This window comes from Dromiciops gliroides, chromosome X, assembly GCF_019393635.1.
Source record: "Dromiciops gliroides isolate mDroGli1 chromosome X, mDroGli1.pri, whole genome shotgun sequence".
NCBI classification, from domain to species: Eukaryota; Metazoa; Chordata; class Mammalia; order Microbiotheria; family Microbiotheriidae; genus Dromiciops; species Dromiciops gliroides.
The window spans coordinates 45,588,477-45,652,367 of NC_057867.1; the positions used below are offsets into that span (position 1 = coordinate 45,588,477).

The 63,891-nt window shown below is 46.5% G+C and overlaps 1 protein-coding gene across 2 annotated transcripts; it reads left to right on the top strand.

Moving 5' to 3' along the window:
• Positions 1-6,444: 6,444 nt before the first annotated feature.
• Positions 6,445-27,839, top strand: UTP14A (UTP14A small subunit processome component). 2 transcript variants are annotated; one of them, XM_043974573.1, is made up of 15 exons: positions 6,445-6,584; positions 8,379-8,457; positions 9,798-9,868; positions 10,462-10,526; positions 11,659-11,801; positions 12,685-12,840; positions 17,387-17,506; positions 17,635-17,729; positions 18,311-18,434; positions 18,522-18,599; positions 19,391-19,739; positions 22,130-22,548; positions 24,592-24,785; positions 25,014-25,113; positions 27,509-27,839. In XM_043974573.1, the coding sequence occupies exons 1-15, from the start codon at positions 6,559-6,561 to the stop codon at positions 27,770-27,772; spliced, it is 2,283 nt and encodes a 760-aa protein (XP_043830508.1). In that variant the 5' UTR covers positions 6,445-6,558; the 3' UTR covers positions 27,773-27,839. The 2 variants fall into 2 exon arrangements, with proteins under 2 accessions (XP_043830508.1, XP_043830509.1); XM_043974574.1 differs by having other exon boundaries at positions 6,502-6,584; positions 8,382-8,457.
• Positions 27,840-63,891: the final 36,052 nt, after the last annotated feature.

Genomic DNA, 63,891 nt, shown 5'->3' on the forward strand with positions numbered 1-63,891 from the left:
GTTATTTATTAGTGAATACAAGTAGCTTTAATCAAACCAATAAGTACTTCAATGATTAGTCTTGACCAGTGGTGTCAAATTCAAATAGACACTGGCCACTGATCCATATACAAGGATCCCTGCAGAACACAAATTGACTTCATTTTAAAATGTCATGTTTTCTAAGTTCCATTTTATTTTTATTTATTTCGTTAAACGTTTCCCATTTACATTTTAATCTGGTTTGGGTAGCACTCTGGTGCTGCTGGAGCATGTTTGGCACCCCTGGTCTTGACAGCAGATGAAAAGACAGAATCCTAAGGAATAATTTTAATAACTGTTTTTCCCCCTGCTGACCAACAGCCTGATATTTACACTAAATCCTTGAAGCTCACATTGTACTAGAGCTATCTTGCTAATATAAAAATTAACCAGCCTTCAGATATCCCAGTGCAAGGAAGTATGAGAATGACCTGATGAATCTTACTATGTTCCCCAGACTGTTGTCGTTTGGCCTTCATTCTCAAAGAGGACCAGTGACATCATAGGATGTTGTCTTGACTTCTGCATGAATTGGACGTGAGGCAGAGCTAGGCAAAGTCATTACTCTCCTCCAGTCATCAGAGTCCAGTGGCAAGAGAAGAGTCAAGATGACGGGCAATGGCCCAGGATGCAGTGGGTGAACTTGGCCTTTTAAAATTAAAGTCTTGGGGCAGCTAGGTGGTGCAGTGGATAGAGCACCGGCCCTGGAGTCAGGAGGACCTGAGTTCAAATCAGGCCTCAGACACTTTACACTTACTAGCTGTGTGACCCTGGGCAAGTCACTTAACCCCAATTGCCTTACCAAAACAAACAAAAAAAATTAAGGTCTTTCCCAGGTCTCAGTTTGTGAGGCAACACCCATTCAGTGATTAAAGGCTAGATTAGAATTGAGACAAAAGATGGCCTAGTTTGCCTTCCCCACAAAAAAATCAATGGTGGGGGCAGAGCAGCTAGGTGGTGCAGTAGATAAAGCACTGGCCCTGGATTCAGGAGGACCTGAGTTCAAATTTGACTTCAGACACTTGAAACTTACTAGTTGTATGACCCTGTGCAAGTCATTTAACCTTCATTGCCCTGGGAAAAAATCAATTAGGAAGGGGAAGACCCTCAGAGATTCTGGTCAGAACAGAAAACAATTGTGATTTGCACTAACTCTAAACCCAAACAAGGGAGGCTTGGGCTGGGACCTATTATATTGGCCATTCAATGAAAGCCTGAGGGATTTGGGTTTAAAAGTTTGATCAAGTAGCCCCATTTGAAACACAACAGGCTTTTTCAAAGCCTGAGTTTTCAGAGCAATGTTTCAAGAAGTTCTAAATGAGGGGGCTGCTAGGTGGCACAGTGGATAAAACACTGGCCCTGGATTCAGGAGGACCTGAGTTCAAATCCAACCTCAGATACTTGACACTTATTAGCTGTATGACCCAGGGCAAGTCACTTAACCTTCATTGCCCTGCAAAAAAAGGAAAAAAAAGAAATTTTAAGTGAAAGCAGTGTGGGACAAAGAGTAAATTGTGCTAGCTTTTGGGAAAAAAATAGAAAGTTAAAAAAATAATAATTGAACCCTCATACCCCAAGTTATAAAATATAGGGGACCAAAAGTTATATTCCTTTGGACAGAGCACCCACATGTAAAGGTATGACACCCCAAGTGGAGAGAGGCACCACATGTGGTCAGGGAAGAAGGAGGAGGGGGATAGAAATAGTAGCCTTCCCCAACTCAAACTGGCAGCTTGGGTCCCCAGAGGGCAGCTACTCCTCTTCACTTAATGTTGTTCTCCCTTCGTTGTGAAAGAGGACCCTTGACATCACCTAGTATTGGGGGAGTAGGGAGAAGAGAGCCGTGGAAAGAGTGGGAAGGAGCAATCAGAAGATACCAGGAGCAGTCCAGAAATTCCCCAGGAAAATAGAAAAGTTTGAAAAAGAAGGGTTATCGTTTTGCAAAGAAAAACAACACTAGCTAAGTAAGAGAAGAGAAAATCACAGGACCTTGGGGTTGGAAGGAATCTCCGAGCCTAGAGTCTAATCCACAGCTGCAAAAAAGTCCCTTCTAGAAAACAAATGACAGTTGGTGATCCAGCCTTTGCTCAGAGACTTCTCAGGGCAGCTCATTCCACCCTGGGATAGCTTCAGCTATTTAGCAAGTTCTTCCTTTCTGGCTCCACCTGGCATCCTCGCATTAAGCCCAAGTTTCCCTCTGATTCCTTCAATGAGTGTCTTCTGCTTCTGCTCTCTCAGACCGAGGAGAGGAAGACTACTAGCATTCCGTTGAGAGAGTGCCATGTTCCTTTCCTTTCTTCTCTTCTCCAGGCTAAGCATCCCATGCTCCTCCAATAGGTCTCCAGATGGCATGTTCTCAAAGACCTTGATTATACTGATCGCCCTCTTCTGGAGGCTTTCCAGATATGGTCTGACCAGGGCACAGGACAACCCTGAACTGTTATCCACCTAGACCTGGATATCATTCATGTCAACACATATTTATTTGGGGTTTTTTTGTTTTTGTTTTTGCAGGGAAATGAGGGTTAAGTGACTTGCCCAAGGTCACACAGCTAGTAAGTGTCAAGTGTCTGAGGCTGGATTTGAACTCAGGTCCTTCTAATCCAGGGCCAGTGCTTTATCCACTGCGCCACCTAGCTGCCCCCCAACACGTATTTATTAAAGCACCTAATATGCACAAGGATGGGGAATGAGGATCCAAAGGCCAGTCCCAATGCTCAATGAGTTTACATTCTATTGAAGGACACAGATAGGTAAATACAAGAGAATTTGAGGATGGGGAGCACTAAGAAGTATAGAAAGCAAGGACAAGCTTCCCATGGGAGATGGAACCCTAATCAAATGCTAAGGAGTCTAAGGGCAGGCAGGTGGTGCTGCAGTGGGTAGAGTGCTGGCCTGGAGTCAGGAAGACTCTTTCTGAGTTCAAATCCAGCTTCAAACACTAGCCGTGTGACCCTGGGCAAGTCACTTTCCCCTGTTTGTCTCAGTTTCCTCATCCATAAAATGAGCTAGAGAAGGAAATGGCAAGCTACTCCAGGACCTTTGCCAAGAAAATCCCAAATTGGCTCAAGTGAAAGTCAGATACTACTGATGCAACCAAACAACAACAATAAAGAATCTAAGAGGTACAGATTTGGAGGGAGTGCCTTAAAGCTATAGAGGCAGTCTGAGCAAAGGTACACACAGAAGTAGGAAATAGACCATTGAGTTTAGGAAATAGCAAGTAGGTCAGGTGATATGGAAAACAGAACACATAAAAGGAGACATGTAAGCGGGGCAGCTAGGTGTCAAAGTGGATAGAGCACCGGCCCTGGAGTCAGGAGGACCTGAGTTCAAATCCGCACTCAGACACTTAACACTTACTAGCTGTGTGACCCTGGGCAAGTCACTTAACCCCAATTGCCTCACTTAAAAAAAAAAAAGAGACATGTAAAATAAACCTCAAAATGCTGTCTGTGGCCAGACTGTAAAGGGTTTTAAACGCCAAACTGAGAAGTCTGTTTTATCTGAGAGGCAACATAAAGCCATTGATGATCCTTGAGTAGGGGAGTGACAGTCAGACCTGTGCCTTAGAAAGATTACATTGGACTAAACAAGGGATAGAAAGGATCATACAAGATAAAATAGACAATTTTGATCATATAAAATTCAAAACATTTTGCACAAACATCTAGTTTATATTTGTGATAAAATAATGGGATTTAGCAGATACTCAGAGGCCTACCGGGAGATTAATCTAAACTGATTGAATTAAGTGAGAATGATTGACTGCTGATTAGCCTACTTCCAGTTAATTAGATTGTAAGCACACCTGGCCAGCCCTTAAGACGGTATTGTTCTCAGAAGACTTTGAACTTAACTCAAGACCACCTTCAAGTCCAGTGACCAGTGGATTTGGATGACAGCTAACCAATCCAGCTTGAAGCTTGAAGGACAACCCGTGCTCCAGACCTGTAAAAAGCTTCCACACTCAGTTTGAAGGGAGTTCATGATTGAAGCAGGCTCGTGGTGGAGGACTTGAGGAAGAACCAAACCAGGCTGGAACTCTAGGCTAGATAGGCCTTTTCTTAACTCCACGTGAATACCTGGTATGCTTTAATAAATGCTTAATGCCCAAAGACTGGTGCTAAAGCTTCTAATTTAAGGCGACCACACAATTTAGATTTTTTAGACATCACATATTGCAAGAGAAACAATAGGGCAAATCTTTGCAGCAATTTTCTCATGGTCTCCTATCCAAAATATATAAGGAACTGATCGAAATGTAAAAGACTAAGAGGCCTTCTCCAGTTTATCAAAGGATAGGAACAGGCATTTTTCTTTTTTTTAATTTAATTTTATTATTTTCCAGGTGCATATTACATATAAGGATAGTTTTCAACATTTGTTTACACTGGATTTTTAGTTCCAAATTTTTCTTTTCTCCCCCCCTCCCTTCCCTCCTCCCCAAGACGGAAAGCAGTCTCATATAGGTTGTATACGTACAGTCACATCAAACAGATCAAACAAAACAGAAGGTCCTCTCCCAATCTATACGTACAGTCACATCAAACAGATCAAACAAAACAGAAGGTCCTCTCCCAATCGTGGAACTTTCCACAGTCAGACAATCACCTTATCGGACCAGGATAGGACTTCTATAAAAGTATCTGCCTGTCTCCTGGTTGAGGAGATAGGTATCTCAGAGCCATGCTCTGTGCCATGCCTTCTCCCCATGAGAAGTCCAAGGACTTCTCTCTTGGTTTCCCTTCCCCAGTCCCTAAATAAACTATTATTTTATTCTAATTGGATTTGTGTGTAAGAGGGTGTAATAATTATTTTTTTTTTGGTGAGGCAATTAGGGTTAAGTGACTTGCCCAGGGTCACACAGCTAGTAAGTGTCAAGGGTCTGAGGCTGGATTTGAACTCAGGTCCTCCTGAATCCAGGGCCAGTGCTCTATCCACTGCGCCATCTAGCTGCCCCCGTGTAATTCTTTAAAGAGGAATTCCTAAGAACCCCAACACCTACCACTACCCCTACCCCTATGCCAAACCCCCACTCTATTTCCCCATAACAGAAACAATAGGACTTGACAACTAATTGGATATGTGTTGAGGGTGGGGAGGTATGAGAGAGGGAAGAGTTGAGGATGATACACCTGGGTTGTGAGGTTAGGGCTGGAGAAATAGAAATGAGGAAATGGACTGTTTCAGAGGATACAGAGAAGAGCTCTACGAACTGATGCAGATTAAAGGGAGCGGAAGAAGTCAAAGAACAATTTATACAATGATAACAACACTGAAAAACTTTCAAACTCTGATAATGCAATGAAAACCAAAGAATGAAGATGAGACATACCCCTCACCAGCTGACAAGAGTTGATGACCATAAAATGCAGAAAAAGACATGTTTTTAGATAAGGCCAAATTCAGAATTTGCTCTGCTTGACTGAAGCTATGTGGCCTTATTTTGAGGGGGGGAGGTTAAAAATTTTTCTCAAGTTGGGGATAAATGGAAGGGCAGACTAATAAAAAACAAAGGGGGGGGTGCAGCTAGGTGGCACAGTGGATAAAGCACCGGCCCTGGAGTCAGGAGGACCTGAGTTCAAATCCAGCCTCAGACCCTTGACACTTACTAGCTGTGTGACCCTGGGCAAGTCACTTAACCCTCATTGCCCCACCAAAAATAAATAAATAAATATTGATGAACATAAAGTAAAAAATAAAAGGCATTTTTTTTAAGTGAGGCAATTAAACTGAGGCCAAAAGTTCTGTATGTGGAATGACTTGCCTAGGGTCACACATGGTATCAGAGATCTCGAGTTTAAAGGGACCTCAGAGGCCACCTAGAGTCCAACTCATATTACAGAGGAGGCACAGGGAGGCGTATGTTAAGTGACTCTCCCAGGATCCTACATTTTCAGCTGGAAAGGACCTCAGAAGACAAACAGTTCGACTTCCTTTTGCAAAGAAGGAAACTTGAGGGCCGGGGAGGAGCAGGAACTTGTCTGAGGTCCCACACAGGTCGCCAGATCTCGAGGTGGGAGGCACTTCCGAGGAGAAAAGCGAACACATGGTCCCGCACCCGCGCAGGGGCCGCCTTACGGAAGTGCGCCTTGCATCCCTACCTAGACTGCGAGCTCTCTGCCGGTTTCTCGCAAGCACTAACGCGTTCTCGGTCGGCGGCACGACACGTAAATGTAGCCAAAAGAGCCGCTTTGGCGTCATGGAGTGCGTCACGAGCTCGGCGGGCCCCGCCCCCCGCTGGCCGGAAACCACCCCCGGGAGGAGCTCAAGGCTGCGCCGGCAGAGGAAAAAGAGAGCTCAGGGGAGGGGCTCGGAGGCAATGGCCAGGAGGCCTCTAAGTCCCCCAACCCTCATCACCCCCCGCGAGAGCCCGGCTCTGCCCCTGCCTTCGCCGGGTCCCGGAGAGCGGAAGTGACGCGCCCTGGGGGAGGAGGGGGCGGGACAGGAAGCGGAAGCACCCGCGGCCCGGCCCGGAAGTAGAGTTGTTCCGACTTCCGACTCCAGGACCACGTGAGGATACCAGCTGCCAACATGAACGAGAAGGTCCCCAGAAAGAGGTGAGACCGAGCCTGGATTTAGGGTGCCTGGCGCCGGGGCCGAGGGGGCCGAGTCTTCGCCCGGTCGGGGCGTGGGCTTCCCTCTGGGAGAGGGAGCGGGGGCTTCCGGCAGCCATGGGGGGCAGTGTGGGGCGCCCCTTGCCCTGCTCCCAGCCTTGCTGCGATTTCTTCCGGCTGCTCTTTCTTCCTCCCTGGGGTTCCGAACCCGCGTCTTGTCCTCTCTTCTGCGGTTGGGCCTCTTCCTCCCAGTCCGAACCCAAGGGGGCTCCTTCCCTCTGCTCCCTCTCTGCCGTACCCAGACGTCAGGCCTTCCCTCCGCTGATGGAACAGTGCCCTTTGACTCTCTAATCTTGTCTCTCTATTCTTGCCTTGGGCACGTACTTGTCTAAGAGTCCAGTGGAACCAGGGGTTCTGGCTTCCCTAAACTTTGGATTTCTCCTCTTTCCCTTCTGCCACTGTGGACACAAAAGGGCCCTGCAAATCGGAGGTGCCTACTAACTGTCCGTTGAATAACTTATTTGTTCCTCCCTTAAGCCGCCATCAGTCAACATTTATTAAGTGCCTACTGTGTGCCAAGCCCTATGCTGGCACTCTCTGAATCTGCTCAGTCTTTTATTCCCACTGGCTCTCGTCAACATTTAATACCCATGTTTTATATGACATTATTTTGAAGTTGTCTATACGCTCTCACTTTGCATGTCATAATATTCACGAGCTCATAGGATGTAGAGCTGAAAGGGACCTTAGGGATCTTTGCATTCAACTCCCCCATTTTACCCATGAGGAAACAGGCCCACCGAGATCACACAGCTTGTAAGTGGCAGAGGCATCCATTGAGTCCATGTTGTCTGATTCCAGATCCAGGGCCCTTTTCTGTAACAGTAAATTGCTCCCTGTAAAAAATAATACTTTGTTATCGGGTATACTGTATCCATAGACTGTACCTTTGTTGTTATCTTGCGCTTTACTATGCCAGACAGTGTGGGTTGTGTCTGAATCACCTCTATCACTATTACTTCCTTTCCCTGGAAATAGTTGGTGAAATACCAGTGGCTTGACAAAATATTTTGAGCAACCTTTATTTATAGAGCATGCTGTGTAAAGATTCAAAGGAAAAAGGTTTCCAACCTTAGAGAGTTCCCAGTCTCTTCCTCTAGTTAGGGTATTCTATCATGGGGAAGGGAATAAGATGGAGGGAAACAGTTAACAATAGTAATTGTGAAAAAGAGAAAAGGGGAAAAATTGTACAAAGAATATTTATAGCAAGTCTTTGTGGTGGCTAAGAATTGAAAATCGAAGGAATGTCCATCAGTTGGGAAGTGACTGAACAGGCTGTGGTATAGGATTGTAATGGAATATTATTGTGCTATAAGATGCTAGCAGGATGATTTCAGAAAAACTTGGAAAGACTCATGAACTGATGTATAGTGAAGTGAGCAGAACCAGGAGGACATTGTGCAGTGACAGCAGTATTTTTCTGTGGTTAGGGTTTACCCACAGTAATGTTGTCCACTTAATCCCATTTTCCATCCTTTTGTCTAGACCCTGAGAAGATGACGGAGAAGGACTAGGAAGTATAGGACAGTGGCATGGAACTAAAACCAAAAGCCATAGTCATATGATTTTATGATCCTGTTTAATGCCTCTCTCTCATAGGCAGGATTCGGTCTTACAAATTTCTAAAGCCTTGTTCAGTCTTCCCAGGCTCATATGAGGAGGCAGTTTTGTTGGGCTGGAATTTGTTTGAGGAAGGAGAGATGTTATAGGCAGTGACATTTCTCTGTTGCCTTCTAGTAGCCTTCTGGCTTTGAGCCAACCAGAAGAAGTAATGGATTTACTTAGAGAGTACCCTCTCAGTGCCAGTGAAGATGAGGTAAGTGACAGGTACTTCATCCAGACTCAAGAAAACCCCGGTGCAAAGGTACCGTGGGGGGGGATAGTCTTACCTATAACTACCAAACTGTACTTTATTCTTTCTGTTTGCAAGAAGCCAAACTTTACTTGCAGAAGCCCAGGCACTACTAGTCACCCACTCACCCCAGGTGCCTAGTCCCCAGAGGGGGCTCTACCTTCCTCCCCAGAGTTGAGTATTAAATTCCTGAAATGGTCAAGCAAAGAACCAGTAAATATTTAGGTTTTTCCTGTTTGCTAAAATCAAATCAGTAAATATTTACGGAGGACCACATGGTCTGGGCATCATGTAGAGCCGGGCTTTTAAAACTTTTTCCACTCATGACCCCTTTTCACCCAAGATATTTTTTTACATAGGCCTGGGTATACAGGGATAGAAAATAGGCATACATAGCTTTTTACCGTGGCCATATTTTTTGTAGAGGCGCCCCCCCCCCCCCCCCCCGTTCAATTACTCGACCCCATACTGGTTCATGCCCCATGGTTTAAGAAGCTAGGATGTAGAGTATAAGGAAATATAAGCCCTCAGGAACATTAAGTTAAGGAGGGGTCGGGGGAGCAGCAAGATTAGTATTCCTGCTCATTCCAGAATTTCCCCATTGCCATAATCATTGGACTAAAAGGTGCTTTCTGACTCTAACAAATACTGTAGTTTCCATCTCTAACCTCGAAGCAAATAATTGAAATAATCCTTTCCCCCAGGAAAGCCGAAATGTCATAGAGCAGCTGTATTGGTGATATGGAGTTTTCTTTTCCCAGGACAGGCCATCTCGGACCATAGGATTTAGAGTTGAAAGGGACCTTAGAGGTCATATAGCCCATCACCCTCATTTGACAGATGAGGAATCTGGGGGTCTGAGAGGGGAGAGGACTTGCCCAAAGTCGCACCGTTAGTAAGTAGCACAGCTGGAAGTTAAACGCACAGCGACAACATGCCTTACAGTACACATCGGGGTGCCACTATATGTTGTTATGTAATAATGCCTCTCAGTCACATCTCACCTTCCTTCCCAAAGCAGAGGTAAAACAGAGGCGTAGCGCACCCTGGCTGATCTTGGCGGATGGTGGGTTGGATAGCTTGCCAACCTTGCTCATTGGGCAGTCTCTGCATCCAGTGTTAAAGCTGCTCTTTTTGTTTATGTTGAGATGCCTAGACATCATTCCCCAGCTGCCTACCCATGCCTTCCAATCAGTATCCAGATGGAGGGCTCGCTCATCATCCATACCCCATTCTCACACTGACTCAAGCATCACTTCCCTCTAGCCTGGCTAGTGACTTTTTTTACCCTTTTCTGTCTAAAGGAGGACAATGATGCAGAGAGGAAACATCGAAAGCTCCTGGAGACCATTGGTGGCCTTGATGGAAAGAGCAGGTAACATGCACCTAAGACAAGGCCGATTTTTAGCTCGCTTGATAAAATCCCAGGTCTAGAGCTGGAAGGGACCTTAGAAATCATCTGTCCATGGGGCAGCAGTGGATAAAACACCGGCCCTGGAATTCAGAAGGACCTGAGTTCAAATCCAGCCTCAGACACTTGACACTTACTAGCTGTGTGACCCTGGGCAGGTCACTTAACCCCCATTGCCCTGAAAATAAAAAAAAAAAAAGAAAAGAAAGAAAGAAATCATCTGTCCAACCCCTCAGTCAGAACAAAGGAAGAAGCTGAAGGCCACAGAGGATTGTTGACTTGCCCATGGAGGTCCTACACTTAAGCAAGCAGTGGAACCAGGATTTGAACCCAGCACCTCCAACTATAAATTTCATACTCTTTCCGCTGCACCTCACTTCATTTAGACTCCTTCCAGTCATTCCAGGGATATCAGGCCATTGTACACTGCTTTCAAGGATGGTCAAGGATGGCAGGTCTCAAAGGCAAGATTAGCCCCATTGCCCTATAACCAGGTGCGCCTCTGGTTGGGATTGCGGGTGTTTCCACATTCACATTCCTCTTCTGTATGATTTCAGGCAGAGATTGGCTGAGCGGTCAGAGGCCAGTCTGCAAGTGTCAGAGTTCAGCATCGGCACTGAAGGTAAGGCTGCAGGAGAGCCAGAGGTTTGTCTGCTGCAGTCATGGGGATACAGAGGCACGATTTGCCCAGGCTCCTCATGCGTAACTCTGGTTATTGAATGACTGTTAACCCTCATGTGAGAGGGTGCAGGCGGATAGCAAGTGCTTCTACATCCTTGTTCTTTTGCCAGCTGCCTTGTGCCAAGGACAAGGTTTTCTTGGGGGGGGGGCAGCAAATTGGGAAGCCGTGAAAGAGCACATGGAGATTGTGGGACAGAATAACTGTAGGGAGATGAGATAGCCACTGCTGGCAATAGTAGTTAACATTTGTCTAGGTTTGCAAAGCACTTTGCATATGTTATCTCATTGGATCTTCAGAAAAACAACCCTAGGAGGTAGACACTATTATTATCCATAATTTATAGATGAGGAAACTGAGGCAGACAGGTACAGTGACTTGTCCAGGGTCACACAGCCAGTAAGTATCTGGTATCAGGTGTGAACTCTGGTCTTCCTGACTCCAGGCCCAGCCCTCTATGCACTGTACCCCCTGGCTATCTCAGGTCTATAGCTCACTGATATCCTCTCCCCACTCTACCCCTTCAAATTTTCTACCTTGGACAGCCATCCATCAATCACTGGCTTCTACGTTAAGCCTGATGGATTTGGGATCCATGTGGTACTCTCCGCCTCCCCGTATCTTACCCTAGGCTATGTGGCTGGGCCTCCCTCTCCAATGGGTATATATTTATTTACCCAGAGCAAATAACAGTTTGGGCCAGGTGAGTAATAGCTAATATTCCTTTTGTGTCTTCACTAGACTTCCTCATCAGGGACAAGCCTAATGCCTAAGGATATCTTTTTAGATGTTAAAATGTGACTGTGTCTTGGCGGTTTGTTCAGTATGTTTGGAAAAGCAGTGCTTTCAGTATGGCTAGGGCTTTTAGTGAAAGGGAGTGCCAGGCACTGTACCAAGCGCTTTACACACACGCGTGCATGGACACATGCAAGTGATCTCCTCTGCTCACCATTTTCTAGTGAGCAGGCTCATCCCAGCCTCCCCGGCTGCACTGTCCCAGGAGCAGTCTCCTTTGCCCCCTGCTTCCTCCGTCACTCCCTTCTGTCCCCTACTGAGAGGTTTGGTGCTTGTACAGGGACAGGGGAGAAACTGGAACTCGCGGAGCTGCTGGCACCAGTCAAGTCTTCCTCCTCACTGGGCACTGTGAAGAAGCAACTGAAGAAAGTCAAACATAAGAAGACGGTGGAGTTACCCCTCAGCAAAGAGGAGAATCAGCGGGTAAGTGATGTGGAAGATGGCCCACAAAGAGGGAGAGGAGACTTGGGATGGCAAAGCAGACTCATTTAAGAGAAAGAGAAAAGGCCCCAAACTCTGGAATCCCCTTGCAGTAAAAAAAGATGAAGAATAATCTGGGGCAGGGGAATCCCATTGTTTTCCATATTGAATGAGCCCTTTGGTTAGAAACCTTTTGCATGCAGACTTGCCTAGATTTTATATCACTAACAGGGTGAGGTATAGTTTGGCCACTAAAACAAAAGCAGTTCAAGAAAACCAGTTTGCTTAACTTGATCCTTGCCAAAGTGCACAGTTAGAGGCCTTGGGTTCGGTCTTGATGGAATCATTGGCAGTTCTGTTAGCGAATGGGCTGGGTGCCTCTCGCCATCTGGGCTGGGTCGACTTAGGGTACATCTCGATCCCAGCTCTGTTTCTATTTCTCCAACTGGGAGTGGTGGCTCTCAGCCCAAATCAGCCAGCGACCCCTTTCCCTTCACCCAGCCCGGAACTTCAGGTGGCCCATAGTCATTCAGTGGCTCAGTGAGCTCATTGGTGTGGAGACTCTGCTGGTTCAGGTTACAGCTCATTTATGGCCCCTCGTTCTGTGATTTCCATAAATCATTTGTGAAGGCTCCACCTAGGGTTCCTAGAACCCTCCCTCTGGGTCTTAGAGTGTTTTGTGGCCATTCATGCAACACAGAAACAGTGTGCTCTAGAACTCAGGTGTCTGGCTTATGGGCAACACGCTGGATGGGCAGGATCTCAGGGGGAGGGGGAAGCCCGGTCACACGATGAAAACCAACTCCTGCCCTTCTGAGTCTCTGATCAGAACCAAAAGGTCTTTTGACATTGAGCTCTGGGCACCTGACTGCCTTGCCTTTTTCAGATCCACAGGGAAGCTGCCTACAACAAAACCTCCCAAGATATGGACAAGTGGGACCCGGTAGTCTTGAAGAACCGGAGGGCACTACAGCTAGTCTTTCCACTGGAGCAGCAGCGAGTACTAGATGCCCCTATCGAGGAGGTCCTTGGGAGCTGGAAGGTATGTTTGGCATGTGGAGGAGCCCAGCTCCCATCAGGGAGGGAGGTTCCAGGGCTCAAGATGGCGGGCACCTTATGACTGAAATCCCATTGGAAAGAAGTGACAGTAATAGGTGCCATTGCTCTAACTTTGGGCCTCCCTGTTAGCTCAGTACTCCAGTGCATTGAATTGTGTCCATGAGGAAGGAAGGGGGCCGTGTCATCCTTGTTTTATGACTAAAACAACAGCCGGTGAAGATAGCTTTGAGAGATGTTTAGAGCTGCTGGAGTCCAGACCAATCCTTTTCATGTTACAGATACTGGGACTAGACTGGGGACAGGGTCGGTGCTGGCTTTTTTCCAGGTGCTTCTCTGCAGACATCTCCTTCAAAAACCACAAACTAACATTGTCTATGTTACATTGTAATTTTATGTATTTTGTTAAATACTTCCCAGTGATGTTTTGTTTTTGTTTTGTTTTTTGGTGAGGCAATTGGGGGTCAAGTGACTTGCCCAGGATCACACAGCTAGTAAGTGTCAAGTGTCTGAGGCCGAATTTGAACTCAGGTCCTCCTGAATCCAGGGCCAGTGCTCTATCCACTGTGCCACCTAGCTGGCGCCTCCCCCCCCCCCCCCCCCCCCCCCCCGCAGTGATGTTTTAATCTGGTCCCATTAGTTTGGGTGATAGATTTGATGCCTCTAAGTTTACTCCAACCCCAGTACTGGGGATGTGATTTTCTTTTTTCCATTCTGGTATATGGGCAGAGAAAATCGGAAGCAGGGATTCCTTATTTGGAATTCTCCCTCTGGAGCATGTCCATATCAGAGCCCAAAGTTTGCTCACAGAACAGCCAAGAAGTACCAGTAATAACTGCCATTTCTAGAGGGTTCTAGTTTGCAAAACAGTTCATATGTATTATTTCTTTTGAGTCTCCCATCAACCCCAAGAGGCAGGTACCAGAGACATTACAGAGGAAGAAACTGAGGCTTCAGACAGGTTAAGTCTCCTCAGCTCAAGAGTGTTAGAGGGAATATGCTGCTTCTGATGAAAAAAGTGTTCTCCAATGGAATGCCTCCTGAGGATGACTAACATCGACAAGGCAGCTCTTTAAAACTGGTTAATTGGTGAACTGGAGAGTAGCCAATTCTTAGCCAGAGGCATGGGATCGAGGGTGGGACTAGGCCTAGAGCATCTACAAATGTTCGTTGAATGGTTGGCATAGAGAAGCAGAGAAGGGGCACTCGGCAATGCTCACATGGACCTTTTTCCTTCCTCGCCTCCTCACCTTAAAAAACCAGAGACCATCGAGTGTCCTGTTTGTAAGCAAATTATCGAGACTGGAGCAGCACAATGGGTGTGTCCCAGGAGATGTGGCCACTGCTCGTTAAGGGGTTGGTGTTGCTGCCCTCCTCCTTGAGATGTGATGAAATGCCTTTGGGTGTTTGCTCTTCCACGTGCAGTAGAGAGAGGAGGGTTAAAAGCCGCCTTCAGGCCAACATATCTCACGTGATCACAGTGTAATGGGAGAGACTGGTACTATCAGTCTGGGGCATTTTTCCTCTTGTTGGCTTGTGGCAAAGCCAAAGAATAATCAACAAATCGACATTTTGCAATCGTCCCTTGGTAAGAGGATGAGGCTATTATGCAACAGAGAATGGTGGCTGTCCACAGAACACGTGCAAGCTGCCGTACTCCACGCGCAGCCTGGGATCCGGAAACTTCCATGGTGCCCAGGTATTGGACATGGCCCACACCTGCCATGAAGAGGAATTGTGACACATTAGGCAGAAGGGAATAGTAACAAGCATTTGTGCATACAGGGCTAGGAGGTTTGGTGGGTTGGGTTGGGTTGTTTGTTTTTTCTTTCTCTCTTCTTTTTTTAAACTTAGAGGACTTTACCTACAGGAAAGTTTGGGCCAGACGTGTCAGACACATATGTGCTGGTGCCCCGAAACTAGATTAAAATGTGATCGGGAAATACCCAACAAAATAAGTAGAAATGCAGCTGAACACCAATAACATGACATTTTAAAACTAAGTCAATAGTGGCCCATAGGGATCTTTCTGGACAGGTCAGTGGCCCCTGTTTCTATTGGAGTTTGATATGGCTGGTTTAGGCTGCCAGGGTGACCCCAGAGCTTCCTTACTTAGATGCTTTAGTAAAGAGTGATGGTTCTTGATCTCTTCATTGTAGCTGATCATACAAAAGACACAAGGCTGACACTGACCAGTCCTCCAAGGGCTGTAAACCTTTAAAGTTGTACGCTTTTGCTTCGATCCTTTTTCCTACAGTTTTAGTTATCTTTTTCTTTCAAGCTGAAAAGATAGGGAGCTGATAGGGAGAAAGCATTTTGCAGCTTTTAGTTGGTCCTGACTCCATGACCACCATCTTCCGACTCCTTGAGTAAGTCAGAAAGCTGGAAAGGCCATTGAGTGCTACTGTTTCATTTTACGGGGGAAGAAACTGAGTCCCAGGAAGTACTTAAGGCCAGAGGGGTGAAGTGTGTTGGCTGAGATCACACAGATAGTAAGTGATGGGTGGGATGGAAGCCCAGGTTGTCTCACTCAAAATCTGGCCTTTTTTTTTTTTAAACCTCCATACCACACTGAGGTGTTTAAGAAATTCGTTGTTGGCCATGCCAACTCCATACAAGCCCTGACAGATCCTCCCACGCTAAAAGCGTGGGTACATAGATGAGCTGTGTGTCATGAAACGAGGCCCAGTCTAGCCAAGTGCAGAAGAGCTAGGTTAGCCCAGAGGGAAGGAATTTTTGGGGTGCCAGTAACTCATGAAGACCGGCTCTAGGCAGGGGTGGCACGTTGTGGGCTGTGTTGGTAAAGGCTACATTGGGAGAGCTTCACCCTTGAAGGTCTGGCCCTGCCCGCTGTGGACCTTTACTCCTCAGAACATGACGTTCTCTAGGGAGATGATGAAGCAGCCTTGTTTCCAAATTTGCCCCGGCATTTCTAGCTCTTAGCATGATCGTGGCTGGCTCTTCCCATGTGATTAAAGGGGAGGGGGCTGTGTAGCTGAGGATTGGAGACTGTAGCCAGCCCATTGAGCCCAGTGAAACTGTGACCATCTTTCCTGGCTATTGCTGAGAGAAAACACATGGATGGACTCCAATAGTCCTAGGCCTTTAAGCTGGAAGGGACCTTTGAGAGCTTCCAGTCTGACTCCTAGTATTGTAGCCCATATGTTTCCTACACACAGAACCAAGGCATGGTGGGAAATGCACTGGGGAGTTTAGGGAATTGCAGGCAAAGTGAGGAAATGACTGGGGTTAAATTTGAACTGTCAGGAAACAAGCTAATTACGCGAAGGTCATATTTTTGTTCAGGCAATGTCCTTTTGTGCTCAGGAAACTTAAAAAAGAAAAAAACCAACCCACGAGAACACAGCAGCCAGAGAGTGGACCTAAAAATGCCTTGTTTTTCTTCTTTGAGCCCATCATGAGTGAACAATACAGAGTTGAAGAGCGCCAGTGGTCAGCCCATCACGGCACATATGTACGATTCGTAGCAGCTTTGGCCTTGAAGCTGTTAGCCAGAGTTTCTTCCCTGCTTTATCATCAGCTGTAATGAACGCTGATCTTAAAATCTGACCTTAACATCCCTCTAGAAGGTCAATTTAGAGGAAAAGATCTGATCTGAAGCATAGAGAACAATTCTTGGGGGAGGTGGGAGGGGGAGGGTCTCGCTCTGGGCCATAGAGAGCATTTTGGAGTGGGTTTGTAGTCATCCAGAGTGTTGAGAATCACTAATCATTGGGGTAGCTAGGTGGCGCAGTGGATAGAGCACTGGTCCTGGATTCAGGAGGACCCGAGTTCAAATCCGGCCTCAGACACTTAACACATACTAGCTGTGTGACTCTGGGCAAGTCACTTAACCCCAATTGCCTCACCAAAAAAAAAAAAAAAAGAGAGAATCACTAATCAGCTCTCTGTTAGAACAAGAGGCAGATGAGAGTCTGTAGCAAGAGCCCAGTTCGGGCAATTGGAGGCCTTTCACCTCTGACACTCTGTGAACCTGTTTTCTTTGTGAAAAATCTCACCAAAGCATCAGTTTTAGAGCCGGAAAGGACCCGTAGAGACCAGCTAATCCAGCCCATTTGTTTTACAGAACAGAGAAGTAAGGGAAGCCAAGAGAATAGTGACTTGCCCAGAGCCAGGATTTGAACCCAGATGTTCTTGGCTCCAAATTCAGGACCCTTTTTCCCACTCAGGGACTGTGAGGAAATCGTTTTGCTAAGCCTTAAAGCACTCCAGAACCGAGAGGCACGTGTGATCTTGGAGGAAGCTGACCAGATTCCTCCATGGTGGCCATGTGGTTTCCTGGGTCATGAGCAGCCCTGGCCCAGGAGGCTGAAAATTGGAATAAGAATACCCCTAGGGCATTGAAGGGCAACTGCAAGCTATTTTACTGCTTCCTGCTAGGCCTTGGCCCAGGGCTGCTGGCCTTGGCTAGCGTCCTAGCCTGTCTCTAGTGGCATGGAGCAGGTAGAGGTAGGAAGGAAAGGTGTGGGCGCCTCGCTCTCATTTGATGTGTGTCCTGTTGTATTGTGAAGGCAAGAACTCCACTGGAACAGGAAATTTTTAACCTCCTTCACAAGAACAAACAGCCTCTGACCGACCCTTTATTGACACCGGTGGAAAAGGCCTCCTTGAAAGCCATGAGCCTGGAGGAGGTGAGTGCCAGGCTGCTGGGGCTCCCTCCCCGACCGCCACTGCCCCCCCCCACTGCCATCTCCAGCATGCCCACTCTTCCCCAAGGGCCCCACAGCCCTGGTCTCACCATGCCTGTCATTCACCGTAGGCCAAGCAGCGCCGAGCAGAGCTCCAGAAAGCCCGGGCCTTGCAGTCCTACTATGAGGCCAGGGCTCGGAGAGAGAAGAAAATCAAAAGCAAAAAGTAAGACGAGGTCCCCAGGAGCTCGGGCTGTTTGGGGGGGTTTTCCAGCAGAGGGAAACAGCCTGGTTTATGCTTTGCCGTAAACCCCAAAGGGAGAGCACAGGCTTTGGAGGCAGAGGACCTGGGTTCAAATCCCAACTTCTGCTACCTCCTACATGGGGGGAGGAGGGGCGCAAATCATTTCCTCTCTCTGGGCCTCAGTTTCTTTGTCTGGAAAATGAGGGGGTTGGGCTCAGTGAGCTTTTGAGTCTCAGGATTTGGCTCCCAAAAGGCCCTTGGAGATCATTTTAATCTAACCCCGCCTGACTTTGGAGAGCAGGCGGTTGTGGGCCCAGAGAGGGACAGTGCCTTGGCCAGTATGCCACTGGAGAGTTGTTTGTAAGCCAGCTGGAAGTGACACTGAGATTCTCTGGCTCCAGGGCCAGTGCTGCTTCTCAGGGGGGGCCGACCCTGTGTCATCAAGACTGCTGGCAGTGGGATAATGGGAGCATGGTCCTCTTGGGAAGGGGGGGCAGTGCCCAAAGCTGAGCCGGGATGGGGCGGCACGTCACCACCACAGCATCTCCTTTCTGTGGCCACAGGTTTCACAAAGTGCTAAAGAAGAAGAAAGCCAAGGAGGCTCTCAAGCAGTTTGAAGCACTGCACAAGGCCAATCCCACTGCGGCCTTGGAAGAGCTAGAGAAAATGGCAAAGGCCAGGATGGAGGTAGGCTTCTCTTCTCCTCCCTGCTCCCCTGGCCAACACACTTTCTGCAAAGCACACTGAAGTCATTCTCTGTCCTTTTTCTCTCAGGAGCGAATGAGCCTCAAGCACCAGAACAGTGGCAAATGGGCCAAGTCTAAGGCCATCATGGCCAAGTATGACTTAGAGGTAAGTGAGCATTGAGACGACCTGGAAGGTGTTGGGGTTGGGGGGGAGGGGTGAGGAAAGGGGACTCACAGCAGGGCCAAGAGGGGTGGGGTGGCTGCTGCCAAGGCATAGCTGTTGAAGTAGATGAGGTGGCTAATTTCACTTCCTGGAAACTCAGGAGGAGGTTGGGCCTAGCAGCTCTCTAGTTAGGATCCTAATCATTTCCCCTCCCTGGGCCTCGGTTTCCTTGTTGTTCAGCAGTGTCTGACTCTTGGGGACCCCATGGACCCCAGCCCTTCTATCCTCCACCATCTCTCGAAGTCTGTACTACTCAGAAAGAATGAGAGGATGGCATCAAAGGGAGGGCCTCTGAGCTCCTTACCAGCTCTAGTTCTGTGGCCCTGTGTGTGACCTTGGGCCAGTCAGTCACCTCTCTGGGCCTCCATTTCCTCCTGGAAAATGAGACAGAGACCACTTCTACAGCGACTTTTGTAGCTCTCATTATAACTGGTATTTCCATAAGCTCTTTAGAGTGTGCGAAGTGCTTTACATACTTAAACTCATTCATTTGAGCTTTCCCAGGAGGTAGGTGCTAAGGCATTATTATCTCCAGCTTATAGGTGAGGAAATTGAGGCAGACAGGAGGTGAAATGACTTGTCCAGGGTCACACAGCTTGCCATCTGAGGCAAGAATTTGAGTTTCCTGACTCTGGGTCCATAATATCTTAGCACAATTGGGTTTCCAGGGCTGGTGAGTTGAGCAGGGATTCAAATGGGTCTGGGAACCCTCTCTCTTACCGTGTCTCCTTCAGGCTCGTAAGGCAATGCAGGAACAGTTGATCAAGAACAAAGAGCTGACCCAGAAACTTCAGGTGCCCTCTGACACCGAGCAAGATGAAGACACTGAAGAAGACCCCGGGCTCATCCCTGACATCGTGAATGACGTGCAGATGAGCATTGATGGACCAAACCCTTGGATGCAGAAGAATCGTGGGGTCATCCCTAAAGCTTCTCAAATCCAGAAAGCGCCTGTTGCCAGGGAAGAATCTGAGCCTGAGGAGGAAGAAGGGGCCGAGGCAGAAGAAGAGGCTCTGCTGCAAGAAGCAGAAGAGAGGCGGTCCCTTCGGAAGGGGTCACAGGACAGGGGACACAGAACAAAAAGTAAGCCACACTGAGAATTCTCCTGCGCCATAAGAATAATTTCCATGCGGTCTCTTCCGTGGGGGAGAAACCCTTGACTTCCTGAAGAACAGGCTCAGTATGCTCTTTGGTAAAACAGGGACAGTAAAGCTTTTCTCCCAGCCTTGCTGTCATAAGGGGTAGCAACATGTGGAGCCTCTAGAGATGGGTGCCACGCTGACTGACTCTATGGAACGGGTCACCCCCACCTCCGTCCCACCTGGGATTGCTCTGATGGCTGGGTCAGATTTAGGCTTGTCCCTTTGCTCCATCCACCCATTTGATGAATAGAAACATGCCAGCTCTCATTCAGAATGGACAGCTGGCCAGTCCCTGGGCAGAAGCCCCTTCCTTAGCCACAGTTGTCTACTTTTGTGGTTTCTGGGATCAGAGGTTTATGCCGAGCCACGTGATTTTAAAGGAAAATTAGGGCATCCGTGCTCTAGGTTTGCTGTGACGGGGAGCCTGGTGTGGGACCCAAGGCCACTGAAAGCGCCCTTTCCCTGAGGTTCCTTAAAAACTGCTCCCCTAGAACACAATTGGCCCCAGGGCAGAGGTGAGGAAATACTTCTTCCCCTGTTCCTCCCAGAGGTAGGAGATTGTGGGCATAGAATGTCACCTTCAATGCTCTGTCAGTTGGTTTCACTTACCTGTTTCCCCTTGTTGCAATTGGAAAGCCCATGGCAGTGATGGTGGATGGTATTTTATCCAGAAATTATTATGATGCTAAAAGGCATCTGTAGGGAGCAGCTAGGTGTTGCAGTGAGTAGAGCACCAGCCCTGGAGTCAGGAGGACCTGAGTTCAAATTTGGCCTCAGACACTTGGCACTTACTAGCTGTGTGTCATTTAACCCCAATTGCCTCACCAAAAAAATAAAAATAAAAAAAATAAGGCATCTGTACAACTCGATTTACAAAACCTTCTCCTCTGACTGAACATCAAGTCTTGGGTTCTGAGATGGAGGCTTGGGCTGTGGAGCTGAATTGTCTCTCCCCAAAACTAAACAGAACTCAGCAAGCCTTCTGAATGCAGGTTCCTGCTCACTTCCTGGCAGTTTGAGCTATCCAGAGCAGAAGGGATGGACTACCTGAGGAGATGGCACATTGCACCAGTGGTCTGAAAACTGTGGCCAGGGAATTGCTTGTCTAGGTGTTATAGAAGGAACTCCCGGGGGCAGCTAGGTGGTACAGTGGATAAAGCAGCGGCCCTGGATTCAGTGAGACCTGAGTTCAAATTTGACCTCAGACACTTGACACTTACTAGCTGTGTGACCCTGGGCAAGTCACTTAACCCTCGTTGCCCCACCAAAAAAAAAAGAAGGAACTCCCATTTGTGTACTACAATTGCTAGTACGTGGTCTCTGAGTCCCTTCCAATTCTGAGGCAGCAACGTGGCCTTGTAGGTAGTTTGAGCTTGAGGGGGTCAGGAAATCCTGCCTCAGACACTTCCTAGCTCTGTGACCCTGGACAAGTCACTTCACCATTCACGGCTTCAGTTTTGTTATCTGTAAAACGGGGTTAATGATAGCAACCACTTCCGAAGGTTGTTGTGAAGAGCAAATGAGCTAACGTATTAAGCATTTTGCCACTTTAAAGTGCTACATAAATGCTCACTATTATTATTGGCTGCTAAAAGGCCAAAGCGAACAGTGGGTGGGTGGATGGATGGATGGATGGATGGATGGATGGATGGATGGATGGATGGATGGATGGATGGATGTCTAAAAGACAAAGTCTTAACAGCTCCTAGTTTCCTCATCAGCAGAATCAAAGGTTGGAACAGATGATGCTCCCTTCCAACCCTTGACTTGCATCCCTCCTAGGGGATCTTAGGCAAATCCCTTGCCCTCACTTTCCATCTTCTCTCATATGAGGTGTTGGACTGGATGGCTTACAGGGTCCCTCCCAGCTCTGAAATGTGGGTGTCGGTAATAACTAGACACGATAAGCTGACTGCATCCCCGTCCATCTGTAGTTCTGTGAATGAGCCAGTGATAAGGCGATGCTTGATGATATGGAAGGATTCCAATTGTGAAGTGAACAGTATTCGTTCTCTTGGCCTTTGCCAACAACAGCATAAATTAAAACGACCTGCTATTCAGAGACCACCTAGTTTTTGAGCCCTGGGTCCTCCACATCAGCAGATTCCCCTGCCTGATTATCCAGTGAGTCATTGGTGAAGCTGAGAATAGAACCCGGGGCGAGGCTCCAGTGATTTCGCTACTAAACCCCTGTGCCCGCTGCTTGTCGGGCAGTGGTTAGCAGACTGTCCCAGACCTCTAGCACATGGAGACTCGCTCCCCCATTCGTCCCAGTGGGCGGTTAGCAGCTGTTTAATGAGGAGGCACCTTTCTGTCTTTTTCTTTTTCTAGCACCCAGGAGGACGGAGGAGGATAAGGAGGTCTTAGCTGAACTGAGGGCCCTCTCCAAACAAATGAACCAGAAGACCAAGAAGATGAGGCCAGGTGGAGAAGAGCGTGTGAGCTCGGCTCCAGCTGCTGCCAAAGAGCCAAGTGTGCAGATGGAGGAGCAGGCCTGGCTGGATGAGAGGCCTGAGAGAGTACAGACCATGGAAGACCTGGAGGTTCTGGCCATGGAAGAAGTTAGCCAAGAACAGAACCTACTTAGGCCTGTAGTGGAAAGGCAGCAGTGCCAGGAGCAGCAGCAGGAGCACAGTCAGAGTCCTCCCAAGGTGGAACAGGAGCCCATGATTGACCTGCAGGCCATCATCACCGTGAAGGCCCACAAGGCACACCCCTCCTTATTTGCCCCCACCATCGTAGATGAGGAGGTGAGTTGGGCTGGGCCCGGGGCATTGTGAGGAGAAAACTGCATGTCAAGAGGCTCTGTGGAGGCCTTGTTTGGGGAGAACCCACGGTATCCCAGACCCTTCATTCAAATTCAGTGTGTTCTTGGTCTGTAACCTAAGCTGATTATTGAATCAGAGATTTGTGATCAGAAGGGACCCCAGGGCTCAAACTTGTGCAGCGTCCCCCTTTTTCTTGCTTTGTTTTTTGTTTGGTTGGGTTTTTTGTTTTGTTTTGTTTTGTTTTGCTGGGCAATGAGAGTTAAGTGACTTGCCCAGGATCACACAGCTAGTAAGTGTCAAGTGTCTGAGACTGGATTTGAACTCAGGTCCTCCTGAATCCAGGGCCTGTGCTTTATCCACTGTGCCACCTAGCTGCCCCAGTGTCCTCCTTTATCAAAGAATCTAAGTAGTGACTTCTCCAGGGTCAGCCAGGTCATAGGTGGAGGTAACAGCTCCGATTTGGTTCTGGGTGCTCTGCGTCCTGTTACTGTGCCCCTAACATTGTTGTCCTTGCTACCCCTTGTCTCCTGTCCTGGCTGCTGGGGGGCTGGGCAGTGGGGATGTCTAGTGGCCTGGCAGATCCCCTCAAGAGGAGCCTATAGTACCACCAGCAGCAGCAAGGATGGGAGGCCCGACTGGCCTGGCCAGGCAGTGCTCCCTCCAACTGGAGGAGGCTGAGCCAGTGTTGGCTCCTCAATCCCCTACGGTTCCCAAACCTGGGTTCCAATGTGAGCTCTGCTAATTCAACCCACCAAACATTTGTCAAGTGCCTCCTGTGTGCTAGGTTCTGTACCCTGGAACAGCCCAGAATTGAAAGACAATATGGGGGGAAGTGAGCTCTGCCCTAAGGGAGCTTCCATTTGTTCTAATATGTGGAAAACTGTTTCAGTGTCATTCGTTGTTTGCCTTGGTAATTTCCTTCTGTAAAACATGATTCTGAGCAGGGGCCCATCCACAGGCTTCAGCAAACTGCTTAAGGCGTCTGAGACAGAGAAAAGGTTAAGAACTCCTGGCCTAGGGAGATGAAACATAAAAAACTAAGTGTATGGATTCAGGAGGACCTGAGTTCAAATCCAGCCTGAGACACTTGACACTTACTGGCTGTGTGACCCTGGGCAAGTCACTTAACCCTCATGGCCCTGCCCCCCCCTCCCCCCCCCAATTTTTTTTTTTTTTTAAGAAGAAGTAAGGTGGTACTTGAGCTTCCCCCTGCAGGAAGCTCAGGATTCTAAGAGGGAAAGGTGACAGGGACAGCATCCCAGGCTTGGGGGCAACCAGGACAAAGGCATGGAGGTAGGAAATGGAATGCTGAATTCAGAAAACAGCAGATAGGCCTGCTTGGTTGGTTTGTAGGCCTGAAAAGGGTAGGCTGGGGCCAAATGGCCCAGCCTGTCAACATCAGGGATCCTGACTGTCACCCAGCATTAGCTAACTGGACCTCTCAGCTTTCTATCCTTACTGCTTACTCCTTCCTACCTGCCAGCTTTGGCCGGGCTGGCTCCCCTCCCTCCAGAACCTACGATGCTTACGTGTTGCTGGAGAAAGCTAGGAGGCCTCTGATTTCTGGGCTGAGCTAACATGTTACAAAAGCTTCCTTTAGACCATGGAGTGATTCCAATGCAGAGTGAATTGGAGGAGGGGCCTGAGGACTCCAGGGTGTGAGGATTAGTTTGGGAAGCCTCTGGCCAGCCCCAGGGGGAGGAGAGGAGGCTGAGCAGGGAAGAGGCAGAGCCGATCTCTGGATCACTGCCAGGAGGACTCCTCTGGAGTGCAGGCCCCCCCCCCCCCAACCTGGCCAGTCTTTAGCCTCCCAGAGGTGAGGAAGGTGGGGAGGAGGTGGCCCCTACTGGGGCCAAATCTGGTGAAGCAGGCCTCTTCCCTCAGCCCAGTCTACACACAGGCCATTGTTCTGTGCTTCCCCCAGGGGGCGCTGAAGTGTCACAACCTGGCACCCCAGGCGGTCCGTGCTGCTTAGCAGTTGGCAACTTGCACGCCCATCTGCTTCTTGCTCTTGTCTCCTCCCAGGACTGTGACGAGGACATAACCCAAAAGCAGATAATAAAGGAGGCCTTCGCAGGGGACGATGTCATCGCTGACTTCCAGAAGGAAAAACGAGAAGCTGAGAAAGCAAGCAAGCCAAAAGATATTGACCTGAGCCTGCCAGGTTGGGGAGAGTGGGGTGGCCCAGGCCTGGTGATCAGTGCCAAGAAGAGACGCAGGTAAGCCCCAGCTGATTTATACACATTTCTAGAGCCCTTTGAAGTCTCCAGCAACTGTGGGAGGCAGAGAGGGAGGGAATATAGTTAGTTACTCATTCTTCTGCCCATTTTCTGAGATTCACAGGGGAGAGGGTTCCCCAGCCAGAAAGACCCAAGTCCTCTGGCCCTACCTAAATGGTGCTGTCTCTGATGCTTAGACCAGCCTTCTTACTCTCCTCTGCTGCTCAGGTTTCTCATCAAAGCTCCTAAAGGTGCTCCGAGGAAAGACAAGCGCTTGCCAAATGTGGTCATGAGTGAGAAGCGGAACATCCAGGCAGCAGCCCACCAGGTAGGGAGATGGCTTCGCTCCAGGCTGGCGACCTGTGTCTGACACAGAAAGCTGGGAGCTTCTCGGGCAGGCGGGCCTGGGTGATAAGAGGCAGCATGATGCAATGCCAGAGAGAGTACACTAGCCAGCAGTCTGCAGTGCAAAGAATGCAGGGCTTGGACTGAGCAGAGACCTGGCTTCAAATCCTGCCTCTGGGGCAGATCACTTAAGCTCTCTGAGCCTCTACCTTTGTGCACAGTTGGGGGGGGGGGGGGAGTGGAGTCTCTAGGGATGTTGGCCAGGCACTGGCCTAAATGCTGTGGATAAAAAGAGATGTAGGGGGTAGCTAGGTGGCGCAGTGGATAAAGCACCGGCCCTGGAGTCAGGAGGACCTGAGTTCAAATCCAGCCTCAGACACTTGACACTTAGTAGCTGTGTGACCCTGGGCAAGTCACTTAACCCCAATTGCCTCACCAAAAAACAAAACAAAAAGATGTAAAGCCCAGTCATCCCTGCCCTCAATGAGCTTAAGGTGTAATGGGGGAGACAGGAGAGAGAGTGGAAGTAATCTCAGAGGGAAGGCCCCAAGGTTAAGGGGGACAGGGAAGGGCAGCCTGGAGAAGGTGGAATTTGAGAAGTGAGGAGGGAGAGCCTTCGTGGCACGAGGGACAGCCAGGGAGAATGCTCTGTCTCAGTGTCTCTGTCATGGGGCTGGTGGAGCAGGGGAGGAATCTGGGAGGAGGTGGGGAGTGGGGGTGAGGTGTAAGAGGCCCGGAAAAGCAGGACAAAGGCTCTGCCAGACTGAAGATTGAATGGGGTAGGAGACGGCAGGGTCACTAGATAACCTCTCAGGCCTCTCCAGCTCTGTAAAGCTAGGAATCCCAGATCTGGGAGCCGTTCAGACTCTGAGTGCAGAGAATCCCCGGAAGAACAAACTCTACAAACTGCACTTTATGGCAGGACTTAGCCTGAGCCCAAGGACTGGAGCTAATCAGTACAGCGAGAAAATCGCTTTCCATTTTTTTTTCATATGCCAGAGGTGCATACCCCTCAAAGCAGTCAGTTATTTTTCAAAATGAAAAGTCCCTGCTCATTCCTCAAGTATAAAAATACATGTGGACTTTGGGGTTAGGTCTTATATCTTGACCTGGATAAAAAGTATAGATTGTCTCCTGCCTGCCTCTGCCCCTCCCTCCCCCACTCTGTTTCTGTCTCTCTCCCCCCCTCCCCCGCCCTCTCTCCCTCTCCCCCTTTCTCTCCCTCTCTCCCTTTACCTCTCTTTTCTCTCTCCCTCTTCCTCTCTCCCCCCTCCTCTCTCTCAGCTTAGTCTCCCTTGGGTATACTTTAGAGAAATCTAAACAAAGTGCTCTGTCAGGACTAAGAAGGGAAAGTCCTGTCAGATGCACCCAAGAAAGCTTCCTAGAAGAGGTTGCAAAACTATCTTTACATGTTAGTGGGAAAAAATAGTGTAGGGGCAACTAGGTGGCGCAGTGGATAGAGCACCAGCCCTGGACTCAGGAGGACCTGAGTTCAAATCCAGCCTCAGACACTTAACACTTACTAGCTGTGTGACCCTGGACAACTCACTTAACCCCAATTGAATTGTCTCACCAAAAAAATAAAATGTTAAGATTGGGGAGGGAGGGGCAGCTAGATGGCGCAGTAGATAGAGCATCGGCCCTGGAGTCAGGAGTACCTGAGTTCAAATCCGGCCTCAGACACTTAATACTTAACTAGCTGTGTGACCCTGGGCAAGTCACTTAACCCCAATTGCCTCACTAAAAAAAAAAAAAAAAAAGATTGGGGAGGGAGGGCAGCTAGGTGATGCAGTGGATAGAGCGCCGGCCCTGGAGTCAAGAGGACCTGAGTTCAAATCCGGCCTCAGACACTTAATACTTAACTAGCTGTGTGACCCTGGGCAAGTCACTTAACCCCAATTACCTCACAAAAAAGAAAAAAAAAAGATTGGGGAGGGGAAAAAAAGATGTTGCATTGGAGTTGGGTGTTCTCAAGGGTCCATACCTGGTGTCAGCACAGATTGGAACCTAGGCCTTCTGATCTAGTTGAATCTAGTGTTCTGTCCTAGCAGTCACTCACAAGATCATAGACTGAAAATCCTATGCCTCATTTTAGATGAAGAAACTGAGGCCCGAAGAGAGGGCTTGTCCAGACCATGCAGGCAAATAAGCAGGAAGGCTGGGATTTGAACTCAGGCCCTTTCCATTACACCACATTGCCTCTTCTGTAGAATCCTGATAGGAGGCCATCCTCTCTGGCCCATTCCTTTCCTGACCAACAGTGTAGCCAAAAGGCCACGTGCCTACTGTACCTCACCAGCTTGGCACCCTGCTGACACAGCCTAGAGCTGTCCAGGACACTGGGCCCCATGCCTGAGCTCCTTTCCCCTCTTCTGCAGGTGAATGTGCTTCCGTTCCCATTCAGCCACCAGCATCAGTTTGAAGAGACCATCAAGATGCCGGTGGGCACCACATGGAACACACCTAGGGCCTTCCAGAAGCTGACCGCTCCCCCGGTGGTGACCAAGCCCGGCCACATCATTGAGCCCATACAAGAAAAGGATGTTGAGCCCTCCCCTTCCCACTTGGGCCCTCCAACCCTGCAGAAGATAGGGCAACAGCATGCCCACCACAGGAGGAGGGGGCCAAGGAAGGCCCCTTAAGTCCTATTGATGGCCCCAGGGCCGGGAGAACTTGGGGCTGGGAAATAAAGCAAATCTTCCACATAAACGGTCTGGTCATTCTCCAGTCACCTCCCTTCTTTACCATCAGATCTGCTGCTCGGGTGGCTTAACGGGGACCAAGTTGGGCAAGAGAAATCCAGAGCGCAAGGCAAATCTGATGATCCCTTCCATCCCCAGCTGTTCACAGCATTTTCATTGCCATTCCCTTTCACTGGGGGAGAGGGAGAAGGAGCAGAAAAGGCATCTCCACAGTCTAGATCACTTAGCTGTGCCACTTACCAACTTTGGGCAATTCCCTTCCCCTCTCTGGATTTCAGGAGCCCTGCTGGAAAAGAAGGGGGTCCAACGGGATCAGGGGTTCCAAACCTGGGGTCTGTGTGAATATGGATGGAGGTGGGGGGATATATTTCAGTATGACTGGTTTCCTTTGTAATCCTATGTATTTTGTGCATTTGGAAACATTCTGAGAGGGGCTCCATAGGCTTCACCAGAATGCTAAAGGGGCCCATAACACACAGTAGATGAGCCCTAATGATCTAGGAACCCGGAACACCCAGAGACAAGGTGCCCCAAGTGGCACAGTCAGGCCTAGACCCTGGACCCGACGCTTGGCACTGCTTCCCTCCCATTCACTCAAGTTTTCCAGTTTGGTTTTAGAGGAATTTGGGGGTTAGTCGTCCAGTTGTTCATCCACAGTCATGGAAATCTGTGAAGTGCATGCCCCCAGAGGACTTTGGGATCCAGGAACTATCGTCTCTTCTTTGGACCACTCTGGCTGCACAGAATACTCTATGGGTCCCTTTCCTTGCCCCTAGGAGGAGTACTCTTAATCCCATAGTACTTTCTGCCCCTGGTTTGGGACATTACAGAGAGTGGCGAGTCACCCTCAGTTAGGCAGCTCTGTTCTCCTTCCACCTTACACGGATGCTTGCTTCTGTACTCGGCCTTGGGATTCAGGATCGTGTTGATGACTAGAGCTGCCTGGAAACTCTGCAAATTCACGTCCTCTTATTATTAAGGGTTCTTTTATGAATGGCCACTGAGGGATGACCTTGAAGGGTACACACACAGGCCTTTTGCTGAAGAGGAGTGCTATGTCTCCTGCAAATGAAGAGAGACTCCCACAGAGTGGAGCCCCCATGCCCAAGTGAGGGAAGTCGGGCCAGTTCCAACATTGCACAATATTTCACAATGTCAGCTAGGTGAAACCTGCTCCAAACCAGAGGAAACGGTTTCTGGTGCCAACTCCAAGCAGATAGCAAAAACTACCTTGTTTCCAGAGGGTGAGGGACAGATTATCACTATATTCGGTCTCCTCCAAATGGCTCTTACTACTGAGTACCTACCTCATCTATCAACATGAATTAAGCACTTACTGTGTACCAGGCACTATCCTAAGACTAGGGATACAAGGAAAAAGCACAAAGAGCAAATTCAGCCCCAAACTTTGTAGCCAACCTGGTCTCTGCCACTCCAACTCCACCTCTCCTGGTCCCTTCCACTAATCTGGCCTCCCCACCCCCAATTTGTCCAATGGTCGTTGGTGTCTATTTCTTCCAGATCAGCGATTGTCAGTATGGAAACCCACTCCACTGATGGTGATTGGCAGCTCTTCTGTAAATTGTGGTTTGAGGGTTGCTTAGGACACAAGTAAATGACTTGTTTAGGATCACACAGTATTGACAGAGAGAGGACTTGAACCCAGGTTTCCCTGACTCTTAAGGCTGACCCTCTCCTTCAGTAAGCAATGCTGCAACTCCATTTATCAAGTTGTGACTTACTGGTCTGCTTCAAGTGCCCTGTGATGCTGGACTCAGTTGTCCCTGGGTGAATTATCTCCTAGGATAGAGGCAAGGAAACTGGATTTTAAGTTGGAATCTGATTCTAATTCCATTTCTGGTACTTACTACTTGTGTGACCTTGGACAAGTCACTTTCCAACTCTAGCCCTCGGTTTCCTGATTTGTATAATGAAGAGACTGGAATAAACTATCTCCAGGGTACTTTGCTGCTCTGGCATTCTCTACTGTGCTTAGAGGTTTCCCTCCAGCTCTGACATTTTCTGTTCTAAGGGTTTGCTTCAGATCTCAGGTCCCTTCCACCTCTCATCCTATGATCGGTGCTGTGAATTCACGATAGGGGATGGAGGAGGAGAGCGTTAAAACACACTGCAATTTCCCCAAAGCAATTCAGCCCACTTTTCTCTTATTCAGTCCCGGGCCCATCCTGCCCATGTACAGTATAGATTTCAACTCAACTGCACATCATAGCTTAGACAATAGGCATTTTTTATTCCCTAGTTGTTTGTGGATCACCTATATAACGGTGGAGAGGCACTCAGTGGGGAAAGGATCAGGGTGCAAAACACTACCAATAAAATGGGATAGAAGCTACAGAAAAGTTATCGGAGGGATGCACGACCACAAAGTGAAGTGGGCTGGCGCTGGAAAGGGAATGATGGATAATGGACACCCCTTTCACATTCCACACAAGGTCAAGAAAGCAGGAGGAAAGTCCTCGGCACGTTGAGCGGACCCCCGGGGGGGGGCAGTAATTATGGGAGCACGTGGACAGGAGCCGCCTGGGATGGGCGGATTGGATTCTGTATCCTCCGAAAGATTCCTACGATATCAGAAAGTAGCATGGGGACCCACTTCCACCAGGCTTGGCAGTTCACCCTGGAAACGAGCTAGATGGGCATAGGGAAAGGGTTTGGGGTCAAGCACCGCAAAAAGGGCTGGGGTGAGGGTGGGTGAGGATATGGTGCGGCATTCCAAAGCCTCCGATGTTTACGGATCCTTTTAAAGTCTCCCCCGTGGGGCCGCTGCCTTGGGCTTGGACGTAGCAGATAACTGAAAGGGGACTAGAGCCCGTTTGGGGCGGGGTCCGCCGCTGCCTCCTTCCGGCCCGTGCCCTCGGCCGCTGTCCCTCCAGTACGCGAGCTGCGCCGGCCTGACTCCTCCGGCCCCTGACCGACCCGGCCAGGCCCCCTCCCACCCCGCACCCTATTGACGCGCCCAATCAAAGGCCCCCAGTGAGTGGCCAATCCCATCGACTTTCCCGGGACCCTCCTCGGCTCCCGGGGCTCCCTGCGGTCAGGGAGGGATGCCGATGACCCCTGCTCTAAAGGGGAGGGTGAACCTCGTTATACGCGACACGGACGCCCACACCTCCCAGCTCCCGATCGGAGTCCTCCATGGGTTTGGGGGGATTGGGTGGGTTTTTTGTTGTCTTTTTTTTTCCGATGTATGGCTTTTTTTTTCCCCTTTTCTTCCTCCGAACCTCCGAAGTGTTCTTCCTTCCCATTGGCCGCAGCTGCCCCTTGACGCCACCCTGGCCTTGCTCGCTGATTGGTCCGTTCTGGATGTGCCCAAGCCCTTTTCCCAGGGTGTGGCTCTCCCCCCCCCCCGCCCGCCCCCAACAGGGCTCTGACCCCTGACTCCTCCCTTCTCTCGCTCTCTCTCTCCGGCCCCCCTCCCCTTGCTCTGAATGGTACCGTCCGAGCTCGGCTCCCCTACGGCCCAGACCGCTGCCCTTAGGGCCCCCGGACGGGGCGGGGCGGGGCGCGCTAGGGACTAGGGGAGGGCGACGGTGGTGGCGCCTTCCTGCCGAGCTGGGGCGGCCCCAGCTGGCCCTCCTCTTCCTCCGAGGGTCCCGGAGCCCCTCCACCCGTGAACTGCTCGCTTCCTGCCCTCGCTGTCACCCAGCCGGGCCCGGCCCGCCCCGTCGCGGGCTGCCCCCATCAGATTCCTCCTTTCGTGGCCTTTGGATTTCCCACCCACGCGCAGCTCCAAGTCCCTCCCCACGAGTCCATCTGATCTTCCGCAGCCTCTCCTGCCCCCCCCCCCCCGCCCCGGGCTGGGACCCTGCTCGGTGCTCTGTGCTTGACCCTTCGCGCGCACCCCGGCGCCGCAGGCTTCGCTGCTTGCAGACAGCCCATTCCCATGTGGGGTCCCCACTTCTGGAGTTTCCATTCCCCAAAGCATCAGTTGGTTAGCACTCCTGGTCCCCCCCTCCCATTCACGCCCCTCCCCCAGGGGTCACCCCCGTGTCCTCCAGGCCCCGCCCCCCGGTGTACCCCGGTGAGCCTCCAGGCCCCGCCCCCATCTCCATGCACCTCCCCCCCATCCCGTCCTTTTGTCTCTTCCTTGGTCTCTAAGTCCTCCCTTCCCCTCTGGTCTCACTCCGGTCTCCGCGGCCCATCCCCTCCCCCAGCCGCACCCCATGGTCCCCCTCCCTCCCGGGCCGCTCCTTCGGCCACCCGGGTGGCCTCTCTCCCTTCTTCCTTCCCTCAGCGCTCCCGAATTCTCTCGGCTTCCCTACCCTCTCTTTCCCCACGGCCCCCATCAGGAAACGTGCAAAGCCTGGCCCTCCCTAAACGTGAAGCGAGGGCGACCCCAGAAGCCCGTCGGAAGTGTCCTGGGGGCAGCCTCCCGCTGCCCTTCTCATCCCCGACCCCCGACCCAGTTCGGGTAGCTGGGAAGTGGACGGTGTCCTAAATGATCGGGCGGTTTCTCTCCTGATGGGGACGGTTAGCTCCATGCCCATCGGGATGCCTACGGGAATTTGGGAGAGGCTGGTCCATCAGCAGCCCGGTGACAGAGGTCAAAGCAAAAAACTGGGAGAGACCTCGATGATCAGCTGCTCCGGGCTCAGTTTCCTCCTCTGAAATGAGAGGCTTGAACTATGACCTAACACTCTCGATGGTCCCTTTCAGCTCTGACATTGTGCTCATTTTACTGGTCCAAGGTAACCCTGCCAGTAAATTGTAGAGCGTGTACCCGTGTTTTCTGACCACTCGCGGGGCCCCAAACTTTGGCCCAGCCTGGTCCAGTGTCTCCACCCCGCCCCGGACCAACTTCTTCTAAGTCTTTCTCTGTGTCATAATTGTCATTGTCGTTCAATGATTAAAAGCCCCTGGAGTGAACATTCCTCTAGTTAGTACACAAAAGATTTCCGAAGTACTTTCTTCCATCCAGACCAGACAGTGAGGTAGGAAATGCACTTAAACCCACTCTTAGAGCGAGATCGCTTCGGGGCGACACAAAAAGAAACAGAGACTGAGAAATTGGGTGACACCTAAAAACACCTGGTCAGCGGGTGGCCCAGGGAGGGAGGAAGGGGGCCAGGGTTCAGTCCCAGATCTTACTCCAAATGATCTTACTCCTTGATGCCCAGCCTTCCTCTGTCTAAATAACCTCCATCCAGCACTCAGCCATATGCTAATGGATACAAAAGCTGGTGCTGCTGCTCTTTCCCTGCCCCCAGACGCCAGCCAATAGTCTTATCAATTCTGTGGGCAAATGCAAAGCTGGATGATGGTTGCAAAGAGGACTCTGCGTGTTACCAGGGCTGGGAGAACGGTAGGAGGTGGGCTGGTGCCTGGAGATCAAGCGCCCAAGGAAGGCCTGCCTGCCTTCAGCCCATTTTATCACTGCAAGTTCCCATTTAGAGCAAGAGGGTCACCGGTGACTTATTCCTCCCCATGGGCCTGTTGGGGGGAGGGGGGAGGAGGGGGGCGCCTGAAAGGTAGGAAATGACCAAACCTGCTGTGTAAGAACATAAAATCCCTGAGGGCAGTTTATCTGTACCTAGCCCAGAGCTCAATAAATGCTTCCTAATTGATTGATGTGCCAGTCCTGCACCCATAACTAGTATCCCAATTGTGTGTGTGTGTGTGTGTGTGTGTGTGTGTGTGTGTGTGTGTGTGTGTGAAGCAATGGGGTTAAGTGACTTGCTCAGGGTCACACAGCTAATAAGTGTCTGAGACCGGATTTGAACTCAGGTACTCCAGGGCCGGTGCTCTATCCACTGCGCCACCTAGCTGCCCCAAATTGATTTCTTTTACTAGAAGAATTAAAGACCTTCACAAGTGAGGGAGAAACAGTGGCCAAGAGGAGAATGGTTTTCCCAGAGACATACATCTAGTAAGTGTCAGAGGCAAAGTTCAAATCTAGACCTTCCCGACCTTCCTGGCTATTGCACTAACCATTGCACCACAGCTGCCTTGCTAATAGGAAGTCAATGCACCCAACCTGCCTTCTTACCCTGGGAGCACTCTCCACTTCTAGGGCTACTGGGGTAGACTGAGGATGCTCTGTGGGGTTGCCTTGACTTGTCCCCTGTCTAAAATACCGCCCCTCCCCCCCCATGGAAACAGATCGACCTTTTGACTTCCCTGTACAAAGAAAGGTGAGGAGCTCTTGCCACCCTCCCCCCAGGACATTTATCTGAGTTCTGCTACCGGGAGGAGAGAAGGTTCCACATTGAGCCATCCACTTCGTCTCTTTCTACCTGCCCCCTTCGTGGCCCAGGACAGGTATTTGTGGAGAGAACTGGCTGAGGTTAGGACTCAGTTTGAGGCTAGGGAACAGAATTCCTCTAGCTTATTAGCCCTAGGGGAGGAATCGTGCCTGTGACCTTTCCCCTCCATGACACCATGTTCTCTCCCCCTTTGAGCCTTCCTGAAGTGGACTTGAACCTCAATGGAATGCCAACCCAGCACCTCCAGTCCTACTGGTAAAGAGTAGAGGGGATAACCAGGCTACTCCAGGCTGGCACAGCTACAGCCTAGTTGATTTGAGTGAATCCATCTCCCCCTCCGGTGAGATGACTTGGGCCTTTGGAACCCATCTTAGCCTTCTGCTCTAAATGGGCACGTTCAACAATACCAAAAAAAAGTGAAAAGGTAACTATCGGACAGTGTCAGGGACTTGCTGGGGCAAAGATGCCCCTAGGTTCCAGCCTCTCTGCCCATGGCACAGATTCTCTCATTGTCCTGGAAAGATATGCCAAATTCCCTCAGTGTCTATGGGGAGGAAGTAGGGTGGGGCTGAGGAGGTGAAGAGAAAAGGGATCTTTGGAGTCTAGCCATCTATGAAGTAAGTTAGACTGTAACCCCCCCCTTTCTGGGGTTCCTTCTGCCTTGTTTTCTTCCAATTTCTCTTTACCCTATCCACAACTTGCCTCAATTAGTCTTTTTTCCCTTAAGCACTAGAACACACTACCCCCTCGCTCCCCCAATATATATGCATATTAATGACTCGGCCAAGGCCACCAAGTTGTGTGTGTCACCAGGATCCTAAATATTCCAAATCCAAGGCTTGGAAGTCCTGCCTCTCTGAGAAGTCCTTTCCTTTGGTGACGCTGAGTCTCTAAAGCCCCCGTTTAGGGGCTGTTAGCATATCAAAGGGAGGAGGCTTTATTTATTTTGTAAGTTTTATTGATACCATTTGTTTTTTCCATCTGTCATTTCAGAATATTACCCTACCCAATGAGTGAGTCTTCTCAAATGGGAATCTTTAGAAAACCGGTCCAGACTTTGGCTCTTTGAAAATACCAATGGGGGCAGTTAGCACATCTTTAGGGATTGTTAGCATATCAAGATGAAGCACTTAGAGAATAACACACATTTATAGAGCATTTTCCTTGAGGCAGCATTGTAAGGTAAGTAGTAAAAGTATTATGCCTATTTTGCAGATAAGAAAGTCAGAACCAGGGGCTATGAGTTTGAATCCCAGTTCTGCTTCTTTCTACTTGCATAACTTTGGAAAACGGCTGTGGGACTCAGTTTTCTGATCTGTAAAACGAAGGAGTTTGATTAGATGACTTTTATGACCCTTTCTGCCTCAGGCATTCTATGGATATCAGGGTGGCCTTGGAGTCAGGAAGACCTGAATGCAAGACCTGCCTCTGACACATAGTATTTTCCTGTGGTAAGTCATTTAACTCCTCTGCGTATCAGTTAACTCTCTAAGACTCAGTTGCAGAACAGGCTCTGATTGGTTATTTGTCAATTATTTTAATTTTTTAAAAAATATGATTTGTATTGCTATGTTTTGGTTTTACATGACACTCATTTCCAAATATATTCCTTCTCCTCCCCAAAGCTTTATCCCTTCTAACAAAAATTTGAAGAGGAGAAACAAAATACAGCTTAACAAAACTAACCAAAACTAACCAGTATGTTAACCTGTCTAAAAGTATGTGCACTCTCTCACACCCATATTTTGCCACCTCTGCTATGAAGGGAGGAAAGGGGAATTCTCAATTCTTCTCTGGCATTTTTTCATTTTATTGGTCTTTCTGGTTACATTGTTGTGGTCATGGTTTGCATTGTTTCACTTCCTTCACTTTGCATCATTTCCTATGTCTTTCCATGCTTCTCTGGATCTTCATTGTTTCTTATGGAGCACTCATATTCCATTGCATTCATGTACCACAATTTCTTTAGCCACCTCTCAACTGTTGGTAACCTACATTGTTTCTAGTTCTTTGCTGGCCCTCAAAGAACTGCAGTGAGCATTTTGGTGTCTATAGGACCTATATACCCCTTTGGGATATGTGCCTAGCCGGAGGATCTCTAGGCCAAAGGATATAGACACTTGAGTCACTTTTTTTAGCATAATTCCAAATTGTTTTTCATAATAGTTGGACCAATAACTTTACAGCTCCACCAAATGTGCCTATCTTCTTGCAGCCCCTCCAATATTTACTTTTGTCTTTGCTGGGTGTGAGGTGAAACCTCAGAGTTGATTTAATTTGCACTTCTCTCATTATTAATGATCTGGAGCGATCATTGTCATTAATACTTCGCAAGTCTTCTTTTTATTGTTAGTAGTTTGCCAAGTCTTTTTTTGAGAAATATTTGTTCATGTCTTTTGACCCCCTGCCTATTGGGGGAATGGCTTCTGGTTTTATATATTTGCAAATTCCATGTATGTGTGTGTGTATGTGTGTGTTTGTATCTTGGATACTAGACCCTTATCAGAGCTATTTGGTTGGGTCATTTTCCCATCCAAAGGTTTCCTTTCTTATCCTAGCTGCATTGCTTTTGTTCATATATTTCTTTCATGACCCTTTACAACACTTCTCTTGCGTTAGTCCGGGTTTATAATGTTGCAATCCACTCATAGCCACCCTTTGCCTCTCCTTTGCCTTTTGGGTAATCCTCAACTTCAATTCTTCAGGGGCTGTAGTGTTCCTTGTTTCACAGCCATAGAATATCAGAAATCTAGATGAAACTGAGGTTATAAAGATGGTCTTTTTTTTTCCCCAGGGAGAAGCTTAAAATAGATAAGAGAATTTTGCAATGATCCCAAGGCAATGCAGCCCCCTTTCTTCTGTTTATTCAATTCTGGGCCCAGCTCATTGTCCACTTACAGAGTTTGCCAGAGATACTCTCTCACACACACACACACACACACACACACACACACACACACATGGAGTTTGTAACTAGGGTAAAGGAGCTGGACATATACCCTGGCCCCTTCCAATGGACCAAATTCTCTGGCTTTCTCATCTCTGTTATATATACACACACAAATACATGGAGTATGGAGTATCTTGGAAAAACTTGGCAAATATATACATAAATGTCTATAGATACACATATACACCCCCATGGGCAAACTGAATAGGTTGTCCATCCAATTGTATCTCATAGCCTGGACAAGAAGCATTCTTTTTTTGGGGGGGGGGGGTGAGGAAATTGGGGTTAAGTGACTTGCCCAGGGTCACACAGCTAGTAAGTGTTAGGTGTCTGAGGTCGGATTTGAATTCAGGTCTTCCTGAATCCAAGGCCAGTGCTTTATCCACTGCGCCACCTAGCTGCCCCGTGACAAGAAGCATTCTTCATCTACTTGGTCTTTCCCGTGTGGACAGTGAAGCCAAACTGTTTTGAGTTCTCACAAATTACATTTAGGAGACTTTTCAGCTCTGTATTAGATATCCTTCATTGACAGTGTCAAGCATACAACTAACTCTCTGTTTTAGGTTTCACTTGATATTAATAATCACCAGGACATCAAAAAGGTTATCTCTGTGGTTATAGTTTTTTGAGAAATGTGGTATAATGTGGACCAGTTCATGAGAGACACTTTGTGCACCATCCACAAACAATAAACACAATAGGGCCTACCACAGAGTGGCAGTTTCTGAGACTGATGCTATCATAGCTTCAGAACAAATAAATAAATTGGGGTGAAATTAAACAGCTCACATGTCACTTCATCAGGCAAGTGCAAACACTCCTGTCCCTGTTTGATGGAGGAGAACGCTGAAGCTCAAAGAGGTCAGTCAGTGTGCATTTATTAAGCACCTACCATGTGCTAGACACTGTACTAAGCTCTGGGGATACAAAAAGAGGCCCAAAATGGCCTGCCCTCAAGAAGTTTACAATCTAAGGAGATTAAGTGCAGTGGCTTGCCAGAGACAGACAGCTCTAAGTGCCAGGGGAGTGCATGTTCTTGCTAGTACTTGCAACGTCCAACAATTGTAGGCTTTCAAGCTGGAAGAGGAACCTCAGATGTCTGTTAGTCCAACCCTATAATTTTTCTGAAAATTGAGGCCCAGAGTGGTGAAGCCAAGGCTAAGAGTCAGCAAAAGAGAATCAAGTTTACAGTCCAGAGACCTAGATTCAAATTCCTAAAGGTGGATGTTCTCTCCACCAAGGGCAATAGAAACTGAGGATCTGATCTTCTTAAGTCTCTTTGGCTGAAGCATTCACCCCACTGGGGCCAACCAGGTGGGGAACCTCTCTCCAAATTGACTTAGGCTGGGTTGTCAGGTTGACAGACATTCGGTCTGTCACCAGCTACTCTAGCTCGGTAGGAACCTGCTGGTGCTTGTATTCTATTGACATAGTATTTAGAGAATCCGGAGCCACCTCCAGGCCAAGATATAGAAGCTGAGAGACAGCTTGGTACAGCCAATAAGAGGACCCCACCTGGAACTAGGAAGAGCTGAGTTCAGATCTCCCCTCTGACATGCACTAGTTCTGGGCTTCTGGGCAAGTTGCTGGACCTCAGTTTCCTTATCTATAAAGTGGGGATAATATATCCCTTTAATGCTTTCCTGACCTGGATATTGTAAGTGAGGCTCAAATGAAATTGTCCATGCAAAGCAAAGACATGTAAATATCAGTTATTAGTGTCACAATTAATATTAAGGATGGAAGAATAAACAGAAGCATGATACATACTTTACTAACTCAAAGAACAGGTGACTTCTTCCTAATGCAAAGATGGCAAACACCAGTTAAATTAAAACGTTTCAGGGGGCAGCTAGGTGGTGCAGTGGATAGAACACCGGCCCTGGAGTCAGGAGGACCTGAGTTCAAAGCCTCAGACACTTGACACTTACTAGCTGTATGGCCCTGGGCAAGTCACTTAACCCTCATTGCCCCGCAAAAAAACAAAAAACAAAAAACAAAAAAAATGTCTCAGAGGGTCAGCAAAAGGACCTATCTGGCTTATTTGAAAATGGGAAAATTCACTCCAGAAACACTCTTATACCTCAAGCCAGTGGGGCAAGCAGTGTAGATTCGCAGAGATGAGGGACATTAGAATTATAAAAGGAAATTTGAAGACTAACCAGTCCAACTGATTCGTTTTACAGAGAATCTACTAAAACCCAGAGAGGGGAAGTGATTGAATTAATGTGCCATAGCTAGTAAGTGACCACGTGGTGCAGGGAGAAGGGCATTGCTCTTATATGAAGTGATACAAAGAGAGGTCAGCAAAACTGGGCTTGTATACACATTGACTGGAAGTACATATTTTTCAAAACTAAGCCAAAGGTATCAGAACTTCAGACTCAAAAAGGGACACAGAGCAAACACATTTCAGGTTTGTTTACTATCTCGTTAAGTCTCTGGGTTTTTTCTGTTAAATGCCAAGGGTTTATGTAAGCAGAGGCATAACTAGCATGGGGCAGCTGGGCCTTTGCCCCTGGGAGCCAACATGGTGGGGGGTGGGGGGTAGAGATGTGTCACACATACTTTCTCCCTCAAAAGTCACCCCACCAGCCATTCCTACCTCCTAGGTTGTCACCCCTAGGATATCATTACCATGGGGGCAGCTAGATGGTAAAGTGAATAGAGCACTGGTCCTGAAGTTGGGAAGACCTGAGTTCAAATCTGACCTCAGATACTTACTAGCTGTGTGACCCTGGGTAAGTCACTTAACCCCAATTGCCTTAAACATCCAGGGCCATCTCCAGTTGTCCTAATAATATATCTTGCCACTGGACCCAGATGACTCTGGAGGTGACTCTGCACAGCCCTTCCTCACTTAAATCCAGTTCACTGCAAGTCATGACATCTATCATGGTCTTCTTCCAAAATGAAGGACAAACAACAACTCATTACCATGGTACCCCTTTAGTCACTACAGGTCTACCACCCAGTGGTATGAATGCCAAAGGAGCTCATGTTCTTGCTAGTACTTCCTACAATTGTAGAGTTTCAAGCTGGAAGGGACCTCAGAGATCTGTTAGTCCAACCCTATTGGGTCTTTTTTTTTTTTTTTTGGGAAAACTGAGGCCCAGAGAGGTAAAACCTTCCCTCTCCCCTCCCAGGGCTTAAGTCCATGGATATCAGTCATGCTTTCCCTTAAGTGCATTCTCTGGGGCAAGGGGCACGTCCTCTCTCAATAATACTGTGCTCAGGACAAACTGTCATCTATGCCACCACCCTGAAGCCTTTTGCCTCTCATCTGAATCTGCCTCAACCCCAAGGATTCCTACTTATAATTGGAGATTTCATTCCTTATTTCATATATTTATTCAGTTATTTTTCTTAATGGAGATTTATCAAGTTTATAATTAAAATGGCTAATTGGAAGGTCACATGGTTCACTGGTATCCAGACACTATCAGGAGGGCCAGAACATATATTATATATATATGTACATATATAAATGTATCTATGACAGACACACAGAGATATACATATGACGGACCCCTTTGGCAGCACCTCTGGTGTGAGGGCTTGCCAATCCCTATTCAGGGTGGCTCATCCACCTTTGGTGTCCAACCAGTCACCCAGCTCTCACCTGTGGCTCCAAGAAGCTGTAATGTGTGGTGGCCACGCCCCAGTAAAACCATCTTGGCAGACAGGCTAAACCAGGCTGAGGGGTAACCAACAGGCCTCAAAGCCATGGCTGAGTTAGGGGGACATTTGCCATAAGCATGTGAAGACATCTAGCAGAATGGATGGATAAGAACAGTTGGTCCCAGCAGCCATGAAGGCAGCCGAAGCAGGCACCGAGGAACTCTTAGAGCTTGGCCAGGCATCTAAGACCTAGGTCATCCACTGCATCCCAGGCCATCCCCGGTCTTCCTGATTTGTGTCTTGCCACCGGACTTCAGTGACTCTGGAATAGAGAGTAAGCAAGGCTGATGATTTTGTGTAACTCTGCCTCATTTCAATCCAATTCATGGGCAAGTCAAGACATCACCCCATGATGTCCTTGGTCTTCTTTGAAAATGAAGGAAGGTGGGGCGGCTAGGTGGTGCAGTGGATAGAGCACCTGCCCTGGATTCAGGAGGACCTGAGTTCAAATCCGGCCTCAGACACTTAACACTTACTAGCTGTGTGACCCTGATACAATTATGATATTCATATCTAAACCAGGTAGAAACAAAACAGAGAAAGAAAACCATAGACTATGTTTCCTAATGCGCATTTATACAAAAAATTCACATAAAATATTACCATGTAGGCTACAACAACTTTAGGAAGATTATACACTAATTGATATCAAATTGCTTCCTATCTCAGGGAGGAGGGAGGGGAAGGAGAAAAGGAGAGAATTTGCAACTCAAAGTTTTAAATAACAAAAGTTAAAAGTTGTTTTTACATGTGATTTGAAAAAAATAAAAATTTTCACAGCTACAAAAGAAAGATTATACACTATGATCAGTTTATACATGGAATGAAGGTTGGTTCAACATAATTTGTGTTAGTAATGTAAATAATCAAACTATATCAATAAATCCTGAAAAGGGTTTTTGACAAAATCCAGAATCTATTTCCATGAAAAACCCTAGAAAGCATAGAAATAAACGGACCTTTCCTTAATGTAGTAAATAATATCTATCTAAACCCAAGAGCAAACATTCTATGTAATGGATAACAGTAGAGGATTTCCCAATAAGATCGTGGGTAAAGAAAGGATGCCCATTATTACCACTACTACTATTTAACAAAGTACTAGAAATACTATCTATAGCAGTAAGACAAGAAAGAGAAATTGAGGGAATAAATATAAGCAAAGAGGAAACAAAATGATCACTTTCTCCAGATGGCATGATGACTTGCTTACAAAAACCCAGAACTGGAAGCAGCTAAGTGGATAAAACACCGGTCCTGGAGTCAGGAGGACCTGAGTTCAAATCCGACCTCAGACACTTGACACTTACTAGCTGTGTGACCTTGGGCAAGTCACTTAACCCTCATTGCCCAACCAAAAAAAAAAAAAGAAGAAGAAAAAGAAAAACCCAGAACTTTGCCTAAAGGGCTCTAAAACTGTGCCTGCCCTTTGACCTAGCAATACCACTACTAGATCTGTATCACAAAGAGATTAAAAAAAAAAGGGAAAGGATCTCTATGTACAAAAATATTTATAGCAGCTCTTTTTATGGTGGCAAAGAATTACAAATTGAAGGGATAACCATCAATTAGGGAAAATGGCTGAACAAGTTGTGGTATATGATTGTGATGGAATACTATTTTTTGGGGGGGGGGCAATGAGGGTTAAGTGACTTGCCCAGGGTCACACAGCCCGTAATTGTCAAGTGTGTGAGGTCGGACTTGAACTTAGGTCCTCCTGAATCCAGGACCAGTGCTTTATCCACTCTGCCACCTAGCTGCCCCATGATGGAATACTATTATTCCATAAGAAATGATGAGCAGGGGGGCAATTAGGTGGCACAGTGGATAAAGCACTGGTCCTGGATTCAGGAGGACCTGAGTTCAAGTCCGACCTCACACACTTGACAATTACGGGCTGTGTGACCCTGGGCAAGTCACTTAACCCTTATGGCCCTGAAAAAAAAAAAAAAAGAAATGATGAGCAGGATGCTTTTAGAAATGCCTGGAAAAACTTACATGAACTGATGCAAAGTGAAGTAAGCAGAACGAGAATATTGTACACGTTAACAGCAATATTGTATTATGATCAACTGTGAATGACTTAGCTATTCTCAGTAATACAATAATCCAAGACAATTCCAAAGGACTCATGATGAAAAATGCTATCCACCTCCAGAAAATGATGGAATCTGAATAAAAATCATAAGTAAAGCAAAAAAAAAAAAAAGAAAGAAAAAAGAAAAACCCAGTCAGCCAAGAAATTAATTGAAACGATTAACAAATTCAGCAAATTTGCAGGATAAATCAACAGCATCCCTGTGTTACCAACAGTACCCAAGAGGAAGCGCTGGAAAGAGAAATTCCATTCAAAATAACTACAGAAGCTATAAAATATTTGGATAGATCTACCAAGATGCACCAAGGAACTGGGTGAATCCAACTATAAAGCACTCTGCAAAAATAAAGACAGAGCTAAATAAATGGAGACACATTAATTGCTTGTGGGTAGATCAAGACAATGGAATAAAAAAGAGACTACCATGTAAATTAATTGCTGTCCCAACAAAGCTACCAAAGGAATGCTTTGGGAAACCGTAATAACAAAATCTGTATGTGGGAACAAAAAGTCAAGACTTTCAAGAGTAAGTAATGGCAAAAAGCATAGAAGAAAGAGTTCTATCAGGACCGATCTCAAGCTGCCCTACAGAGCAACAGTCATGAAAATGATTTAGTGCTGATTCAAAAATGAAGCGGTCTATCAGTGGAACAAGCAAACACAGTAGCATAGTGTTTAATAAAGCCAAGCACCCTCGTTACTGGGGGCAGAGCTCCCTATGTGACAAAAGCTGCTGGAGAATACTGGGTACTCTGGCAGAAATTAAGTAGAGACTCAAACTTCATGTTATGTACCTAGATAAGTTCCAAATGAATACATGCCCCAGATATAAAAGGTCACAGCATAAACAAATTAGAGGAACAAGGAAGAAATTGCCTTCCAAATCTATGGATAAGGGAAGAGTTTATGACTAAATAAGCAAAGGAGAATCACACAAGCTAAAACTGACGATTTTAATTTTATAAGATGAAAGTCTTTTTTTTTTCTTTTCTTTTTTTTTAGTGAGGCAATGGGGGTTAAGTGACTTGCCCAGGGTCACACAGCTAGTAAGTGTTAAGTGTCTGAGGCTGGATTTCAACTCAGGTCCTCCTGACTCCAGGGCCGGTGCTCTATCTACTGCACCATCTAGCTGCCCCCTAAGATGAAAGTCTTTATGCAAACAAATCTAATATAGGTTGCAGCAAATTTCTGTGATAAAGGTCTCCTATTCAGCTAGGTGTCTTAGTAGATAGAGTGCTAGGCCTGGAGTCAGGAAGACTCTTCCTGAGTTCAAATCCAGCCTCATACTCTAGCTGTGTGACCCTGGGCAAGTCACTTAACCCTGTTTGCCTCAGTTTCCTCACCTGTAAAATGAGCTGGAGAAGGAAATGGCAAATTACTCCAGTATCTCAGCCAAGAAAACCCCAAATGGGGTCACAAAGAGTCAGACACAACCGAAATGACTGAACAACAACAGCAGTATCCAAGATATAGAAGGAACCTATTCAAATGTACAGAACTAAGAGCAATTCACCGATAGATAAATAGTCAAAGGATATGAGCAGGCAGTTTTTCAAAGGAAGAAACCCAAGCTGTCAACATCCATATGAAAAAAGTATGCTCCAAATCATTAATAATTAGAAAGATGCAAATTAAAGCACTTTAAAGTTTCCCCTGATACCTATCAGACTGGTAAAGAGGGTGGTATATGAAAAATAAAAAAATAAAAGTTACAAATTGAATTTCAAAACCAAATTATGGTATATGACTAGAACAGAATATTATTGTGCCCTAAGAAAATGCAAAGAGGGAAGCGTACACTCTCTTTGTTTTTTGTTTTGTTCAAAGTGAAGGGGATTATAAATGCATGTAAAACTAAGGGTTTTCTTTGTTGGTTTTGTTTTGTTTTAGTGAGGCAATTGGGGTTAAGTGACTTGTCCAGGGTCACACAGCTAGTAAGTGTTAAGTGCCTGAGGTCGGATTTGAACTCAGGTACTCCTGACTCCAGGGCTGGTGCTCTATCCACTGCGCCACCTAGCTGCCCCTAAAAATAAGTTTTAAAAGGCATGGATGGAAGAGGTAATATCAAGGGATGAATATAAAAGTGGAGCATGATTCTTTTTGAAAAATGGTGTCAGAATGGACTGAGGGTGGCTCAGAATGTTATAGGCACTTCAAAGGGTTTAGTCATATGAAAGTATGGAAAAGGAAGATCATAGAAAAGATAAGATCCCTGCATGGGGGTGGATGGAATGATGAGAGGTAATAGAAGGAAGGTAGAGCCTCTCCCCCCTCTTATTTTCTTTCACTTTTCTCTGCCAAGGATAATGATCTTTGGAATGGAAAAGACAGGACAAAAAAGTTAATGGGGAATTGAAAACCAAGACAAATAGGGAGAAGGTAAGAGAGTACTCAGCTGTCCTTGAGTCCAAGTCAGCAAGCACATGCAAATATCCAGTCTGAAAGAAGTAGCAGATGAGCCCACTTTCACTGGGATGATGAGTCGTGCCAGTGATCTTCGAAAAGCCTGAGAAGAATAGGAGAGGTACCACGGGGCTGGAGAAGAGTAAATATCATTCCACATTTGTTTTTTATTTTTTGTGGGGCAGTGAGGGTTAAGTGACTTGCCCAGGGTCACACAGCTAAGTGTTTGGTGTCTGAGGCCGGATTTGAACTCAGGTACTCCTGAATCCAGGGCCGGTGCTTTATCCACTTCACCACCTAGTCGCTCACGCCCCATTTTTTTGTTTGTTTGTTTGTTTGTTTTTTAGTGAGGCAATTGGGGTTAAGTGACTTGCCCAGAGTCACACAGCTAGTAAGTGTTAAGTGTCTGAGGCCGGATTTGAAATCAGGTCCTCCTGAATCCAGGGCTGGTGCGCCATCTAGCTGCCCCATCTCCCCATTTGGTTTTTTTTGGGGGGGTTGTTGTTTTTTTTTTTAGGGCAATGGGGTTTTAAGTGACTTGCCCAGGGTCACACAGCTAGTAAGTGTCTGAGGTTGGGTTTGAACTCAGGTCCTCCTGAATCCAAGGCTAGTGCCTTATCCACTGCGCCAACTAGCTGCCCCCCCCCAATTTTTTTAAGTGAGGCAATTGGGGTTAAGTGACTTGCCCAGGGTCACACAGCTAGTAAGTGTTAAGTGTCTAAGGCTGGATTTGAACTCAGGTACTCCTGACTCCAGGGCCAGTGCTCTATCCACTGCGCCACCTAGCTGCCCCTGCCCCATTTGTTTTTAAAGGGAAGAGAACAGAACCTTGAAACTGTAAACCAGTGAGCTTGACTTGGACTTCTGGAAAAATCATAGAACGTATTATTAAAATGATAGTTACCAATGCAGCGATCAAGAAAAGCAAGCAAGGTTTCATCAAAATCTATTCTACCCCAAGGGAAGCTAGGTGGTGCAGTGGATAAAGCACCGGCCCTGGATTCAGGAGAACCTGAATTCAAATCCAGCCTCAGACACTTACCACTTAATAGCTGTGTGACTCTGGGCAAGTTACTTAACCCTCACTGCCCTGCAAAAAAAAAAAAATCTATTCCACCTTAATCTCATTTCCATTTTTGACAGGGTTATTAACCCAATACTATCCCTAAATTTCAGGAAAACGTTTGACAAAATCTCTTAGGCAATTCTTTTTCCATTTTCTTTCTTTCAAATTTGTCGATTTTATTTATTTGAGATTTTCCCTTCAAAATGAAGCACCTCTCTTGCTCTAGAGTTACCTGAGAAAACGTGATTTCTTTCTAAGTAGTAAGAGACACAATAGTCTTTCATTGCCTCGGAAGCTTTTCTGAAATATTGACTGTGCATTCTGGTGACATATAAGCTCGATCCCTATTGTGACAGCTCCTCAGACATATCTCATCAACCTTCCAATGCCTCAGTTTACTGGGAACTGAATATTGACTCTCATACCCTCTTTTAAGATTCTGCCTTAATACTCAACATCACAAAATTTGGGAGCTATCCCAACCACATTTAAATCAGTCATGTATCCTCCCCCTCTAGATTAGAAGTCCATCATCCTACATTCCTTCATTCACAGACTGTCAGAATTGGAAGAGATCTCAAAGGCCAGAGAACTGAACTCAGTCCTGCAGCAGAATCTCTTTTACTATATGATTACACTTGAAGGTTTTCTATCATCTTAGTATTCTTACAGATACTATGGAGAGATATAAGCTTAAACAGTGATGCAGTTAAGTGAATTTGGGTCTAATCTGGGCTTTAAAAACTCTGCAGCGGGGCAGCTAGGTGGCACAGTGGATAGAGCACCAGCCCTAGTTTCAGGAGGACCTGAGTTCAAATCCGACCTCAGACACTTGACACTTACTAGCTGTGTGACCCTGGGTAAGTCACTTAACCCCAATTACCTCACCAAAAACAAACAAACAAAAACCCCCACCTCAGTAGCAACTTGGATGTCTCCTTACCATTTTTATCAATTATTTTGATGAAAATAGTGGATGGCGGGGAGAGCTAGGTGGTGCAGTGGATAAAGCACTGGCCCTGGATTCAGGAGGATCTGAGTTCAAAGCCGGCCTCAGACACTTGACACTTACTAGCTGTGTGACCCTGGGCAAGTCACTTAACCCCAATTGGCTGCAAAAAAAAAAAAAAAAGAAAGAAAGAAAGAAAGAAAGAAAGGGGGGCAGCTAGTGGCGCAGTGGATAAAGCACCGGCCCTGGATTCAGAAGGACCTGAGTTCAAATCCGGCCTCAGACACTTGACACTTAATAGCTGTGTGACCCTGGGCAAATCACTTAACCCCCACTGCCCCGCAAAAAAAAAAAAAAAAAAACCAAGAAGGAAAGAAAGGAAGAAAGAAAGAAAGAAAAGAAAAGAAAAAAGAAAATAGTAGATGGCATACTCACCAAATCTGCAGATGACAGAGCTGGAAGGGAGGACTGACACACTGGACCAGAGTTGGGGCACAAAAAGATCCTGATAGGCTAGAGGAGTGGTTCTCAGATCCAGGAGATCCTGGGGAAGCCCTGAGATCCTTTCAGTGGGTCTAAGAAGGCAGCACTTTTTTTCATAATAACAAAAGTTATTTTAATTTCTAATATAGTAAATAAATATTGATATAGACCTAGAAATGAAAGCTCTTTGGAAGGGCCTCAATAATTTTTAAGAGTATAAAGGGAGACATGTGTTGCACATATTTTCAGAATTTTTCAATGTACTGTTCAGTGATGCTGCTTTTTTCCTCTTTTTACTTTCTTTTAAAAAATTCTATTTGTTATGTAGGATGCCTCTTGGGAAAGGGGAAGGAGAGGGATATTGGGGAAACTATGATGATGTAAAAAGCAAAAGATATCAATAAAAACTTATTAAAAAAATAATACAAAGGCGGGGGCAGCTAGAAGTGGATAAAGCACCGGTCCTGGATTCAGGAGGGCCTGAGTTCAAATCCAGGCTTAGACATTTGACACTTACTAGCTATGTGACCCTGGGCAAGTCACTTAGCCCTCATTGCTTGTAATAATAATAATAATAATAATAATAATAATAATACAAAGGCGTCCTGAGACCAAAAAGGTTGAGGTCAAATCCAGTAAAGTATAATAGGTGTGTTTGCTCACACAAGTGTGCAAGAGGGGAAGGAGGGAGAGTTAGGGAAGGGAGAGACAAAGACAGAGATGGAGAAGTAGAGACAAAGAGACAGAGACAAAAAGATCCATCTTTACATGTGGGTTCAAATTATCAGCTTCCCAAATACAAGATGGAAGAACTGTGGCTAGACAGCGATTTGCATTGAAAATAAGTTTCTGCAGTTTTAGTAGACAGCAGGCTCAGTAGAAATACAAACTGATATGCTGGCTGAAAGGCTAACCCAACCTTCAGTACAAGAAGAGAAGGAGAGTATCCGGGACTACTGTCTTCTGCCCCCAATCTGACCATATTTGGAGTATTGTGTTCAGTTCTAGGTGCCGAGTTCTAATGAGGACATAAGTAAACTGTGAAATGTGCGGAGGAAACCATCAAGGATGGTTTGGAAGGCCCTTTTGAATCATGTCAAATGAGGATCACTGGGTAGAACTAGAAATGTTTTCCACCGAGAACTAAAGACTGGGGGCATGGGGGGGGCAATATATAATTGTCTTCAAATATTTCAAGAGCTAGGCAATAGGGAATTTTCAAGGGAATAACGTTTTGACTTTTTCTGCTTGACCCTAGCTGGTAGAACTAGCAACAGTGATAACTGCAAAGGTGCAACTTTAGTCTTGACAGCAAGGAAAACTTCCTGACAGCTAGACCTGTCTGAAAGTAGCATGGTCCCAGAGGTGCTCTGAAGCTGGTTTGAGATGGCTAGAGGGAGCCACTAGTTGAATTTGGGGTATGAGCTTTTACACCCCATAAATTGGCAATGGAGTGTCTAGACTTAAGAAAATGATAGAAAAAAGTTTAAAATGCTAATTAAAAGTAAAAGTATGCCTAGGGATATCCCACCCCCAAGCTGGTTGTTAAACATTTACTAACACTCACCTACAGGATCTCCAAAGTAACATGACCCGACTTGGGAGGTAGGATGTTAGGATCCCTGGATTTGGAGCTTGAAAGAATTTTATTTTTTTTTAATTAATTAATTAATTAATTTATTCATTCATTCATTTATTTATTTATTTTTGCGGGGCAATGGGGGTTAAGTGACTTGCCCAGGGTCACACAGCTAGTAAGTATCAAGTGTCGGAGGCCGAATTTGAACTCAGGTCCTCCTGAATCCAGGGCCAGTGCTTTATCCACTGTGCCACCTAGCCACCCCCTTGAAAGAATTTTATAAATCACAGAGGTTTATTTTATTTACAAATTTCCTTATCTAAATAATATATAAAATGTATAACTTTAGTTTATAAATCACATAGGTCTATTTTATTTACAAATCTACTTATAATATATAAATAATAGGGGCAGCTAGGTGGCGCAGTGGATAGAGCACCGGCCCTGGAGTCAGGAGTACCTGAGTTCAAATCCGGCCTCGGACACTTAACACTTACTGGCTGTGTGACCCTGGGCAAGTCACTTAACCCCAATTGCCTCACTTAAAAAAAAAATAATATGTAAAATATATAACGAGTTTATAAATCACATAGATCTATTTATAAATTATTTCTATTGTAAATTATTTACACATTTTAAAATATTCATTTATACATTCTTTATAAATTACATAGGTCCTCATTTTACATTTGAGGAAAGAGAGGTTCAGAGAGAGGAAGTTACTTGTTCAAGGTCATCCAACCAGTAATTAGCTGAGCTGAGATTTGAACTTGTGTTCTGTAACTTCAAATCCTGGGTTCTTTCCCCCACTATTTCCCCACTATATCCCTGTGTTGACTTTCTCTCTTTGCCTTCAGAGAGTAGAAGCACAAAGTAAAGGGGGTGACGAACTTGGAGATGCTGGCTGGTCAGGGGTACCAAGTCAAATTGTCTGTGGTGCCCTTCAGTCCTCTCTCCCACCCTTGGGTACCACTGACCTCAGTGTTTCTTCCTATGTGCCCTATTTGAACAGATGAGTCCATTGCTGCTTTGCTAGTTTTCCTGGGTTGGAAAGTATCTGACCATCTGACAGGCCGGCCCCACCCTCACTGTGTTAGCTGACAAGGGTTTAATGTGCTGTCTCCACCCAGGCTATGTGCAGGCTTTAATGGTGGAATTTCAGACATTGTGGCTGGAGGCCTGAGGATTACAGGCCTTTGGAGCCCTTTGGAGACCTAGAGAGGTTTTCCCCAGAGTCAGACTGGCCAGTGAATGACTGAAGGAATAGGCTATTTTTTTTTCAGGACAATGAGAGTTAAGTGACTTGTCCAGGGTCACACAGCTAGTAAGTGTCAAGTGTCTGAGGCCGGATTTGAACTCAGATCCTCCTGAATCCAGAGCCTGTGCTTTATCCACTGCACCACCTAGCTGCTCTGGAACAGGCTATTTTTCTGGCACATTTTAATACACCTAAGAGAAAGTAGAAGATCTCATCTGAGATGCCCCTGGGCACCCACCCTTCCCCTCCCTCAGACTATAATCATGAAAGTTGCCAGTACCTCTTGAAAAAGGGGCTTCAAGGAGGGGGAAGATGGTGAGTGTTAGTTCAGTCAGAGGCTGACCCTGGATGGAGGGTTGGGTCAGAGGCCCTGAATTCAAACCCCAACTTTGGGGGCAGCTAGGTGGCGCAGTGGATAGAGCACCGGCCCTGAATTCAGGAGGACCTGAATTCAAATCCAGCCTCAGACACTTGACACTTACTAGCTGCATGACCCTGGGCAAGTCATTTAACCCTCATTGCCCTGCAAAAAAAAAAAAAAAAACCAATAAAAACTAACTAAAATAAGGTCCCCTGCCCCCAAACCATAAACTCTTTCTCGAGGAGAGACCAAATATGAGACACTATGTAAGGGGGGGGGGGGTGGATTTTCCCCAAGGAACTAGGCCTGGCTCTGGCCCTCCCTTGCCACTCTCTGCCCAGACTGCCCTGGCTCCTTACCTCTCATTTAGGGAGGGCCTGAGGGAAGGACATTCCAGGGGTGTGTGAGGGAGGCCCAGGAGAGAGGAGACCGGTGCTCCCTCTTCTTGAGAGAGAAGCACAGGGACAGAATGTGGCATTTATTGGCAGACAAGGCACCTGTAGCTGTTGTTTTCCTTTGCAACAAGGGAAGGTTCAAGTCTAGGTTTAGAGAGTTGTGGGAGAGTAGGGGGCATGCCCAGAAATGACCCTGATATGATTAGAAAACAAAAGGTATCCATAAAACCTAGTAACCCTGGGGGGGGGGATTCTACCCCCTCTCTTTCTTTAAAGAAAGAAGGAGGAAAAACCTGAAATTGGAAAGTTTGTATAAACAAAAGTTGAGAACTATCTTTACATGTAACGGGAAAAAATACTTTATTAGTTTAAAGAAAGAAGGGGAGAAAAGGAAAGAAGGAAGGGAGGGAGGGAAGACACAGAGAGAGGAAGACAGAGACAGTGAGAACAAAGTCAGGAAGGAAGGAAGGAAGAGAGGGAGGGAGGGAGGGAGGGAGGGAAGGAGGGAAGGAGGGAGGGAGGGAGGAAGAGAAAGAAAGTGGAAGACAGAGTCAGAGAGAAACAAGAGAAACAGAGAAAACAGAGACAATGAAAAGAAAGAAAGGAAGAAAGAGAGAAAGGGAAAGAAAAGAAAAGAGAAGATAATGAATGGGGGGGGCGGGTCATAGATCATTAGCTTGACTAGTCATGACTTCAGTGATGGCGAAGCACAGATCTCCTGCTCTTGACAAAAGGAACAGGGACAAAAGGTGTTGGAATGAGGCAAACTCTTTTGGACATGTCCAAGTGTTGATTTCTTTTGCTAAACTATACTTCTTTGTTCCAAGAGAGGGTTCTTGAGGACTGGGAAAGGGAGGGCATGTCGTTGGGAAGTAACAATAAAATTGTTAAGTGTTTATTTTTTTGTTTGTTTTGCGGGGCAATGGGGGTTAAGTGACTTGCCCAGGGTCACACAGCTAGTGTCAAGTGTCCGAGGCTGGATTTGAACTCGGGTACTCCTGAATCCAGGGCCAGTGCTCTATCCACTGCGCCGCCTAGCTGCCCTTTATTTTTTAACAAATGAATTTTTATATCACCTGAATTTTTTCCTATATCCCCCCCTCCTCTCCCTGCCCATTGAGTCATTTCTTCTTATTAAAAAAAACACACACACAGAACCTTTTTTAAGAAAAGGAAGAGTAATGGGAAGCTAGGCGGCACAGTGGGTTAAGCACCAGCCCTGGATTCAGGAGGACCTGAGTTCAAGTCCAGCCCCAGACACTTGGCACACTAGCTGTGTGACCCTCGGCAAGTCACTTAACCCTCATTGCCCTAAAAAAAAAAGAAAAAGAAAAGGAAGAGGAAAAAAATCACCAAATCTGATCAATACATTAAAACAAACAAACAAATCTGACAGTACAGGCAATGTTTCCCACCTGTGCACTTCCCACCTCTACAAAGGAGTTGGGGGAGATGTTTTCTCATATCTCTTCTTTGAGGCTAAACTTATTCTTTCTAACTCTGCAATTTTAATTTTCTTTTTCTAAAAATGAACTTTCAGTGATATTTTTTATATAGGCTAAATCTCCCCATTTCCCTCCCCTTCCAGATTAACGAAGAATTTTTTGAGGAAAAAAAAAGAAAAAGAGGGGGGAAATCATCAAAATCTATCAATATAGGGGCAGCTAGGTGGCTCAGTGGATAAAGCACCGGCCCTGGATTCAGGAGGACCTGAGTTCAAATCCAGCCTCAGACACTTGACACTTACTAGCTGGGCAACCCTGGGTAAGTCACTTAACCCTCATTGCCCAACCAAAAAAAAAAAAAAACCAACCTATCAATATATTGAGGGAAAAAAAATCTAACAATGTAATATAACAATACATGTTTCACACTCATGAATCTTCCACCTCTGTAATGGAGTAGGGGGAGGTGTCTTCTCATATGTCTCCTTGGTAATGTTCTTGGTGATTTCACAGCATTCATTTTTTATTATTTTGTAGTTGTTACCTTTCCATTTACACTTATGTAGCCATTGTGTGAGTTCCTTTATTGGGTCTGCTTACTTCACTTTGCATCACTTCATGTAAGTCTCTACATGCTTTTACTATTTTCATATTTGTCATTTCTTCCTGCAACTTGTTTGCCCATTCCCTAATCAATGGGCATCTGTTTGCTTTCCAGTTCTTTGCTACCACGAGAAAGTGCAGCTATAAATATTTTGGTGTATAGGAAGGCTTTCTCTCATCAATAACCACCTTGGGGGTATATACCCAGTAGTGGAATCTCTGAATCAAAGGATATGGACATTCTAGTCATTTTATCTACAATGGTTATAATTTTTTTTTTGGTGAGGCAATTGGGGTTAAGTGACTTGCCCAGGGTCACACAGCTAGTAAGTGTTAAATGTCTGAGGCCATATTTGAACTCAGGTCCTCCTGAATCCAGGGCTGGTGCTCTATCCATTGCACCACCTAGCTGCCCCCCACAATGGTTATGATTTGCTTTCCAGAATGGTTTTAACTAATTCTGCTAACAATATAATAGTGTGTCTATATTTCCACAACTCCTCCAACACTGACTGTTCCTATGTTCTGTTATTTTGTCAATTTGCTGGGCGTAAGGTGAAAACTCAAGGTTGTTTTGACTTTCATTTATCTGATTATTAGTGGTTTAGAACATTCTTTCATATAGTTGTTAATTGTAATTCTTTTAAGAACTGTTTGTTCATATCCTTTGATTTATCTATTGGGGGATGGCTTTTAGTATTATTTATTTTTGTCATCTATAGCTCTTGTATACCAAAACCTTAACAGAGAAATTTGACACAAAGATTTTTTCCCCAATTGACCTTTAAGCATTTGTTTATTTACTTACTTACTTATTTAGGAAGGAAAGAAGGAAGGAAGAAAGAAAGAAAGAAAGAAAGAAAGAAAGGAAGGAAGGAAGGAAGGAAGGAAGGAAGGAAGGAAGGAAGGAAGGAAGGAAGGAAGGAAGGAAGGAAGAAATAAGGAAAGAAAGAAAGAAAAAAGAAAAAAGAAAGAAAGAAAGAAACTTTATTTTGCTTTTTAACTCATTCTATCATCTTGGGCGAATCCCTCCCCCTTTCTGATCCCCAATTTGCTTGGGGAGTTGAACTCTACCTGTTCCTTTCAACTTTTAGATACATCTGATCTCCTGTAACAAACTTTGCCGAAGTCTTCTCTGACCACCTGTGGCGTGGACATTCTGCCCCCACAATCTAACACTTGGTACTATACAGGGTTTATATAGTATCTTTCATATTTGTAGGTCCCAGGACAAGAAAACAGGATGTAGTGAGAGATGTAGGGTGGTGCCGTCCATGTGACCTTAGAGAAGTATCTATCTTTCCCTCTCTGGGCTTTAGTGTCTTCCTCAGTAAAATTAGGGGGTCGGGGTAGGTCCTCCCTGAGGACCCTTCCATCTCTAAATCTTATGAATCAGTCTCCCCCTCTACAACATGGTAAATTATTTGAAGTCTCCTGTCTCTTTTGTATCACTCACAGGATCACAGAATGTCCAAGTTGGACAGGACCTCAGGGGCCATGCTGCCCAAACCATACCTGACCAAGACTCTTGTCAACGGAATCAACCTTTCTTGGAAGGCCTCCAGTGAGGGGAAACCTGCTCATTCCAAGGCAGCCCAATTTAGTTTGGGAGACTTCTTATTGGTGGAAAGTTTTTTGCCCCGACCTCAAGCCTAAATTTGTCTCTCAGCACCTTCCTCTCCTTGTTTCTAGTTCTACCCTCTAGGGCCAAGCAGAACAAGTCTGTTCTCTCTTCCCTCACAACAATCCATATGGGCCTGGACACATGAATTTAGCCATTAAACAAGCATCCTAGGAGCAGGGCCTGCTGGGAATTGGGGAGGCTGAGAGAGATCTATGGACTGATGGACTGATGGAGTGGCTCCTTTTCTTCGTTGGGTTTGTTATCTCCTGGAATCGGGTGGTCCTGGGTTCAAATCTTACCTCTGAGAGGGCTGTATAAATATATAGATAAGTCACCTTCCTCATCTATAAAGTGGAGATAATAATATCTGTAGTAACTGCCCCACAGGGTTGTTTTGAGGTTCAAGGGAGATACTGAATGGTAAGTGCTTTGCAAAATACCTGTCTGACCCTGAATGAGTCACTTAACCACTATTGACTTGTTTCTCTATCTGTAAAATGAGGTAATTGTACCACATGACCTCTGAGGACTCCTCTACCTTGAAATCTGATCCTATGATCCTAGTCACTGGACCACTCTGGCCCTCACTGTCTTCATTTATAAAATGATGGGGTTGAACTAAATGGTCTGAAGTCTCCTTTAGCTCTAGATCTTAGATCCTATGAATTTTACATAGCTATAAAATGGAAGTAGATGGTATAGGAGGAGGAGAAAGAGAAGTGGTGCCGGTGCTGGTGCTGGTGCTGGTGGTGGTAGTAGTACTAGTAGTACTAGTAGTAGTAGTAGTTGTTGTTGTTGTTGTTATCACTGTCGTTGCTTGAAAGGCCTTCTTGGTGCCTCTGGTCTCTCTTCATCATTGCCTACTCTCCACCCCACCCCTTTTGTCAGGGTCTACTTATCTTTAATCATTGTGCAATGGTCCTCTTCTCTCTGAGGCAGCAAGGTAGAGCAGAGGACATACTGGTCTTGGCAACAAGAACCCTGAGTTCAAATCCTGGCTCTACCTTTTCCTAACTGTGTGACCCTAGTCAAGTCACTTGCCCTCTGAGCCTCAATTTCCTCATCTGTACAATGGGGCTAATAATACTGTGTTAACTACTTTGCAGAATCGTGGGCATCAGAAGCACTTTGTAAACTCTGTTAATATGGCAGGAATAAGTATCTTCAAAGCCTTATATACTTCCTGATGCTTCCAGGACCTTAGGCAAGCCAACTTCCCCTCACTGGGCCTCAGTTTATTCCTCTTTAGAATTAGGGCTTGGTATAGCAAATTGCTTACTGTTTTGAGGAGGGGGAGGGGAAGGAGAAAAATTTGGAACTCAAATATTTTTAAATGAATTGGAAGAAAGAAAATACTATTTTAAAAATTGGGGTTTGAGCAGTTTTAGAGGACTGGTAAGGAAACCACCTGGAGATAGCGAGCTGATGGATTCAGGGCAAAGACTGAGGCTTTTGGGGAGGCATGACCAATGTGGAAATTTGCAATGATTGTCACTGCTTTTGTTTTTCTCAATGGGAAGAGATGGAGGTGGGATGGAGAGAATTGGGAGCTGAAAATAAAATAATATAGATTTTTTTTTTTGCCGGGCAATGGGGGTTAAGTGACTTGCCCAGGGTCACACAGCTAGTAAGTGTCAAGTGTCTGAGGCTGGATTTGAACTCAGGTCCTCCTGACTCCAGGGCCAGTGCTTTATCCACTGTACCACTTAGCTTCCCCATAATATTGATATTTTTTTAAATGAGGTCATACTTGAGGTCAGCTAGGTGGCGCAGTGGATAAAGCCCTGGATTCAGGAGAACCTGAGTTCAAATCTGACCTCAAGGGGGCAGCTAGGTGGTGCAGTGGTTAGAGCACCAGCCCTGGAGTCAGGAGGACCTGAGTTCAAATCCAGCCTCAGACACTTGACACTTACTAGCTGTGTGACCCTGGGCAAGTCACTTAACCCCAATTGCCTCACCAAAAAAAGAAAAGAAAAGAAGAAAACATACAGCCAAATCTGGCCTCAAACACTTGACACTAGCTGTATGACCCTGGGCAAGTCACTTAACCCTTGTTGCACTGCAAAAAAAAAAAATTTGAGGTCAGACTAAATGGCTTCCGATCTGTGATCCTATGTGTGATCTTGAGAAAAATACTTAACCCACTCCTCCAGGCCTCAGTTTCTTCATCTGTAAAATGAAGAGTTTGTACTAGGTCACCTTTGAGGGTCCCTCCAGCTTAGGATATGATGGAGATACTTTGTGAAAAATGACCACTGAATGGCTAAGTTGAGGCTCTGTTGCTGGTGGTGTGAGGTAAGTCACTTTCTCCCTCTGGGTCCGTTTCTTCATGTGTAATAGAGATTGGAGTAGAGAATCTCTGAGATCCCTTTGGGCTCTAAAACTGAGGTAGTGAGGAACAGTGAGTGGAAGAAGCATCAAACTGGGAGCCAGAGGACCTGGCTTCTCATTCTGACTTGGGCAGTCATCTACTGGCTGCCACTGAGTTCTCAGAGGTCTGTTTTCTTATCTGTTAAAAGGAAGTAATAATGCTGGTGCAAGTGTGTGCTCGCTCTCTCTCTCTCTCTCTCTCTCTCTCTCTCTCTCTCTCTCTCTCTCTCTCTCTCTCTCTCCTCTCCTCTCCTCTCCTCTCCTCTCCTCTCCTCTCCTCTCCTCTCCTCTCCTCTCCTCTCCTCTCCTCTCCTCTTCTCTTCTCTCTCTCTCTCTCTCTCTCTCTCTCTCTCTCTCTCTCTCCCCCTCTCTGGCCCTGCCCCCACCTCCTCAGGTTTAGGAGAAGAGTGCTCTGTAAACTGTACCATTCTACAAAAATGGGGACTGCCCCAATTACTTAGGCAAGCTGTTAGAGGCTTGGATTAACCCAAACAGCAACTAATCTCTAAACAATTTCTCTTTGGCCCTGTGGCTTTCTCTGCTGGGGACCTCAACCAAGAGCTCAGTGGAAGGAAAAGAAAGCCATTAGATAGGCACATCTAGGCCCTGCTGGACAACTTCCTCGTCCTCCCTGACCTCATCCTCTAGCCCCCTGCCCCATTAAAGAAGAAGGAAACAGGCTCCTTTGGAGAGGAGTCAGGAAGCCAATGTTCCTTCCTCCCAGTCTAAAATGGGATCAGCCACCTTGAGTCACTAAAGGAGTTCTTCCTATTTGTTAAAAAAGGCTGAGCCTTGGAGAGCCAACCTAATTTGGGGAGCATTGTGAAGAGGAGAGAGTCTGCCTACAGAGTTAATAGCAAGGGCAGGATCCAGGGCCCTTTTCCACGGTGACAAGTCCCAGGCCAGCTCCTTCTACTCATGGGCCTCAGTATCCCCATCCTTAAAACAGAAGGCTTGGACTCAATAATCTCTAAGGGATCCCTCCACAGTCCCATCGATAATGGAATTTCCATTTAGGAAGACGCTAAAGGGTTTAAGCACAGAGAATGATGGGTAGGGGAAAGAGTGGGCAGGACCTGAGTTTGGGTCCTCGCTCTGTCACTGACTCACTGTGTGACTATCAGTGAATTATCTCCCCTTTCTGAACCTGGACACCTTCATCAAATAATAGCTGCACTTCCTGCCTTATGGGGCTGCCTTCAGGGAAAGCACTTTGTAAATCTGAAGCGGGGATGCTTAACCTGGAGTCCATGAACTTTTTTTTTTTTGGCGGGGCAATGAGGGTTAAGTGACTTGCCCAAGGTCACACAGCTACTAAGTGTCAAGTGTCTGAGGCCGGATTTGAACTCAGATCCTCCTGAATCCAGGGCCAGTGCTTTATACACTGCGCCACCTAGCTGCCCCCATGAACTTTTGAGAAATATTTGACTAGCTGTGTCAAATATGTGCCCAGGGTCACACAACTAGTAAGTGTCAAGTGTTTGAGATTGGATTTGAACTCAGATCCTCCTGACTCCAGGGCTGGTGTTTTATCCACTGTGCCACCTAGCTGCCCCCTCGATCACTATATTTCAATAGAATTGATTGCCTGTGTAGCCCTGTGCGTTGTATTTTACGCATTTAAAAACTTTACTCTGAGAAGGGAGCCAGACTGCCAGAGGAGCCCAGGACACAGAAACAGTTAGGAATGCCTGTCTTAGACGGTTAGGGACTGGACCTGCCAATAGGGGGGTACAGAAAATTCCCTTTTCCAATTATCTGAGGGCATTCAGCCAGTTTATGTCTGGAGCAGGATTTGAACCCAGGTCTTCCTCACTAACTTTGTAGCCCCTCTCCTTTGGAAAGGCAATATATAAATGTGAGTTACTCTCTTTAAACTGTAAACAAGTGAGATCGGCACATCCATTTTAACCTGAGTAAATGGACGAAAACCAATTATTAAATGCTTGTTGCTGTTCAATTGTTTCAGTTGGACATGACACTCTGTGACCCCATTTGGGGTTTTCTTAGCAGATCATTTTACAGATGAGGAACTGAGGCCAACAGGCTTAAGTGATTTATCCAGGGTCACACAGCTAGGAAGTGTCTGAGGCTGGATTTGAACTCAGGGAGATGAGTCTTCATGACTCTGGGCCAGGCACTCTATCCATTTGTACCACTTTACTGTGTGCTGGGGATGGGGGGCCCTAAAAATACAAGAGCAAGAGTGTCCTTGCCCTTGGATTCTCTGGGCTAGAACTCTAGGCCAGCTTTCCAGTACCTGAGAGACTGTGAGCAAGGCCCTTCCTTTCTCTGGGAAGAAAGGGGTTGGACTCCACGACTCTTTTTTTTTTCTTTTCTTTTTGCGGGGCAGTGAGGGTTAAGTGACTTGCCCAGGGTCACACAGCTAGTAAGTGTCAGGTGTCTGAGGCTGGATTTGAACTCAGGTCCTCCTGAATCCAGGGCCAGTGCTTTATCTACTGCACCACCTAGCTGCCCCTCCACTATTCTTTTTTTTTTTTTTTTTTGCGGGGCAATGGGGGTTAAGTGACTTGCCCAGGGTCACGCAGCTACTAAGTGTCAAGTGTCTGTGGCCGGATTTCAACTCAGGTACTCCTGAATCCAGGGCTGGTGCTTTATCCACTGTGCCACCTAGCTGCCCCCCCCCTCCACGATTCTTAAGGGCCCTCTCCCCTCTTCCAGTCCTCTCTCATTTAGTTGCCAGCATCTCCCTACAAAACTAGAATTCTGGTCTTCTCCACACCTAAGTCCTGCCTTGGGATAATTGAAAGATACTCTTTACGATGACAACAATAATGGATAATAATAATAATAGTAATAGCTTGCCTTTCTATGAGGATAATGAAAAAAGCATTTATTATCCCTTTGATTTGATCAGCTTGGGACAATAGAAAAAGCCTGGGCTCTGGAATCTGAGGACGGGGGTTCAAATCCCACCTACTACCCCATGACCCCCTTCTGGGGGGCCTCGGTTTCTCCTCTAAGCAATGTGAAGGTTGGACTAGATGGCCTCTGAAGTGTCTTCCAGCTCAAGAGCACAGAACCTATGATCTTGGAATACACCAAGGTGCTACATGGTGGGAATGGGTTTGCACTGAGTCATCCACACTCTCTCACCTGAATTCCTTGTGAACAATGGCGTGAACTTGTGAGATGTCTGTCTGCTCAGGGTTAGGGCTCAATGCGGCTTGGGAAGGGGGGATAGTTAGAAAGCAGTTATTCTTCTTGTCAGCTGGAAGGTATTAGAACCTAAGCCCTAGAACTGGACTTATCTCCTGAAGCACTTGATTCACCATCAGAAAAGACTTTGGCTGGACTAAGGAAGAGAATCCAGCTAGTTGAGGATACATTTGGTCTCTCTTGCTGAATGTGGAGGAGGAGGAAAGAGCGGGGGTCTCTCTTCTCTACAAGAGGTTTGATAGGGATCCCTCCTTTTAAGAAATAGCCTGGAGGGTACAGTGGATAGAGCACTGACTCTCTAGTCTGGAGGATCTGAGTTCTAATCTAGATTCAGACACTTACTAGTCATGTGGCCCTGGGCAAGTCACTTACCCCCATTGTCGAAGGAGAAGAAGGAGTGAGAAGAAGAAGAAGAAGGAGAAGAAGAAGAAGAAGTGAGAAGAAGAGGAAGAAGAAGACTGAGAAGAAGAGGAAGAAGAGAAAGGAGAAGAGAAAGAAGAAGAGGAAGAAGAAGGAGAAGAAGAAAAAGAGGAAGAAGGAGGAGGAGGAGAAGAAGAAGAGGAGGAGGAGGAAGCCTGTCCAAATGAACAGAACCAGAAGCACACTTTATAGGATGAATAATAATATAATTCTGTAATATTAAAAGAGGTCTCTCTGATGGGTCATAACTTCAGAAAACTGACAATGAAGCGAGTTATTTTCCCTCCCTGGGTCTCAGTTTCCTCTTCTGTAAAATGAAGGAATTGGACTAGAGAGCCTCTGAGGTCCCTTCTAGCTCTGCCTCTATGAGAATGTGGTCCTATGCCTCTTCTCTTGACAAAGAGGTGGTGAACTACATGTAGATGCAGAATGGGGTATACATTTTCAGAAATGGCCAATGTGCTAATTTTAAAAATTCTGCTTACCTGTACTTTATTGTTACAATGGCAGGCTCTATTGAGGGAGAGAGGAGTCCTTGGGAAGCCACACTGATGTGAAAAGAAAAAAGAACAACTATAAAATATTTTGTAAACAAAATACTCTGGCCTATTTGAAAGAGCATATATAGAATGTATGTCTTTTTTTTTTTTTTTTAGTGAGGCAATTGGGGTTAAGTGACTTGCCCAGGGTCACACAGCTACTAAGTGTTAAGTATCTGAGGTTGGATTTGAACTCAGGTACTCCTGACTCCAGGGCCGGTGCTCTATCCAGTGCACCACCTAGCTGCCCCTTAGAATGTACGTCTTTTGAGGACAGACAGTGTTTGGTTTTGTACGCCCAGTTCCTACATCAACTAAATTACAGGTCCGGATTTCTGCCTTGCCCCTAGAACCTAACACAGTGCCTTGCATATGGAAGGAACCTTAAAAAAATCTGATGAATTGAAATGAATGGAATTGAGTGTCAGAAGTTGGAGGTTCTGGTTTTGCTTTTACTCTGTGATTTTAGGCAAATAATTTAACTAATTAAACTAAACCAAACTAATGAAAGTAATTTAACCAGATGGCCTCCAAGCTGTGGGTCCAAGATCTTGCTCCTCTACACAACGAGGAGATCTGGATCTTAGTTGCCCCAACTGTAAAATCGGGTTCAGTCCACAAGATCCCTTGCATTGGCTTGAAAATGACTCTGGGGCAGCTAGGTGGCACAGTGGATAGAGCGCTGGCCCTGGAGTCAGGAGGACCTGAGTTCAAATCCGGCCTCAGCCATTTAACACTTGCTAGCTATGTGACCCTGGGCAAGTCACTTAACCCCAATTGCCTCACTAAAAAAAAAAGAAAAAGAAAAAAGAAAATTACTCTGGGCTCTCAAGGGCTCTGCATGTGGAGTCCTGAGTTCTGTTTAGTCTTTCCATGATGAAGACTTTGAGAGCTGTCCCAGCAACAGATTCGGTCTGCTTTCAGAGGCCCAGACCTTTGAGGGATGGAAAGGCTCATGACCAGTTGGGCAGCTTCTCGGCAAGGAACTCAACCCACGGGAGACCCTTGTCCAATGACCGTTTGATGCACGATATAGTGAAAGAATGAAGCTGCATCCATGTTGACATTGTCATCATAAGAACAAGAAGACAGAAGGAAATTTGGGCTAAACGGCTTGCATACAAGAAATGACAGCTGGCATACAAGAAATGATAGCGGGCAGCTAGGTGGTGCAGTGGATAAAGCATCGGCCCTGGATTCAGGAGGACCTGAGTTCAAATCAGGCCTCAGACACTTGACACTAGTTGTGTGACCCTGGACGAGTCACTTAACCCTCATTGCCCTGCCCCCCCCCCGAAAAAAAAAGGAAGAAAAAAAAGAAAAAAAAAGAAGGAAGGAAGGAAGGGTAGCAAAGATGCCATGCAGAGTCCAAATCCATTTGAGTATTAAAGCAAAATTTGCTCTGCCACTAACTTCCTATGGGACATCAGACAGTGAGTCCCAGCTTCCCTGAGCCTCATTGTTCTCTTCTCTAAAACAATGGTATCAGAAGAGATGATCCCTAAGGTCTATTCCAGCTTGGATGGCTTATGTGTTAAGGTCCCTTCCACCTCCAATGGTCTATGGCTATAATAATGACTTAAATAATGACTCTAGTCTTTAAGGTTGAGAGGCAAGTTAGCATAATGGATATCATGCCTGAATAAGAACTACTCAAATCCTACCTTGGATCTTTTCTTTCTTTCTTTCTTTCTTTCTTTCTTTCTTTCTTTCTTTCTTTCTTTCTTTCTTTCTTTCTTTCTCTCTCTCTCTCTCTCTCTCTCTCTCTCTCTCTCTCTCTCTTTCTTTCTCTCTTTCTTTCTTTCTTTCTTTTTTTTTTGCGGGGCAATGAGGGTTAAGTGACTTGCCCAGGGTCACACAGCTAGTAAGTGTCAAGTGTCTGAAGCCGAATTTGAAATCAGGTCCTCCTGAATCCAGGGCCCCCGTACTTTATCCATTGCGCCACCTAGCTGCCCCCCCGGATCTTTTCTGGCTGCAGGACCCTGGATAAGTCACTTCATCTCTCTGAGCCTGACTTTGCTCATCTGTAAAGTAGCGATGATAATAATAGCCCTGCCTCTTAGGATTGTTGTAAGGGTCAAATGAAATCATTCAAGAAATGATTGCGCATGTATAACCTATATCAGATTGCTTGCCATCTTGGGGGAGTGGAGGGAGAGGAAGGAGAAAAATTTGGAACTCAAAATCTTATAAAAAATTAATATTGAGGGGGCAACTAGGTGGCACACTGGATAAAGCACCAGTCCTGGATTCAGGAAGACCTGAGTTCAAATTCGGCCTCAGACACTTGACACTTACTAGCTGTGTGACCCTGGGCAAGTTACTTAACCCTCATTGCCCTACCAAAAAACAACAACAATGAATATTGAAAACTATCATTACATGTAATTAGAAAAAAATACTATTAAAAAAACGATTCAGGAAACGCATT

What these genes read in the sequence shown, in the direction of transcription:
- UTP14A (XM_043974573.1), top strand. Translation starts at nt 6,559, where the DNA reads ATGAACGAGAAGGTCCCCAGAAAGAG. An exon ending in TCAGTGCCAGTGAAGATGAG is followed by an intron (nt 8,458 to 9,797) that starts GTAAGTGACAGG and finishes TTCTGTCTAAAG; the next exon opens with GAGGACAATGATGCAGAGAG. An exon ending in AGGTCCTTGGGAGCTGGAAG is followed by an intron (nt 12,841 to 17,386) that starts GTATGTTTGGCA and finishes TGTATTGTGAAG; the next exon opens with GCAAGAACTCCACTGGAACA.